The sequence below is a fragment of the Bidens hawaiensis genome, unplaced genomic scaffold, assembly GCF_021521415.1.
Source record: "Bidens hawaiensis isolate Kalapana, Puna unplaced genomic scaffold, B.hawaiensis_p1.1 tig00009022_1, whole genome shotgun sequence".
In the NCBI taxonomy this organism is placed as follows: domain Eukaryota; kingdom Viridiplantae; phylum Streptophyta; class Magnoliopsida; order Asterales; family Asteraceae; genus Bidens; species Bidens hawaiensis.
Genome location: NW_027491658.1, coordinates 608,941 through 681,029, shown reverse-complemented (window position 1 = coordinate 681,029; position 72,089 = coordinate 608,941). Strand labels below are relative to the sequence as shown.

General features: G+C 34.4%; 4 protein-coding genes and 1 pseudogene across 4 annotated transcripts; 3 read left to right on the top strand and 2 right to left on the bottom strand.

Annotated features, from left to right (window-relative positions):
- Window positions 1–15,535: 15,535 nt before the first annotated feature.
- On the top strand, window positions 15,536–18,782 carry LOC143530782 (3',5'-bisphosphate nucleotidase AHL-like). The gene is made up of 3 exons (XM_077026226.1): window positions 15,536–16,115; window positions 17,117–17,798; window positions 18,323–18,782. Exons 1-3 carry the CDS (start codon window positions 15,734–15,736, stop codon window positions 18,624–18,626), a joined length of 1,368 nt encoding a protein of 455 aa, XP_076882341.1. The 5' UTR covers window positions 15,536–15,733; the 3' UTR covers window positions 18,627–18,782.
- Window positions 18,783–28,255: 9,473 nt separating this feature from the next.
- LOC143530766 (UDP-glycosyltransferase 83A1-like) lies at window positions 28,256–30,223 on the top strand (annotated as a pseudogene).
- A 1,104-nt stretch (window positions 30,224–31,327) lies between these two features.
- LOC143530780 (secretory carrier-associated membrane protein 3-like) lies at window positions 31,328–34,867 on the bottom strand. The gene is made up of 13 exons (XM_077026225.1): window positions 34,730–34,867; window positions 33,186–33,239; window positions 33,006–33,104; window positions 32,850–32,912; window positions 32,740–32,773; window positions 32,523–32,645; window positions 32,364–32,426; window positions 32,190–32,283; window positions 32,066–32,111; window positions 31,929–31,996; window positions 31,782–31,830; window positions 31,629–31,694; window positions 31,328–31,510 (listed from the first exon to the last, which is right to left on the bottom strand). Exons 1-13 carry the CDS (start codon window positions 34,787–34,789, stop codon window positions 31,445–31,447), a joined length of 885 nt encoding a protein of 294 aa, XP_076882340.1. The 5' UTR covers window positions 34,790–34,867; the 3' UTR covers window positions 31,328–31,444.
- Window positions 34,868–49,163: 14,296 nt separating this feature from the next.
- Window positions 49,164–52,817, top strand: LOC143530765 (4-hydroxy-tetrahydrodipicolinate synthase, chloroplastic-like). Its single transcript, XM_077026212.1, has 4 exons — window positions 49,164–49,282; window positions 50,295–50,375; window positions 50,458–50,692; window positions 52,034–52,817. Exons 1-4 carry the CDS (start codon window positions 49,182–49,184, stop codon window positions 52,727–52,729), a joined length of 1,113 nt encoding a protein of 370 aa, XP_076882327.1. The 5' UTR covers window positions 49,164–49,181; the 3' UTR covers window positions 52,730–52,817.
- Window positions 52,818–56,309: 3,492 nt separating this feature from the next.
- On the bottom strand, window positions 56,310–59,587 carry LOC143530764 (uncharacterized). The gene is made up of 16 exons (XM_077026211.1): window positions 59,336–59,587; window positions 59,114–59,208; window positions 58,919–59,020; window positions 58,705–58,740; window positions 58,450–58,560; window positions 58,279–58,362; window positions 58,071–58,189; window positions 57,885–57,986; window positions 57,694–57,810; window positions 57,532–57,597; window positions 57,388–57,454; window positions 57,227–57,280; window positions 57,055–57,144; window positions 56,749–56,775; window positions 56,647–56,673; window positions 56,310–56,560 (listed from the first exon to the last, which is right to left on the bottom strand). Exons 2-16 carry the CDS (start codon window positions 59,177–59,179, stop codon window positions 56,417–56,419), a joined length of 1,212 nt encoding a protein of 403 aa, XP_076882326.1. The 5' UTR covers window positions 59,180–59,208; window positions 59,336–59,587; the 3' UTR covers window positions 56,310–56,416.
- Between the last annotated feature and the right edge of the window lie 12,502 nt (window positions 59,588–72,089).

Below are 72,089 nucleotides of genomic sequence, written 5' to 3'. Positions count from 1 at the left end.
ATATAATTAGGGTCTGAACCCTTCATTCTCTATCTCAGATATTATTAGGATCTGATCCCTTACTTCTCTGTCTTAGATATTATTTGGGTCTGATCCCTTACTTCTCTATCTCAAATATTATTTGGGTCTGATCCCTTACTTCCTCCACACTCATGCATACTGTATTTACATACCCGTAACATACATATACTGTCATTAACATTCATACATCCTCATATGTCATACATATTCATCTTTCATATACATACCTTCCTTGTCAATATGTGCAATATCTGAAGATCGTTCACGTACCGACAAGCTTTCATTCACATTCAAGACATATATTAATTAAAATATAAATCATTTATGGCATACACTTACCTTTTAAGGTAAGTGTATTAACTATCAAATCGAGTATGCACACAGCCACGAAAACATAACAAGGAAATGGGGCTAGAAACTCACCCGGATCCTGTTACATTATCCGTTAATCGTTATCCCTCTCTTTAACTGTGCTCGGCTAACTATACATTAATTGCATGTATCAATATATGTCCTATTTACATTATTCAAGTTTAAGCCAAAATGGCTAAGTTGGTCTATTCTAATGGCCTTATATTAGAATACAATCTCCTTAGAATATAATTTCATCCTCAAGCACCAATGTATTCAATACAGGGTATTCAATTACTTTAGTATTCTTTTCTTTCTTCCCTTTTGTGATCATTTACTTCAATCCTAGGTTAATCTTTCTTTCTTTCATTGTATTAAAGTCTTTCAATGTATACTATCATGTATATTATATTCGGGTTATACAAGGCTTCCGAATAGGTACACTATATTCGGGTAACATAACCCATTCGATTATATATAGCAAATACCTTGTATTTGAACCATAGTGTAATTGAGTATACACTTGTTATTCAATCCTTGGTATTGTAATCGAATGCATGCATGTCATCGAATCATCAGTGTGTGTGAGTATGGTCATGTATGCGTATGTATCCAATGTATTCGAATGTATCATATGCATTCGAGTGACACAAAGTAATCGAACTAGTGCATGTATTCGAATCTTTTATAATGTAATTAGACCATACATGCAATTGAATATCCTTAATGTATTTGAATGGCCAATGTAATCGAGTTAGATCCATGTAATCGAACAAGGCATTGTAATCGATTGTACACTTTGTATTTGAGTCATACATTGTTATCGATGATAACTATTGTATTCGAAGCTAACTTTGTAATCGAATACTAACCTTGTATTCAAACCCTTTCATTGTAATCGAATCTTGTATTGTAATCAAATTTGACCATTGTATTCGAATTGTATGTATGTATTTGAATCCTTATATTGTATTCGATTTGTTTAGTGTATTCGGATATAGCCTTGTAATCGAATCTACATGTAAACGAACCTCTCATTGTATTCGATTGAGCTTGTTGTATTCGAACGTGTCCATGTATGCGAGTCTAATTGTATTCGATTGGCACTCTTGTATTCAATCCTATGTAATGTAATCGAACAGCCCATTGTAATCGAATACAGAAAGTCCTGATTGAAGTAGCTCAATCTCATCATGTTGTTCAGCATTTCGCAAAAAGTTTTGGTTGATTAACTCTTGTTGATTCGCTTTTGTAAGGTCTGAATCCATTCCCGTTGGTTCACAATCAGAGCACTATCCAGCTCTCTGCGTTTATTCAACTCAGCCACTCGAGATGCAATAGCATCCCGCTGTCTTGTTACCTATTCATTGATAACTTGTTGATATTTGACGAACTTGATCAACATCAGCTCTCGTTTTGCCCGATTCTTGTTTGCTTCTTCCAGTGCCCTAATCCTATCGAGGATAGGATCTCGAAACACAGGGACTTCTTCGACTTGCCACTCAAAAGTGGAGTGGCTGCTATGATAGGGCTTTTGAGTGATGAGAGAGGTGTGGTTGAGATGGTTGATTGTTGATTGGTTCGAATAGGCATGGTTAAGGTTTGGGTTGGAAAGGATATCGGTATGGCTAATGGTAGGCTTTTGGGTTCGGCTACGGTTTCTAAGGTTTGTGTGGTAGTTTGACAGTGGATGGATGATGTAAATGTAGAGGTCCAAAATGATGTTCCTCTAATCGATGAAGTGAATTGATATGTGGATGATGTTACGGGTGTGGTAGTCCTAGATGGTGATAGGGTTTGGGTTATTGGTTCAGTCTCGGCTTGGGTGGTTAAGAATAGGTTTTCTAGGATTAAAGGAAAGGGCTCGTCCAACCTAGATGGTGAGGTTTCGGGTGGTGTGATGGGTTCGTCCCTAAGGGTTGGGGATTTTGATTTGGACTTGGGTTTGGATTTGGAGTTAAGTAGGATTTTAGGTTGGGTATTGGATGGGGATTTAGATTTTGATGGGGTTTTGGACCGGGCTTTGGTTGTCTTAGATTGTTTGGCTTTAAGCTTTTCTATTGTTTTGGCTAAGGTGGTGGGTGATGCTACATGAGGGTCAGCTATGGTGGTGTTTTGTGGTGTTGTGCTTTGTGTGGTTAGCAGTGTGGATGCTAAGGGTTCACTAATCATAGCAACAGTCGAAGGAAAGATTACCTTAAGAGTAAGCATCTTTGCAAACTCAGACTTCTTGGAATCCTTCATCCGCTTCAAACGCTTGAAGGGGCACTCAGGCTCCTCCTCTTCAGTATCAGGAGCATCAGGCTTATTTGAAAATTCACCAGTTTTTCTTTTCCCTTAAATAGGTGAAGCAATGCCATGTTATATTCCGTTATTAACGGCCCAATGGGCTTCACTACACATGGCCTCGGGCCCAAACATATAAGGTAACACAAGCCGACTAGCTGCTAAGTTACATAAACTTTAAAGCATAATTAAATACAAAAGACTAATAACAAAATGGGCCTAACAATATATATATATATATATATATGTGTGTGTGTGTGTGTGTGTGTGTGTGTGTGTGTGTGTGTGTGTGTGTGAAAATGATTAAGAGAGAACTAAAGAACTAATAATGAAGTATTTTTAATTTAATTAAAAAAATATTTTTAAACGTTTTTTTTTCTTTCATCATTCTTATATGTTGTTATTCCTCACCATAAAAAAATATAAAAATTAAAAAATTAAATTAAAAAAACTCGTTATAATGCATATACGCAATACATCGACTTTTTCTATAATACATATGTGCAATAGTGTCATTTTGATATTTAAAATAGTGTTGAATAGCATATATATACAGTTGATTGTATTGTATATTTGCAATAGTGTTATATTATATACAAAAAAAGCGATATAGTGCATATGTGCATTAGTGTTGTATTACATATATACGATAGTGTGTTTTGCATACAATTATTAGTGTTGTATTTGCATATATTCAATAGTGTGCATTGTATAAAAATAATTATGATATGAATTGATATGTGTTAATTGTGATAGATTGGATTTAGGGTAGACAATAAGAACAAATAGACGGAACGATCGTATTAATGAAACGTAAAGAGAAAGTTACAATATATTCTAGGGCTATGCCCTCACTCCATGCATCACGCAGGAGCCTTTTTAATAAGATCTAACAAACTTAATCCTGACGCTAACAAGCATTATCATCTTTTACTTATACTACCAACATATTACACTTTAGCCACTTGAATTATTTTCCATTCGCCCCCTTTGAGAATACATATATTACTTTTCTATCATAGCTCATTCCCATCAAATTATTTAGTAGTTCTCTAATTCTCTTTAGATCTCACCTATCTAACTATCTATATAACTGCCTACCATAATATCCTAGGTGTCGCTTTCACATCGCTCCTCACCCTCTTTAAAGCCACCACATTGCTTGATTTCAGAATGAAGCTCTCTCATTGATTTAAACAAAATTTCCCGGGTCATACTCTTTTAACGGGTCAGGCTCTAAACGGGTTATATGACGTTCTCAAACCCTAACTCCAAAATCCTAACCTTCTCCATTCACCCTTTCACCACGCTCATCAAACCCTGACCTCTCTAATCTCCGATCTACATCTCCATCTCCACGATTTCACTTCCTCCTCATAATCATAAACCCTAACTGCAACAAACCCTAGGTTTCTTTCCGCATCAGAGAGTATGATTCAAAGAGGTTGGTGAAGTAGCATTTAAAAGGATATATGGTTCCGAATCGGTAATTTAATCTGCACAGGTAATCGATTTCGCTCGGTTCTGGATTCCTGTTAAAAGGATTTTGTGCCCTAATTGATCTAATTTTCACGTAGATTTCGTTTGTTAATAATTTCTAAAACCTGGATGATTGATACGGATTCAGTTTCTGAACTGATTGGAATCGACTTATTTTCTATGAATTACGGTTTAGGTTAGGAGTTCAATTACCCAAAGGTTCAATTCATTAGTTGCTTGCTTTACGAAAAGTTCAATTTGTTAATTCAGTTTATTAATTTTGCTTGCTTTACTCTTCTTTAGTATAGAGAACTTAATGATTATATATTTTTTTAACCCGGTGTCATTTGATATTCTAATCGATTAGCGAAACCACCTGACCTGAACCCAGTTATCGAATATGACCAACCCGAGTTTAGGATATGAGATATTATAGTTAATTAGTGATACGTTAAAGTGTGCACAGGCTCAAGTATTTGAACTGAATCAAGCATTGATAACAAAGTACTGTTCCTTTTTAGTTGGTGTTATCTTTTTCCACTTTTTATGAATGAAAGATTTCTACAAGATATTTTACATGAACTGATTTTTATAGGGGCAAACTTTTACATGCTTATGTTGAAGATATTTGTAGCTCCAATACCATTGATCTTTATTTTCATCGCAGGTAACATTGGTTTAATCAATTGAAATTTCAATTTGTGTCAGGTTTATAACATATTTTAGGTACCTATGATTGTATTTTGTTTCATAAGTATGTAATATTTTATTATTAGCATTTATAAGATCTCATGTTTATTATAAATTATGTTTTTGTCAAATATATAAATAAATGCATTTGACTATGTTAAAAGTTTTAATATGAAAACATATTTTAAGGAAAAAAATTATAAGAAACCGAACTCATGCCGACCGAATTATAAATTCGGTTTGGATTAAATATGGATTCAAACCGAATCGAAACCGAATTTCGGTTTAAGGAAATAATCAGTTTTGGTTTTGCGTATGAGTTCGGTTTGATTATGGGTCAGTTTTCGGTTTTACATTTTTGTATAAGTTTGAAAAACTTGGCTTAAAACAATTCAGTTATAGACCTTTTGGCCTAAAATTTGTTAATCAATTTGTGCCCAAAAGTCGGGCCAAAGTTTTAATATGAAAACATTTTTTATGGAAAAACCTTATAATGAACCAAACTCATACCGACCGAATTAGTAAATTAGGTTTAGGTAATATGAATTCAAACTAGGACATATGCCCGGATATTATCATTTGACTGCAATCTTTTCTGTAAAATCATGGTTTCTGTTTTTATTTTTTATTTATCATAAACGTTGTTCTCGACACCGAAATAGTTTCATTTAAATTTTCAAAAGTTATGAAATTTGTTATGATCAATTTTAAGCAGTTCTCAACTTTAAAAAATAGAAGTGTTATTGCAATCTTCTTAATCTCTTGCATGGAAAGGGATCAATTTGTGCTGTACCTTAATGATGCTTGGTCAAATATATAAATTTAGCTGCTATAATGGGTCAAACTTAATGAGGCTTATAACGTTTCTGCTTCTGGTAATACTGCTTTGGGAAACATAAATCAGGACAAGCTACTTGAGAGAGAGAAGAAGAAAATTGGTTTCACTAATGAAGACATCAAATTTTATCAGATTGAAGAAGAATCGCCTATACGGTAAATAATGGCTGCTTCGTTAATCTTTATTTTTGCACAAGTTCTTGATATCAAAAGTGGTTTAAATGAGGCCGACCATGACCATGGACTTGACTGGAAGTCTTTACCCGTTTTTTGAAGTACGGGTTGGGAACTATAAAGGAATCACACAACATTTTTCAATAACATCGAACCCAGAATGGTTGAATCATATTCATCGGACCATGGACTTGACCGAAAGCCTCTACCCGTTTTCGAAGTACGGGTTGGGAACTGGAATCACACAATATTTTTTTAAAAAATCGAACCCGGAATGGTTGAATCAATGTGATGTTACATTTTGAAATGCTAGAGCTGGAATATAAGTGAAAAAGATAAACTCCGTTTTTGGTCAAAGTTGACCAAAGAGTCAATGACAATCAACATCAGGTCCGTCTAGAATAATAAAGTTAATGAATTTGGGTTATATGTTTTTTGTATTTGTGTTGTCAAATTTTGTCTCTGTCAAAGTGTAGTAGACCAAACCCTACTATTATTTTGGGCCAGAGTATTCCCATACATTTAGGATCTGTTTTAGTTGTTTGGTTTCCAACTATTGGCTAATGCCTACATAGACACACTGTAAACCTCAAGTTCTTGATCATTGTTCGATCACACATAAGAACTTTAAAGAATAAAAAAATATTTTCAAACAAAATTAACAAAAAGGATTTCCCTTAGGACATTTGATATTTAGGGAACTTCAAAGAAATTGTAGATAAGAGTAGCATGTCCAATATAGACTTTGAAAAAGTGTCAGCCCTATCTATATGCATTCATATATCCTAGATATTATTTTATAAATTGGTTTGTGTTTTTTTTCCGCTCATTTATCATATGGAGGATGATCAAAGCAACGTATGCTCAAATTTGCTGCACAGAGGTAATAATTATTGTTCGTTTCCTTATGTATCTCATATAATGATTTCGTGCTTACTAAAAACTTTCAAACATTTTCAGGTATGCAAGTGTCGTTGAGAGCAATCTGAATGATATCAATTATACATGGTTGTCCTTTCATGGGTGTATGTGAGATCATGATTTGTGAAACCGCTGACTCGATGAGACGTTTGTGATAATAACAAAAGATATAAATTTTAAGGGAATGTGTGGCGCCCATCAAGTGTTCGATCATTGGTCAAGAACTACAAATAAAGGGGAACACTTCCCCTACTTATCATCTGATTGAAAGATTCTCAAAACTCAATATGGTATTTTCCTTGCATTTCTCTGTTGCTTATTAACAAGTTTTTCATGATTAATGTGTCATAAGTTGTAAAGTAAAAAAAACAACAAAGTTGCATTTAAATAAGTTATGTATTATCATCATTATTAGCCTATTGATTTTTTGTTCTTTCTGTTGGAGTCACAATTTTGAAATGTTTAATTTGTTTGTTAAGAATCTGGTACCCAATTTGTGTAAAGGATTTTAAGTTGTCATTTAAAGGGAATTAAACTAAGCCTTTGTAAATCACTAACATAAGAAGTTATACCTTAAAAGTATCTCATATCACTTCATAAATAATGTCTACTAGGGGAGTTTTCATAATTTCATGTATAAGATTATAGATTGTTTAAGTTGACATTTTAATTTGAAAACTATTTTGACTTTTTCTTTGATTTAATTTGACTTTTTTAATATTATGGATTGTTTAAGTTGACATTTTAATTTGAAAGCTATTTTGACTTTTTCTTTACTTTAATTTTGACTTTTGGGTAGGATAAAGTGGAAGAAAGAATGCAACAAGTTCAAGCAATGAAGCAACAGATGATAGCCGGAGCTCGAACCGATGGAGAAGTCAGGTTGGGTTGGGTTGGGTTGAAGAACTTAAAGATGCTTTGTAGATGATTTAATTTTTGTTTATAATAATTTCTTATTTTTGAATGAAAAATATAACTACATTTGGTTTAAGTTAGGTTTATTTAGTTTATTTAATGTTTTACTTTTTGTATATAACCTATTATTATCTAAGTGATAATTAAAACAAGTCTAATTGTTTGTTTACTTTGAGATATTGCAGGCTAAAAGGGGAAAACCTCATGTTCTTCTATGTTTTGCTATCCTAAGTGTAGTTTGTTATAGGTACAGTTTTACACGATCTTATACTATTTTAACACCACCACCAATTAGTACACAAACACGCTAGCCAAACAATAAATTTTATAGTTTAAGCAAAATTTACTTAAAAAAATGAAATTTCATGATACTAAAACTTAATTGAAGGAAATTGGGACTATATATCCAAAGAGCCAACTATAAACTTCAACTCAAACTAACTATAAGCCTATTAATCTCAACTGAAATAGCTCAAACGTCACAAAATATAATTCATGTAAAAAACTAATATATACGTTTTCAATCAAACCAAAACTCGGTTAAAAATAATATTAAATAATTAGAAAAGTATAATTGTAAAATGATTTAAAAATCCCTAATAGTAACACGCGTAACACGTGGGCTAAAACCTAGTATATATATATATATATATATATATATATATATATATATCTAACTATCTATATAATTACCTACCATAAAATCCTAGGTGTCGCTCTCAGGTTGTCCCTCACATTCTCTAGAGCCACCAGATTGCTTGATTTCTAAATGGAGGTTTCTCATGCATTTGACCCAAAATTGCGGGTATGGGTATTACCAAACCTAGTATATATATATATATATATATATATATATATATATATATATATATATCTAACTATCTATATAATTACCTACCATAAAATCCTAGGTGTCGCTCTCAGGTTGTCCCTCACATTCTCTAGAGCCACCAGATTGCTTGATTTCTAAATGGAGGTTTCTCATGCATTTGACCCAAAATTGCGGGTATGGGTATTACCAAACCCAGATAGTATTTAAATGGGTTATAACATCTCATATATTTGTGAAATAACCCCTTAATCATCAAAAAATAATTTCTATGGGTTATGGGTCTTACCAAACCCTAATAGCTCTCAAATGGGTTATAAGATCTTATTTATTGGTAAATACTTTCATCCTCAAACCCGAATTTAATTTATCTTCTTTTCATGTTCTCTATTACTGGTCTATCATCTACAGCGCCGTTTAACTTCCGATACTACCCGTCATCGTCAACTACATCAACGTCCTCTTTTTCATTAGACAAATATTTGTGTTCATGTTTGTTCATTTAAAAAAATCAACATGTTCGTGTTCGTGTATTTTTGTTCGTTAAAAATCTAAAAAACCTACACATCTCAATTGAAAATACCCAAACGCAAAAAATATAATAACAAACTAATATATATGTATTAAATTAGAACAAACTACGTTAAAAAATAAAATAAATTATCATAAAATAGCAAAACGATTAAAACAAACACTTAAATAAACTCCCGTAACACGGGAGGATCAAACTAGTATATATATAAACGAAGACTCAAATATCTTAGGTGTCGCGATGTGGTCGCTCCTCCATTTTTTGGAAGTTACCAGATTGCTTGATTTTTAAATGGAGGCTTCTCATGCATTTGACTCGAATTCACGGGTATGGATCTTACCAAACCCAGATATTCCCTAAACAGGTTATAACATCCCATTAAATTAAAAATCAATCTCACCAAATTATTGGTGTGAAAATCCTATAAAATAGGGATATACTTAAAATTATTATATGTTTTTTTAAAAAGATATTATTTATAATTAAGAAACAATTTTATAGTAAAAAAAAATAAGCAGGTATTGGATCTCATCAAACCCAGATAACTTTTACACCGGGTTATAGCATCTTAGTTATTTGTGAAACCCTTTTATCATCAAACTCTAAGTATATTATTAATTTCCTTACAATAAATAAAGTTAAACTCCAAAAAAGTATATAAATATTATAAACGAATAATGTAAAACAGCCCGCGTAAAACGGGGGAAAACGTGCAAACACAGAATAAGGAATAAAGGACCTTCGAGGAATAGGAGCAACTTATAACATGATGACGCACGGATAAGGTCATAGGCAAATAAGCTTTCATTTCCCTATTGTTAACTATTACGAAAGCTGACTTATAAAAGCTTTCTTTTACATAAAATTATGTGTTGTTAACAGATCTAACTACGGTTGCAATTTGCACCCATAAGCGATTTGAAATAAATGAACTCACATATAATGCATATATAATTATTCTGTTTTAAAAACATCCACTTTAATTCAAATAAATTTAAAATCAGAAAGTAAAAAAGAGTTGATGGATTTCAAACGTATGATAATAAATTTGTAAATGAGTCTCAAAAATGCGTTAAAATGTTATAAATAAGATCATGAGATGTATTAAAGTTGTGAGTGGTGTAATAAATTGATCATGTATACTTTTAACTAAACAACTTAGTAGCTTACATTAATATTAACATGAACATGAACATGAACATGAACACAGCCTCTCTAAACGGTGCAAGACAAGTCAACCTAAAACACCTCTTTACTAAATATACTAAGCAGCCTTAAACTTAATTGTGTTTTGTAAAATCTATTAAATCATAGTGAATTCACAAGAACTATGGTTAATATACATTTGATAAAAGTACCTGTACGCCTAGATGTTACACGAGAGATGATTAAGGTTATAGATATTATATTTAAATCTGCCAATAAAAGATTGCAAACTTTGTCTTGTTAATTTCATTGGTGTGAACAAATTGTGATGATTAAGTACTTCCAATATCGACTTTTTAAGACTTGTGTATATAATCATGAATTATGAATGCATTGAAATCTCGAACACATGTAATGTATAAGTTTCAGCCTGAGCTTATCTATATGAAGAAAGCAAGAAAGTTTGAAGAATTTGTTGTCTTATTACTACAATTTCGTATGCTTTATTCATTTGTAATGATCTCTTAGTTTAGAAAGCTACATTTTCTAGAGGTATTAAAATAATTTTAAAGAGTTCGAAAGGAATTATATGAGAAGGGGTAGCATCCCATCTCGAGTCTCGACCGAAGCCGGAGCAAAACATGGTATAACATACGCCGTGAACAAAACACGTCGATGGTTTGGATGACTTGATTAGAAACAATATGGAAATAGATGATTCGTCTTCAAGTTTTCGAGTGACCCAAATAGTATATGGACACTGTGCCTCACTTATACAATTTGTATAGGTCTATATGAGTTGAGTTGTAAAGAAGTAACTTTTGTTAGACATCGTTAGCAATTGTTCATATGCGTTAGGCACAATTTTAATTTTATTCTTTAAATTTGTTTGGCTTTTTTTATGATCCTGTTTTTAATTAATTTAAACTTTTAATCAAAAAATCATAAGATTTAAGAGATTAACCTCTCAATAATTATAAAACAGAGACACATAATTTATAAATTAAAATACACATATTTAAATGTACATATTTTGAGTCATACTAACTGAATAGCCTACGAACAACATGAGTGTTTCGAGGCACCGTATTTCAGCCTTAGAAGACCCTTGAAACACTCTTGTTGTCCATAAATTGTTCGATTACTGTTTACTATGGAGCATAATATGTATTTTTAAATAGGAGTATTCTTATTTATTAATTGTGTGTTTGTTTTATAACTATGTAATATTATATCATAAATGTTGTGTTTCTTTATTATAATAGTTATTTAATTAAAAACGGGAATTTACAGAAAAAGAAAATTAAACAAAAATTTAAAAATTGTGTTTATACGAGGTATATTTCCCTATACGACCCTTGTAGACATATACGACTCGTATAAATTGCAAACAACTACAAGCCTGAACTTTATTTACAGATTTTAGACACCTCTATGTATATACGGACCATATAGCTTACACAAGTCGCATAAATCTGCACAGATACCATGGAATGTTGCTCGAATATAACATTTATTTTTCTTAATCGATGCAACTACTAGAAAGAAAATAACATCAAATTAAATATGTAATTTTGACAAATAAAATCCCTCAGCTTTATGATAGTTGTCATTTAGTGGTTTTGATATAAAAACTTGGCAAAAAAGCATAACAATCACTTTCTACCATATTTTGATGTCATTTTTGTCAGTTTATGCGTCAAAAAACACGACTACATCACTACATAAGTACAATATTTTCATGTTCTTTTTTAAAGTTTGAACTATCTTTAAAGTTTTATTGGACTCCATGCATATGATCCTTTTATTTTTACTTTCTATATCATATTTTTTTCTAACTTAATTTACTTTCTTTAAAATTTATGATGTGTAAAGTAAAAATTATTGTATCCTAATGATATTTTACTAAAAGAAACATACCAAAAAACTTGGGATGAAATGAATATAATATTTTGGCCAATTAGATGAAAAAGTAAAAAAAAAAAAAAGGAATGGCCATGGTAATGTGATATACGATAGAAAATCCATTATTTAGTTACTTTGTGCTAAATGCTAATCGGTAGCATCTTCAAAGGTATTCATGAATCATGACTTAAATATTTAATAACTTTTAGCTTTTATTTAAAAAATAATTTAGTTTCTTTATAAGGTACGTTGTTGTGCCCTTTTAGTATTTCTATACATACTAAATACTAAATGAGTAAATAAGAGCGTTATGCACAAACTTGCGAGTCTCCGTTTACTTTTATGGGTTCTTTTTGTTCCCGCTTAATAGATAAGTTTGTTTCTTGCTATATTTTCTTCACTTTATAAATAAGTTTGTTTCTCATTTTTTCCCTTTTTAATTTATAAATCTTTATTAGCACGCATTAAATATTTAGTTTAATATTTTTTAATTCAATTAGTGTAATACACACCCTTCTAACCTAGTTAATCTATTAAAAAATGAGGTTAAAAAATTGAGGTGTATTAAATACGGGTAATTTTTTTTTTTGAACGGCCAACTAAGTAACGCTGGGTACTTCGTACGCTGCCTCCATTGGCTAAAGGTAGCCCGAGCCGGCCACTAGTCCGGACGGATGGAGCCCCTAGCGGTCCACCTATTGAGGGATTCACCGGATAAAACCTGACCCCCACGCCCGCCAAACGGCATGACAGCGAGGAGCCGGTAAAACTGAGTGAGATCAGGACATCCCTCATATCTCCCATATAAATTGGTGGTGGTGAGGTTTGAACCCCCTACCTCTCACTAGTAAAGTGAGCGATCTACCATTTTAAGCCACAAAATTAAATACGGTTAATTGAGTTTAATAGTTCATACGAGTCACTTTTTTACAAAGTATTACTTAGAAATGTAAAAAGAAAAAGAAAATTAAGTCCAAAGAGAGAAAACAAATCATTTGTACACAATATCATATCTAAAAATTATAAAAGGTAATATTTTAGTTGAATTCTAAAACTTTAATTAAAAACTAAATGGGTATACAAATAATGTGCATTTAGTACTATTGAGTCGCAATGGTCAATATGAGTTCAGATCAAGGCGAGTTTAGATCAAAACAAGTTGTTCTTAAAGTGGTTAATTATTGTATTCTTTTGTCAAAACATGTTTTGATAAAAAACATGTACAAGGTCGAAATACGTCGATCAATTAAAGACTTATCAACAATGACGGATCTAAAATTTCTTTACATGGGGATGATGGGAATCTTAGTCAAATATGGGGCAATTGGGATTTAAGCATATGAATAACACTAAGGGTATGTTTGGTTAGAGGTAATGAAATGAATGAGGAATGGAATGGGAGAATGAATGGAACGGACAAGGGAATGAAATATATCATTATCATTTTGTCTTGTTTGGTTAACATATGAGAATGAAATAATTATTAGTTAATGTTATTTGGTATTCAAAAAAATTGTATGAATGAAATAGAAATAATAAAAACACTCTTATCTCAAAATAATTTTTTTACACAAAAAAAACTGCAATGACGTCGGTGGTGGTGGTAGCTCCGGCGATGAAAATGGTGGTGGTAGTAGCGGTCAGGCGGCAAGGGCGGCGGTTGTGGTGGTGGTGGGAGGGGTGGCGGTGGTCAAGTGATGATAGCATTGGCAGTGGCGGCGACGGTGGTGGTGGTCAGGCATCGACAGTGGTAGTGGCGGTGATGGTCAGGCGACGACGGTGACAATGGTTGCGGTGGTTACTGTGATAATGGTTGTGGTGGTTACGGTGACAATGATGGCGGTGATAGCGTTGGTGGTAAGGTGGTGGTGGCGTTGGCAGAGGTGGTGGTGGAGATGACGACGATGGCAGTAGTGGCGGTCAGGTGGTGGCAACGGTAGTGGTGGTGGTTGCTGTTGTTAGGTGGTGTTAAGAAAGTAATGTGAAGTAGGAATGGAATGAAAAAATAAAAATGGGGTGGAAATGAATTGCTTTGATAGAATGAGATTCCATGTGTAATGGATGATTTCATTTCATTGAGCAACTAAACACCACTTTTTTCATTCCAAAGCAATGAATCATTTCATTCCCCTTGCGATTATTGTATTCCAAACGCTAACTAATTTTTTTTTCTTTTGTAAAAGGCGGTTTCTCCCCCCTTCTTTGACTATAGGTCCGCCACTGCTCATTGCTCCTTTTTCTCCATTCTGGTCTTGGATTAACAGTCGTTTTAAAATAATTGAAATCAAAAATAATTATTTTTCTTTCCAACCTTCTTCTCTGACTCCGCAGCAACAACCGAGCTAGTGTAGTGTCACTAGTAGAATAAACTAAAGGTAACTATTCCCTTCCTAATGCGATTAGTTAAGTGATACCTCTAGGGCCATACCTTTCACTCTGGGCTTTGTCTATTTAAACACCCTTTTTGCTGTTTGTACACCTTTTTTACATACAATTTCTCTTTTGCACGCACCCTCTCTAAAACCCTTGTGGGTGTATGAATAGCAACTCCCTTCACTTTAACGTCTAATAAAAGCAATTCAACTCTATCATTAATTCTCCCTTCATGTTGCAATTACTCGAGTGATATCTTCACCACTTCACCCTTAATTTTAACTTCTATCATTAATTATCTGAGCAAATAAAGAATTATGTCAAATCTTTTTTTTAAGACAACTGATAAAGTAAAAGTTAGCTTGTCATATACTTTGTTGTCTTATTTTGGCACCGAGGCACATGTTGCGGAGCCTGGAGGAAGAAGAACCCCGTCACATAAACTTCATGGTGGATGATTGTACTCACGGTGAGGGAACGACAACATTTTATTTGCTCAATTGGTTCAGATTTCATAATTAAAAGAAGCAACACCTTGAACAACAAAATTTCATACTTATATGGGAAAACCAACCCTTAAATCTTTGATATTGGAACACATAACATGCGACTTGAATAAAAATCTAGTGATGAACATCTCATAAACAATACTTAACGAACACTTGATTAACGACACGTGATGGCAATGGCAAACGAATGGACAACGTCACAAAAGAACTGGCCGACCATCCTAATCTTTAGTTTTACTTTCTTCAACTCATCCAGACTTGATGGTATTTACCATTATGCCCTTTCAACCCATATCTACCAATGGATAAATAGTTTAGAACCCAAACCCGATAAGCTACCTAAAATCATATATCTCAGTAGTTTTTGCCAAATATCGTGTTCCATATCATATCAATAATCGTGTCAACCGTAACGTCAGAAAACCAAGCTAAACTTTTCAAGCTTTACGTCTAAGCTTAACATTAACTCGCAAATAACATTAGAAGTTCGATCACAACCAACATTCAACCCGCATATTATTAATTAATAACCATTTAGTTAATACATTATTGACATGTGACACAAGACCACATACATAGACCACTTGCGTGTACACATCCACAATCTCAAGTCCTTAAATGCAAAGTCCCACTTTACCTTTTCATAACCAGGCAAAACAAACAACAATCCACACCTCGTGTGCCTATCTCGACCAAATACATCATAATCAATACAAACTGTTTGAATAACCTCCATTCAAAACGAGTGAAATTGCCCTTTATAACATGACTCTCATTCGTTCCAATTTGGGTACCAGTTTCCCTCAAGCTTCAATTTTTACCACCAAGAACAACAATCCACTGAAAACCCATTTCAGATTCTTGGTTTCGTACCATAATATTATCAATTACCCAAAATCAATAAACATACCCATTTGTTGTCTCTCAAATTGCGACAAGAAAACCCAAATTTGCGACGAAATGGGGGTGAATAGTAAGTGGGTGGAGGTTGAATCTGATGGGTATGTGAAGGAATTGGAAGTTGCTGTGAAAGCTGTTCATGTTGCATGTTTGCTTTGTCAGAAGGTTCAACAAGATTTGATATTTGATGGAGATGGTAATGATAATGTTCGAGCTAAAGATGATAATTCGCCTGTCACAATTGCTGGTAAGTTTTGTTAGGAAAGTATATAATTTTATATGTTTTTAAATAGCTGACTGTTTTATTGTATGTTAAGCCAGTTAGCAGCTTTATTAGACCAAGTTTATGACCCGTCAAATAGTTTATTTACGACCCGTTTAACTCATTTATAACTTTATCTGTTTGACCCGTTTAACTCATTTACAACTTTATTATAGCTTGTTTGTTTATAACGTGTCAAATAGTTTATGGTCCGTTTAACCCGTTTACAATTTTTTTGCAGTCTGTTTATTGGCCGTCAAACAGTTTATGACCTGTTTAACTTCGTTACAACTTTATTACAGCTCGTTTATATTATAACCTGGTAAATAATTTACGACCCGTTGAACCATATTAAAACTTTATTATAGCTCGTTTATAAATTATAACCCATCAAATGGTTTATGACCAGTTGAACAGGTTATGACTTGTTTAACCATTTCACAACTTTGTTAAAGCCTGTTTATAACCTGCCAAACAGTTTGCGACCCGTTTAACCCCTTTACGACATTATTACATCCCGTTTATAACCCGTCAAACTTTATAACTTCATTACGGCCCGTTTAATCGTTTGCAGCCCACCAAACATTTTATGACCCGTTTAACCACTTTACAACTTTATTACAGTGTGTGTATAACCCGTCAAACTTTACAACTATATCACAGCCCGTTTATAACTCGCGAAACAGTTTACGACCCATTTAACCCCTTTACAACCCATTACAATTCGCCTGTGCATTTGACCTGTTTAGATAAAGGGGTTAAATCAGTTGTGCCCTGGTTACATGGATTTAGTTGTTCTCGGGTTATGATTGATATCTTTGACACAAAATGTTTATGTTCGGGTTATATGGTTCATCAATTTCAACCTGCCAACCCGAAACGATTGTCACCCTCTAATAAATACTCACTCTTTACTGAGTAACATAAATATATATATTTTTGTTATACCAAAAAATAACACTTTTATTTTTCAAATTTACCAACAGATTGGAGTGTGCAAGCAACAGTCAGTTGGATATTATCCCAAGCATTCGGACCTGAAAATGTATCAATCGTAGCAGAAGAAGACATCGAAACCCTCTCAAAACCCGACACAACAACCATCCTATCATCTGTTGTCAAAACCGTCAACGACTCCCTATCATCTGCAGTCCGTTTCGGAATTAAACCCCCGGTCACAAATCTTGAACCCGCCCAAGTCTTAGAAGCCATTAGCCGGTGCAACTCCGCTGGCGGGCCCACCGGAAGATTTTGGGTCCTTGACCCAGTAGACGGGACACTTGGGTTCGTGCGAGGGGACCAGTACGCAATAGCTCTAGCACTAGTGGAAAACGGGCAAGTGGTTCTCGGGGTTCTTGGCTGCCCGAACTACCCGATGAATAAAGAGTGGTTAAATTACCAAAACGGGTATCGGAGGATTCTTTCAAGGTTGACTAAACCGGGATCTTCGGGTTGGAATAATAACGGGTGCGTGCTTTATGCAAAGAAAGGTAGTAAGAAGGCGTGGATGGAACCGTTGCTAAGTGGTGATAATGGTGTCGGACCGGCTAGGCAAATTAAGGTTTCGACTATTGATAATCCAGTTTTAGCAACGTTTTGTGAGCCGGTTGAGAAGGCTAACTCGAGCCATGGGTTCACACAAGGGTTAGCTCATAGTGTCGGGCTGAGGTAACTTATAAAATTACTTAAACAACAAGATACCTAACGTTGTGCATGAAACTGAAAAAAAACGTAAAACTAAACTGATATAACCAAATCAAAACAAAAACCGATGGTTCGGTTTTATGTTTTTGTAAATTGCGAACTTTAGTTGGTTCGGTTTCGCGTGTGATTAAAACCAAAAGAACCGAAACGAACTTATAGATTTTCAATTTTTGTTTTGAATCTTAAGTAATTTAATTTAATAGTTCAACCCATATATATTAGCCCAAATTATATAAAACTCAAAATAATTATTAACTAACAAAATTATTTAGGCCTAAATTCATTATTTTAGCCAGCCTTTTCCTTTTGGCCCAAAATTTTCAAGCCCAAATGGCAAAACCGAAACCGAACTCACCTAAAAACCAAAACTGAAAAAAATGAAACCGTACGGTTTTTAAAACCTCAACAAAACCGGACTGAACAGACCCATGCACACCTTATTTGTTAACAAGAATATGTTTGACAATTGACATGAAAGTTGACTGCAGGAATCAACCGTTGCGAGTATACAGTATGGTGAAATACGCAGCAATCGCTCGTGGAGATGCAGAGATTTTTATGAAGTTTGCGAGAGCTGGTTATAAGGAGAAGATATGGGATCATGCCGCCGGAGTTGTTATTATTGAAGAAGCCGGTGGTATTGTTACTGACGCTGGTGGCCGACGACTAGATTTTTCTAAAGGTATGTATTTGCATGGGCTAGATCGGGGAATAATCACGTGTGCTGGAGCGTCTCTGCATGACAAAATCATGAGCGCGGTTGATGCTAGCTGGAACTCTTCTAGCCTTTGATTGTGTTACATGTTTATGTTTAGTGTTTAATATCACCGTTGGGTTTTGTATGATATGTTTTTGCAGTCTTTTGATGATAAATAAGGGTGAAAATATGTGTTTGAGCAATAAGTTTTCATCTCAACGAAAATATATAATTAGAGGTGAGTTATTGTACAATAATAGGTTATCGTATATCACGTACGAGACTTCCCACACCATTGATTTTAATTTCTAATTGAAACTCGTGATGACATAAACGTAAATAACCTAAATCTAATTCTAGTTCCGCTTCGGCCCATTGTGTTTGAACCTTTTCAGCTTCCAATTCTAGCTCTTGCAAAAAGGAAACATCTTTTGATTGGTATTGATTAGGATAGGAAAACTTTTCCTATTCATTGCAAGGATCTATTACTCTGATATTTAATTATCTCTACTATATTTAGAACTGGATGGAAAAAAATACATATAAAAATGCATGCCGTATGGTTTTAATTGATACATGTTTTTTATTAAGCCAATCTAATTTCACTTTCACTTAACATATAATATAATTATTATTAAACTAGGCGGGTGCCCGCGCGATGCAGCGGGTGTTTGAACCTGCTAATCACGTGCAAATATAAGTGCTTATGGTTTGGTTAAAACCTTGAAATCGTTTAAATAGGTCATTGGTTTGACTTCTTTTTTCTTATTTACTTTTGGTTTGTTGGTCGGTTTCAAAATTTTCAAAACGTAGTGAACGGTTGGTTCGCGTTTTATATCGGCAACCGGCCATATGAAAGACTGTAAATTAACCTAATTGCAATATGATTCCCTTTTTAATCTTTGCTGTTATTATTTCACGTCCTAAATCTTCCATTAATATTTACCATTTATGTGGCTAAAATTATCATTTTTTATTTATGATTATCTCAGGTATCATATTATGTTGGTTTTTAGTTAAAATTGATGGTACATTTAAATTATTAATTATTTTAAACAAAATTTATTATTAAAGTTTAAACTGTGAAACCAAACTGAAACCAGGCCGTTAGTAACGATTCGGTTTCAACTTTCAATGGTTGAGTTTGGTTTTAGACGACAAAAAATCAGTATTAACGGTTGGACTCACAAGTTTAACTTAAAAACCATCAAAACCGACACTGAACACCCTTGCGTAACATATTAATTTATTTAAAATGAAAAGAAATTAAAACAATATCGTATCCAAATTAAAGAGAATAAAATGCTCGTTTTTATAGTGCCATTTGTTTATAAAAAATTAACGTATGAAAAGGCTATATTCGTTTAAAAATCATGGGTGGGAAGTTAGTTTACAAGTTAAATTAAAAACATAATATGGTTAAAGATGAGGGACTAAACTTGTAAGTTGAATGGATTGTGTGTAAAAGACATGTTTACCCTTACTAACACATGTACATCATGCTTTAAGTGTTATAAATTACTTAAAAATGAATGTTTTAATTTGCCCTTGTTTAGTATATTATATATAGTATAGATATAGATTAACACATTGAACCAAAATATGTCTTTCCTTTTCTTCATTTTTATAACCGCTAACATATGAAATGGCACGCCTCCTAAAACATAGTATGGCGTCTTTTAACTTTCAAGAAACCGTTGTGTCCTTTGAACCGTAAAAATCAATAACCACTACCCCCTCCAAACCTATATATACATCCACATATCATTCATTACCATGGTGAACATAATATTACAACGAAACGATTACGCTCTAGTTTCAATCACTTAACAATTGAACGATGATGAAATTAACTTTTACTACACATTGTACAAAAAAACACTCAGTTAATGTTTTCTATATGATTTAGATTGATTTCATTTCTCAATTCTAGATCAGAGTTAATCAATTTAACATTAAGGCTCCTCTATTCACATTCAGTTTAAAACTGGCCTAGTTTGACATCTTCTGATCCAAAGGTTTAAGTTTAAGATCAACGTAAAACATTCCTAAAATGATTCAGGATATGCAAAAGGTTAATTAGAAAGAAAATGTAATTGAAAAAATTTATAATTTTGCCATCGCGTGTATTTTATATTGTTTGCGTCCCTCTGTCGTATTTCCATTTAAATACTCCTCAATTGAAGAGGCATGTTTGTGTTTTCAGCAATGTTTTAAAAACCGGTATTTTACTTGTACCGAATTGAGCTAAAAAATGGTATAACCGGCTTATACCGAAAGGTTCAACCGGTTGAATAGTTTACCTTATAATTTCCTATGAATGTAACTTCAATCTAAAAATAACCCAAAAGTAAATGATTCCATAACAAAAAATAAACTAAAAGTTAACCCATATAAAAAAATAATGCAAAAAAAAACTTATTTTTTTTTTAAATTAGTCCTATAGTTTACACGTTTGAATGTTAATTTTTGGGTTATAAATAATTTTGAAAAATATGGCCCGCAAATATCAAAAAATTCTCAGACATAAAACCGGTTTGCCGGTAAAAACCGGTATTTTAGACAAAAACCGCCGGAACGATGTTCTAGAAAACCGGCCAAAAATACCGGACTCAAAATATCAGTCTGCTATGCGATATCCGGTTTAACCGGTTCAACCGGCCGGTTTGAACCGGTTTTTAAAACACTGGTTTTCAGCCCTATATACAAAACCATGCCCCCTTCAACCTTTTTTCTTCACACCCGGCTGCAATCTGTGTCCCTGTCCGAGCCATCAACGTTGCTGACCACCACTGCCACCGCCACCCAACCACCATCTCCTCTGTGCGGCAACCACCACCATCTCCTTCTTGCGACATCCACCCATCGTTGTACACCCGCCACCGATCGTTCGTGAACACCATTGATAGGGTTAGAGAAATAGTAGGAGAAGGATGAAAACAAATTCTCTGGATGATCTCCAGGAATGGATAACATCAGAGTTTAAATCAAACAAATTACAAAGTTACCAAAACAACCCATAAAAACAAATTAAAACCATAATGGTCCTTAACCAATGAAAATTAAATAAACTAAATAAAAATACGATTTTAACGCATCCAGACTCCCTCCTTAGCCACTTTTGTCCTCAAGAGTGAGCTCCGTGAAATCTGGAAAACGCAACTTCAGCTCGTCTAGAAATTCCCATGTAGCGTCTTGAGTGGTTTGACCCTTCCAATGCACGAGCACCTTCATGACCGCCCTATGACCCCTTCTCACCAACTACCTATCCAACACGGCCTGTGGATGCAAATTAAACCGGGCCTCCACGGGAAGAGGGACGATTTTTTCCGGCGGTCCGCACGGTCTCTTAAGCAGTGAAACATGAAAAACAGGATGGATATGAGCGTCTCCGGGGAGATCTAGTTTATACGCAACCGCGCCCACCCTTTCTACGATCAAAAACGGCCCGAAATACTTAGGAGTGAGTTTTGAATGTTTATGCACCCTTAGTGAGTTCTGTATGTAGGGCTGAAGCTTAAGATATACCCACTGACCCGTTTCAAATTCCCTTTCCGATCTCTTCTTGTTAGCCTGTTGTTTCATCCTGTTCTGGGCGTTCAAAAGTGATTGCCTTAGTACCTTTATAGCAGCCTCGCGATCCTGCATCACCTCTTATAGCAGCCTCGCGATCCTGCATCACCTCATCAACTTCACCATCCACGGCATCTTTCGGGACGTAGGGTATGTGCAACGGGGGCGGGTACCCATACAAAGCCTCGAACGGTGTACGACCCAAAGAACAATGAAACGTGGTATTGTACCACCATTCGGCCATAGCGACCCACTTGACCCACGTGTGAGGACGTTCCATAACCATGCATCGTAAATACCCCTCCAAACACCGGTTTACGACCTCCGTTTGGCCATCCGTTTGCGGGTGGTACGCCGTGGATAATCTTGCCTCTATCCCTTGTAGATGTAAAAATTCTTTCCAAAAAGAACTTAAAAAAATCGGATCGCGGTCACACACTATCGAACTCGGGCACCCATGCAACTTATAAACGTTGTAAAAAAAACTTGGGCTACATCCTTGGCTGAATAAGGGTGACCCAACAACATAAAATGGCCGTATTTCGTCAAGCGATCCACAACCACGAAGACGGTATCCTTACTCTTAACCCTTGGCAACCCGCTTATAAAATCCATCGATATGTCCGAGAAAATCATCTCAGGTACGGGTAGGGGCTGCATCAACCCGGGCGAGGCGACATTCTCGGTCTTCGCTCGCATGCACACGTCACATTTACGCACCACCCTTCGTACCACCTTGTTTATCCCCTTCCAAAAGAACAATCCCTTCACCCTTTGTACCGTGGCTCTCATCCCCGAATGCCCTCCTATCGGAGATTCATGGCATAATTTCACCATTTCTTCATGTAGAGCGATATCGTTACCCACCACAATTCGGTTACCCTTAGTCAAGCACTTGCCATTCCACTTGTATTTCACATGACCCTCCCCATCTTTGACCTTAGTCACCAACTGTTGCAAATCAATGTCGTTTTTTGACTCTCCACTATTCGGTCCAACAACAACGGCTCTAGTTGTGATACCGCGATAGCAAATAATTCCGACCCTTGCACTCGAGATAACGCGTCGGCTACCATGTTTTCTCGCCCTTTTTTATACTCGATGGAGTAGTCGTACCCCATGAGTTTAGCTAGCCATTTATGTTGAAGTGGAGTGGTTACCTTTTGAGTGAGCAAATGTTTAAGACTTTTTTGGTCCGTACGAATAACAAATGACCCTGTGATGAGGTAGCAGTGCCACTGTTTTACGGATAACATGATGGCCAGTAGTTCCTTCTCATATACGGACAACGCGTTCTACCGAGGAGACAAAGCCTTTGATAAAAAAGAAATCGGGTGTCGGTCTTGCATCAAAACCGCCCCTATTCCCCCCGCTGATGCATCGGTTTCAATCACAAATGGCTTGGTGGGATCGGGTAACGTTAGAACCGGGGCTGAGGTAAGCGCTGTCTTGAGTCTTTTAAAAGCGTCTTGCACTTCCGTTCCCCACTTAAACGCGTTCTTTTTCAGCAGTTCGGTGAGTGGTCGAGCTATCATTCCTAAGTAACGTATGAATCGTCGGTCGTATCCGGCTAAGCCCAAAAACCCCCTAAGTTGTTTGACTGTCTTCGGTATCGGCCATTGTTGTACCGCTTCGATTTTTTTTTTGATCCGTGCTCACCCCTTCCCTCGCTATAATATGACCAAGGTACTCAATTGCTCGGCCCCCAAACACACACTTTGATTCCTTCGCGAATAACTGGTTAGCTTGCATGATCGAGAGAACCTTTTCCAAGTGTAAACAGTGGTCTTCTTCACTTCAGCTATAGACGAGTATGTCAAAAAAAAACTAATACACCCTTTCTGAGCATGGGCTTAAATATATGATTCATGAGGGCCTGAAACGTTGCTGGAGCGTTGGTCAAGCCAAAAGGCATGACAAGAAATTCATAGTGCCCCTCGTGAGTACGAAATGTTGTTTTCGGTATGTCCTCTACTGCCATTCTCACATGATGGTACCTGGATCACAGATCCAACTTCGAAAAAAAACTAGCTCCCGCCAGTTCATCTAGAAACTCGTCAATGAGAGGAATGGGGAACTTATCTTTCACCGTGGCTTCGTTGAGGCGCCTATAATCCATACACATTCGCCATTGGCCGTCTTTCTTTTTCACGAGAACAACCGGGGCCGCGAACGAGCTTTGACTATTCTGAATGATCCCCGAGTCTAGTAATTCACGAGTCGTTTTTTCGATTACATCTTTTTGAACCGCTGGGTATCGGTAAGGACGGATACTAATAGGCGCCGTACCTTCTTTTAACACAATTTTGTGATCAAACGGGCGCTTAGGCGGTAAGCCCGTGGGTACCTCGAAGACCTGTGGAAACTGAGCCACCAAATCCCTCCACCAGCCGGCTCCCTTATCTCCAACCGGGATGTTCACCACTCGAGAATGGTAAGTGTCATCATGTTCCCCGCTGGTTAAATGCAAACTGAATAACTGCAAGTCCCCCGCTCTAGCGTGCTTACCCATATTTTCAAGAGAAGAAACTGCAAACAAATTATTCTGTAGCCCTTTCAATTCATAACTCTTACCCTCTAGCTCAAATTTAATTGTCATTTTTTGAAAATTCCACAATATGTCGTTCAACTGTAGAAGCCATTGCACCCCTAGAATCATGTCGTAACTCTTAAGTGGCAACAATAATACCTCGGTTGTGAACCAATTCCCTTGCATGTTCCATTGGAATTCTCGACAAACTTGAGTATTCGTAAGTTTTTTTTCCGTCAGCCACCCCACTGTTACCGGTGCTATGGACATCGAATCACACTCCAATTTCTTGGCCAACCTTTCCTTAAGGAAGTTATGTGTCGACCCCGAAACAATAAGTATATGCAGTTAACGCGTACCCATCGACCCGTTTACCCACATCATTGAGTAGGATGGAATACCCGTTAGTGCGTGTATGGAGATTTGATAATCCGCTTCATCATCATTGTCAGACCATGTTTCCTCCACGAATTTATCCTCTTCATCGTCAGCTTCAATTATGTAAAGTTGCTTACGGGGCGTCGCACACTTATGCCCAGGTACAAACTTTTCCGAGCACCAAAAACACTCGCCTTTCGCTCGTTTCTGTTCCAATTCTTTGCTGGTTAGACGCCTTGCTGGGGCTGTTTGGAGTTCGGTTGGTGTTGGGGGTGGGTAAAAGTGGTAGTTTAGTGGCGTTAGTAGGCGGGGTGATTTTAGTATGGCTGCCCTTCGATGATCCCCCTGTCCATTTTCCTCCCGCAAACTTTTCTTCCCAGGTTTCATTGTTAAGGGCTTGGGTCTTGGCCAACCCGTACGCCTCGTGCAACGTACGAGGTTTGAACATTTTTACCGGTCCTCGGATGACGGGTTTGAGGGCTTTAATGTAAAGGCTCACAGCTTGGGTTTCGCTTAAAGATACCTTATTAAGCAAGGAGTCGACGGCCATATTCAACTCTTGCAGCGAACCGGTTTGTGTTAGGGAGGCCATCTCCTCCAGCGGGTCTTCGAATAACGCATCCGAAAAACGGGCTGAGATGGATCGAACATAGTCATTCCATGAAATCTCAGCCACGGTAGCGTTCCTGGTTTTCATGAAAGCCCGATGCCATTGTAATGCATCGCCTTCCAAGTGAACGGCGGCACAACGAAGCTTGGTCTCATCCGGGGTTTCGTCCATTGCGAAGAAGTGCTCGCAACGGTAAACCCAACCCTCCACATCTTCACCCGAGAATTTTGGAAATTCAATGTTACCAATTCTGAACGGCTTGGTACCACGTGAATCAGCCTCTGGTCCCGAAAAAGATCCGAAGGAACTGCCCGACGGGTTAACTGCTTTGTCGCGCACGACTTTCAAGATCTCCTCCTACTGTTTGGAGGATTGTTCGTGCTGCTTCATGAGGGTTGTGAGTGCAGTCTGGATGTCATTGATAGCTTTGTCGTGAGACATGAGGGTGTTGTCGATTTCATTGTTGCGGGTGTTGGTCATGGTGGGGCGGCAAAGAGTTCCGATGAAGGATCGGAACGGTTCTGATGCCCTTGATAGGGTTTGAGAAATACTAGGAGAAGGATGAAAACAAGTTCAGCATCAGAGTTTAAATCAAACCAATTACAAAGTTACCAAAACAACCCACAAAAACAAATAAAAACCATAATGGTCCTTAACCAATGAAAAATAAATAAACTAAATAAAAATACGATTTTAACGCATCCACCCATCGTCGTACACCTGCCACCGATCGTTCAGGAACACCATCGCCACCGGATTCGCCTTTCCCGTTGAGCCCTAATTCTTTATCTATCCCATCTATTTGGTTGCTTTTACATGAAGTAAAGAAACTTAAATCCTAACTTGATGTTCCTCTAAACAAAAAAAGAAATGCAACCTTTGTGATTGAGTAGGACTATGCACGGTTTGCAGATCTTGTGCGAATGGTGGAGGGACGCAAACTACATGCATGCACAGCATATGGACATAGTCACATAACTTAAACATCTTAAAATGGCATAAAAGTCTTTTCAGCGGATTTTTAAACTAAAAGATGACGGAGGACGCAATGTAATACTGCCCAACAACCATAGAGACGCAAACAATTCATCCTTTTAAAGAGAGGCGCAAATGGCCCCCATTCAAAACCACATAGAAACAAACTGCAACTCAAAAGGCTATAATGTCAGTATGTCACGTACGTATGTATATATATATATATATATATATATATCATATCAAAATGCAATCAAATAAATACAAAAGTAATCGTTCTAACATACTATTATGTTATTTATGTTATGTTATACTATGCTACATAATTATATTATACTATATAGATAAAAAAAATGATGCCCGACTTCACTAAAGTCGTTTTTTATTTTATTATTTTTTAGTCTATGTATTGTAACTAACGTAATCGTAGCCGGGCGAATTCATGTCGACTCGACGCTGCAACACCCGGATTTTACCTTCCAGATAAATATTGCTTTAAATATGTTATTATTATTGTTATTATTATTTTTTTGTATCATAAGTTATACGATTTTGTTTTTTGTAGTTCCGGTATTGTAATACATGTTACCGATACAGACCGAATTCGCGTCAACTTACTGCCGCAACGATCGGGTTTTACCGACCAAATAAACCTAATTTTTATATGTTTTTTTTGTCATAAGCGATACATGTTTTTCTTTTTTTAGTTTCAGTGTCGTAACAAACGTCACCTAAATCAACCTAATAAACGTCATTTTAATATGTTACTCTTTTTGTATTATAAGTTATACTAGTAGTCCGGGCGTTTACTAGTTTAATATTTGGGTTTAGTGTCAGTACCGATACCAATCGAATTCGTGTCGCTTTGATCATAATCTGTGCGTGTGACAATGCTTTGTTGGACAGTCACACATTTAATTTTTGGATTTATTGTTGTTTGCCGACTTGCCGTTACGAACTTAAATGACACCGAATTACCGACCGTTTTTAAAAAAAAAAATGTTGCCAGTATTATATTTATTTTTCTAACATCTTAATTCTTTTTATTAAGCGTCGCTACTGTTTTTCGCATTGACCGATTATTTTTAATATAGTGTCTTTATCGTAATGAATTTAAGTGATACCAACCGAATACGTACATGTTGATGCACTACGGTGGCGCCAATGCGCCATACTACAGATATTGAACATTCTTGAAAACTCCTACAAAAGCCTGTCCTAAACAAATATTGATCTTCGATTTCACGACAGAATGAACGACATAGACTCCGTCCTAAAAAAAAGCTATATTATATTTTATACGGGCTTTTCTTTTTGCAATCGTATCAATCGGTCGATATCTCTTATGCTGGTTTTTGTAGTGACCTCGAACGGTAACCTCTTGAGTATCTTGTCATTACTTGATTTCTATATTATATTTTGGAGGTGTAGATATGATTTCAAGAGAAACAGACTTATGATTATATTATTTTATCCAGAAGGAACAAATATCATTATTATACAATCATGTACAAGATCTAATTGAGCAGTTTAAACTTCAGCCATTTATATATATATAAAATATATATATATATATATATATATATATATATATATATATCCTAAGGAATAACAAAGGAGTCATTACTTGTGAGAAACGTACCGCAAGTGAAACAAAAATGAAAAATATTCATGTTCTAGTTATACCTTATCCAGCGCAAGGCCATGTGATTCCTCTTATGGAGGCAGCACGATGCTTCACTAGCAACGGTCTAAAGGTCACGTTTGTGAACACAGAGTATACTCACAAACAGGTTATGAGTGCTTGTGCAGAGATGAACGGTCGAAATGATTTGATACAAATGGTTTTGATATCAGATGGGATGCAACCAGGTGATGACAGGAATGATCTGGGGAAGTTGACAAAAACAATGTTTCAACTCATGCCAGCCAAACTGGAAGAGCTAATAAATGATATTAACGGAAATGATGCCGAGAAAGTTACATGCATCATTGCGGACTGTTACATGGGATGGGTTTCAAAAGTTGCTCGGAAGACAGGTATTAGACTAGCACTCTTTTGTCCCAGCTCTGCTGCAGCTTTGGCCTTGATCAAGAGCGTTCAAAAGATGATGGATGATGAAGTTATAGACAGCAACGGTAAGATAACATTTAATTGACTTACAAAGCCAAAGTATGAAGTTTGTGCCCATGATCGATAAACACAAAAACGAAATTTAGATCATAAGCTCGATCTTTGTAATTCTAATTAGCTCGAAAATCACAATTCTTAAACTCACAATGATATAACCCACAAGCTCAGGTATATATACTAGTTTAAACATGAAAACCTAATTAGACTAGAATACAAACTTCTTATCATACTCAAATGTTAATTAGTAAAAACGTATTTAAACAATAATTAATAAATAAATTCCTTGTTGTCCAAATCATTTACTCGACTTGTTCACCAAGTAATTTATTTCATGTAAACCAAGTCATGTGCTCAACCTGATAAACAAGACACCAACTCATCATAGGCTCAATGAGTCGGCCCAACGGAAACAAAGTATTTAGCCTTACGCAATGAATCTTTTCTTTCAGGGGAAACTTTAACCGATCAAACGGTTCAGCTGTCGACCTCCATGCCGTCCATGAACCCTGCAAATTTTTTATGGGCTTGTGTAGGTGATCCGGCCACAAACCAACTTATATTTGAATTCGCTGTTCTCGAAGGTAAAGAAGCGGCAAAAGCTGCAGACCACATAATTTGCAACTCAACCATGGATCTGGAGCTTGGGGCGTTCGCACTATTTCCAAAGATGTTGCCAATAGGTCAACTTTTGGCGACCAATAAATCCACAAAGAAAGTAGGCCACTTCTGGACTGAAGACTCCTCTTGCCTAAGATGGCTTGATCAACAGCCAGCCAGCTCGGTCGTTTATGTGGCATTTGGGAGCTTCACAATATTTGACCAACTCCAGTTTGAAGAGTTGGAGTTGGCACTCGAGGATATGAAAAGACCATTCTTGTGGGTTGTTCGACCTGGAACAAATGGCAATACGGACTATGTATACCCAAGTGGGTACATGGAGAGAATAGGCTTTCATGGGAAAGTGGTCAGCTGGGCACCCCAGCAGGAGGTCCTAAAACATCCGTCAGTGGCTTGTTTCGTGAGTCATTGTGGGGTGGAACTCTACAATGGAAGGCGTCAGCAATGGCGTTCCTTTCTTATGTTGGTCTTACTTTGCTGATCAGTTTTTTAACAAAACATACGTGTGTGACATTTGGAAAACTGGAGTGGGTTTGAACCAAGATGAAACTGGTATTGTTACTCGAGGAGAAATCAAGAGTAAAGTGGAGCACTTGCTCAACAACAACACAATCAAAGAAAACGCCTTGAATTTGCAGGAAAAGGTGATGGATTGCCTCCGAGCAGGAAATTCCTCTAATAAAAATCTCAACAAGTTCATTGATTGGGTAAAGGGAGGATATGATCATTGTCATGTGAATGAACCTGCAAATGTTATGGTGCACAACCTTTAACTTATGTTGTAGCTCACAAAATATGTATAAGTTATGTAATTTTCATGTATGTTTCCGATTGATTTTGTTTTTACATTGTTTGTATGGAGTATAAACAGGATATGAGTGGCTAAACATGAATCAGAAGAAGCTTAATCCAGTCATGAAAGTATTGGAGTGGTTTCATTTCCTGTTGTCTGAAAGTCACTCTTTCCTTAATTATAGAAAGATGGTTAGATCACGGTGTACTTAGTATACGATAATTGTTAATAGCATAGACCATGGTTGAAGGATTAATCTTGAATATTAATAAGGTTAAGGGTTTATTATGTTATATTTATTTTACTTAATTGAATTGTAGTAGGTTTAAGAAAGGTATGTCTTGGAGAGCAAGTTTAGTGGATCTATATATAGGGTCTAGATTATTAGTTTTATTAGAGAGAGTTGAGAGAGGGTTAAGAGAGAGTCAAGGAGTCTCATATCCGTGTACGTTTGATAAGTTCGTGAAGTTCGTTTGGTATGTTCGTTTGATATATGAAAAGAGTCTAGGGTTGTCACCCCAATATCTCGTGTTTGTTTGTTTGATAAGTTCGTTTGATATGATTGTTTGATCCGTCTGGGCCAACAATGGTCGTCTAACCGCACCATATATGATCAATAACCACATTTTCGAGCAATCATGGCTATGTTAAATAGACGGTTATTTTCATAATTTGAACCAGCCGTCCAAAGTGACATTTTCTCATATTTTTGACAATTATTTTTCTAGATGCGCCAGTTCACAACGGTTTAGCAATCACTCTCTTGTTTTCTAGTAGTTAGTGACGGTTCTAGAACACGAATCATTATTAACTTACAGAGATTGTCACAATCAGTTATTGATATGCGAAGTGGTGTAGTTGGTCACAATCATAATGTCATGTATAAATATAGGACCTTGCCACCACATAAACTTGTCCATTTGTTTTTTAAACCCGCAAAGATGAAGAGGTTAAAGATGACCATATAAAAACCACAGGATGATTGGGAACAGTATGCCAAGATGACAACATAAATCGGTGAGTATGTTCAAATTGCCGGTGATCATCTTCTTGTAACAAATCCCAAGGTAAACTAAATTTTCAAGTGCATAACCCATTTTAAACTAGCAATCAAATACTTCAAACAATAAATATATATAAACACCAACTCCTGTAATGAACAATATAACAGATTTACAAAGGCAAAAAAACTACCATATCTTTACCAAACCAAAACATCTCAGTATGTAAATCCAACTATAGCATCATCACAAAATCATCATAAATAACAAATCGTGTACATACACACCCGTATCGCAGCCCTTACCGACCACCCTGACGCCTCATCTCCGCAGCCTGACCGTTCCCTCGGAAATACATGTATACTTGCTGCATAACCACAAATATTATATCAAATTCGGGTTGAATTCTATATGTTCTTTGGAAAAGTCAAACCTTTGACATTTTAGTCAAATATTTGACCTGCTAGTTAAAAACTTATACGAACCTGAATAACCCACACGCTTAGTAGCGCCTCAACGCAGAAAAACCCGAACCCAAGAAAGTAGAAGATCTATGCACCATAAATATTATAAAATATTAATACAAGAAATATGAATTTAATATAAATAAAAAACAGGATATAAAGTTATAGACATACCCCGACCAAAGCTTGATCACCTATAAGATCAACGGCTGGTAGGATACCTCTGTTCCAAATTAGGAAAAAAAAAGAAAAGAAAAAAAACGGAATTAAGAAACTGGGAATATTTTATAAATAACTTTAAAATTTAAATACAATACTCACGCGAGAGATTTTCCTTTGAAGACAATGGGAGGAGCGACCGCAGCAAAGATTACAAATCCTATGTGCAACTAAAATATCAAGAAATGGTTAGAAAACTGTGGTTCAAAAAGTTAAATTACCCGAGAAGATCGACTCACCAAGTAAAACAGAAAGAACCAACCAAACCTAAATGCACTTTCATTCCTACAAACACAATTTGCAATGTTAATATATTACTTGAGTCGCAAGTCATTCGAATATTTTATGGTAATAAAGATTTACCTAAAAGCACGATAAAGTGGTCGGTACCACAAAACATAGGCAAGTGGAACACCTAATATGAAGTAGATAATTGCAAGAAACCAGATCTTCGGGTCTGTAACGGAATGATAAAAGAAAACATATTAGAGTAGGTGAATGACGGTTTTACTCTCTCGAATGTGGCTTAACACAAACCTTCTCCTTTAATCCATGCTGTTGTTGTAGCAATAATGTTCCAAAAAAGACAAAATACCAACCCTGTTTCGCACATTTATACGGGTTATTTAAAATATTGAGAAAGAAATAGTTATTATCGAAGGAATGAAACTTGTATGCAGATAATAAGACTCATACCTAAGTATGTGCTAAATGCAACATACTGCAATTTCTGAAGATGAATCGGTATCTCATTTGCAATATCGTGATGAATAATTGGGAAAAACGGTGGCCAATTTTTCTCCTCGAGAACAATACCAGCTGAAATTGAAGACGTTAAATATAAGGCAGTCATGTGCATATACATATACATATATGTATACATCTGTGAGAAAGATGCAAAAGAATGTAGTACCTCGAGCAGCGGCCTCCTCTTTTCGTCTTACAATCTGCAAACAGTTATAAATACTTGATAAATAATTTATCTTAAAATATAATTTCACACATAAGAACATAATATTTTACCTCTTCCCTTTTCTTGAGCTCAGCTTCCCTGGCTTGCAGCTCTCGCTCTCTCTTCTTTAAATCCTTTAACAACATTTCATTGTCAAAATGTGACACAAAACAAAACCGTGAAAAGAATAAATAATAAACTCATAAAATGTAAATTTTAGAACGTACAGAAGCGGTATCGAGAGGAATGTCAGCCGTGCTATTATAGAAATCTGCTGGTTCATGCGGAAGAGGTGAAAGCCTAGAGTTTGCAGCAGGAGGAACACTCTGATAAAAAATAAATAAGCAAAATCAAAAAGCATGCATGATTTAACTTGATGAATAAAGTGCAGCTAATTATGTGCTTACCGACGTGTAGAAAGAACCTCCACTATAGTTTGTCTTGCCATTGCCTTTTTGATCCTGATCATGTTATACAAACAGAATTTGAAATTTTATACATACACTCATACAGATTTGGCGTAATTCTAATGGTAGTAAAATGACTAAAATAGCCCTGTATCTAAGAAGCCTGATTAATAATAATACTTATAATTTAAACAATTTACTGCAAATCTCATACATCATTTCTGTATGCAGCCGATAACATAAAGAAATCATAGAAAATGGATTGATTGAATAGCTTAAAAACTAGATAGAATTGACATCAATCAGTTTTAATCACTAAAATTTAACAAATCACAGATTATATACAATTTCAGAAGAAGCAAAAAACATGAACAATTTTTCTGATCATGTAAAAAAAGGAATCACTCGTATACGTAGGGCTCTATAATTGTTTAAACAGGTAACTAAAGTCTGCAGCAACAAAGCCAATAAACACTGTAGGGGTGACACTCGTGTCGGGTTAGCGGCTCGAAATGTGCAACACGAAACCGACCCATATTATTATTTGTGTCAAAGATTTCAACCCTAACCCACACATACATAATTTGGGTCAACCCGGACACGACCCTTTTAACCCATTATTAAAAATGACTCATACATGTTGACGAGTTACAAGTGTTGTACCGGCAAGTGTATTATGTCTAACAGTGGAGTTGATCAAGGTTTTTTTTTTTTGCTAAGCAAGTGTTTTTGTTGATAAATGTTTTTCCTTGATAATTGTTTTTTCTTGATCAATTTCACTGTTGTCCATCGGCTTGTACGTAACTAATGGTACCTTAGTTTGTAATGATCATGGATGTTTTTAATATAATTTGGTAATGTTATGGTTGGTTCAGGATGATTACGATTTACGTTATAAATTATTATTTGAATTTGGGTAACTCTTTGAATTTGGAGGGAAATAGATGGTAAGGACACAAACTGCAACTAATTAAAGCACATAGATGCAAATTGCAATCGGATCCCGCCCCAAAGCCACAGGGACCCAGACTGCAATATACTCTAGATATAATTTAGAGTTGGTAGAGTAAATGAGAAATATGAATAGTTCTTATTTTTATAAACAAAAAAACTTTAAAAAACGGATTGGAAATTGTAAGTGTATTTTCGTATTAAGATGGTAAATAATTATTATAAAATTAAAAAAGTGTTTTTTAAAATACTTAAAAGGGTTAGCCGGTCAATCTGAACCCAACCTGTGTTTTATATGGGTCAACCCAAATCCTCCCATTTTTATACGGGTCAACCTGAACCCGACTTGTTTACTGAACGGGACATGTTAGCCGGCCCAAAACCATAATTCAAGGGAACGAATTAAACCAGCAGAAAGTTACTTGGATCAATCGTAAACAAAGGTCAATCATAAAGCATAAGTAACTAAATAACCGGTGATCAAAGCATAAACAGCATGAACTTAAATGGTACCCCCCATACTCTTATCAAATAATAACTGAGACTTTACGATCAAATTTCAATGAAAAACATAATTAATAATAATAACTTACAGCAAAAGGATTAACATCTTCGCCATCGTCAAATGGGTTCGGATCATAACGACCAGCCATCGCTACCAAACCAAATTATTATGAACAGATGGGAATTGAAAGTATCAAATCAAATTACACAATAAAGAAAAAAGTTATTAGAGAGAGCTTGAAAAATAAATAAATAAAAAAACTTAGGCGTGTTGAAATACGAGAGAGAAAAGGAAGAATATAGATGACGAATTTTCTCAGTGTCTTTAAATTGACCGCTATATAACATCATGAAAATTTATTCTTTCTTTTTTCTTTTTAAATCCATTAAAAATTACACCAAAATTTGATGTTAACAGATTATAAACCTGATTACAAACTTCTGCGTCGGCTATGCATTTATATGATAAAGACTATATTTTATTAAACGGTTTATTCTTTTTTTAATTGAATATAATATTTACAGGATCGTACTAACTATTCGTTTGGTATCTGTCTTTATAGAAAAAATATATATATATATATAACTATAAAAAAAAATTATTATAAAAGATTAATTGGTCCAATGGTAGTCTAATGATTTTTTTTATATAAAAGGCTGTAGACTTGAGTCTCACGTGATGCATTTAATTTTGGGTTGAGTCAGGGAGTTTTCTCACTTTTGGGTTTCCTCTTATATTGGTGAGTCGGGTCATCACGTTATGTTTTTGGGCGGATGGGTGATCACGGGTTTACAAGCGTTTGCTACTACTAAATAATAATAAAGAGAAGCTATTTAGAATCTACGTTGTCATAGACATTTAAAAAATCAATTGTGTCTTGAAATTTTTAACTCCGGTATTTAGAATCTACGTTGTCATAGGCATTTAAAAAATCAATTGTGTCTTGACATTTAAAAAATCAATAAGTTGTTTTATTGTTATATCTAGATAAAGTAGGTTGTTGTGCAACTTATCTTAAAAGAAAGAAAAATCTTGAAATCGCGTTTTGCTTTACACCTCAAAACATGTTAGCCATCAAAATATGTTTGAACTTAGTTTAAAATGTGCGTCAGAACGAAAACTTAAACTCGGGTCGCTTACAACTATAGATGTAATCTATTGAATTATAAAATCAATTTATTATTAAAGACCCATTTGGAGTGGACGATGAATGTTGAATGGTTCAACGACTCCATCCTGGATTATTTAATCAATCTATTGAATGTTTGAAGACTATTAAATTGGTTCTAGAATGGATTTAAACGTGGACAACAAAGATAAAAATTGTCTTCAATTTTGACCATAGGTGTGGATTAGTTGACAATTTTAGTCTTTTGGTTAAATGACAATACAGTCCTTAACTCCTTAACCCTTGGTTTCTTACAAATTACAATTGTAAGTTTGTTTTTTTAATGTTACATATGTGTTTATTCTTACAGGAAGCCACAGCTGATTTCATAATTATAAATATTTTAAAGAAAGTCGGTGGTGCTTGACGGCTAATTCTATTTAGCACTATTAGAATGCCATTGCATCAATTGCTTTGGCTAAAAATATCTATTATTATAGATTTCTTAAGACGTTTAAATATATTATATTACAAATTTAAATTAAATTAATAATAAGTTTTAACTTATGCAAATGAATAGTACATGACAAGGCTAAGGCTGTTTATCATCCTTCTGTTTTGATAAATTTTTAGAATACGTAGAAAATTAGAGGAAATGAATAGATTTTTATCTTTTAATTTGATTTTGACAAATTCTTTTCACAACTTATAATAACAATCATAAAGAAGTAAGAAGTTAACGGTTAGAGATGACATAACCGGATTTATAGTGATTCAAGTGAATGTTAACTAATTCATTTTACGTCCTCTCCCCGGTCCTCAATCGAAAGTTTTCTTCACTAGTCGTCTCCCTTAAACGGTAAGGATCACCATTACAAAAGTTTCACTCTTCAAAGTAAGCAATCGATCACCTTCTTCACCAAGCACAACGAGTACTTAGCTTTACAATTTCTTCTAATGTCACTATAACAAGATAGTGAGTCTTCACATGACAACTAATTAACTCTATATCAAGATAGAGTTCTCAACCCAACAAAACAAACACTATGTCAAGATAGTGTGTTACCCTCTCAAATCACCAACTAGTGATGATTCCTCACTTGTCAAAACACTATAACAACCTCTAGTACCCCTCAAATTACAAGTAAGTTGGTTGGATGATAGCTTAGAAAAGCTATTCTTTTTGCTCTACACTTTTAGCCTTTTCTCTGGATAATTGAAGCTTGATTAGATTTGAATAATGGAATAGATTAACCTTGAAGTGTGTGTGTAGGCAAGTGTGTGAGAGACAAGACTAAGGGAAAAATGACCGGACGATCGCTTCCACGACCGTGGATGCCCAGTCCACTTCATATTGGTTTTCCCAATATGAACGTTATGTGTGGTTATTGTCTTGGTATTTTGGCTTCTAATGTTGATCAACACATCTTAAAACGTGCCCCAATCACTTCTCACTTATCCAAGCAACACAACCAAGTATTTCACCCCAAATAGTTAAGCATACTTTATCATCTTCAACCAAAGTTTCAACTCATTCCACATTTAAGTTAGACTTGCCCCTTTAATAGATTTGGTTGTCCAATGCATGAAGGAGATGGAAGATCGACTTACCTAGAGTGGAATAAGTAGTTTAATATTTGAAATTCAAATATTTTACATATTTAAACAATTGCGTTTAAATATATAATTTTATAAACTTACTCTAAGTTTATAAAAACTAACAACTTATCTTAACTAAGTTGTTAATTAGTCTTAATTGATCAGTCTTGTGATTTCTTCATCTTCATGTTGGTGTAGAATTCTTGGTTTATCCCTTTGTATACATAAACTTTATAATCTTAATCTTGAGTATAGTCTTGATTAAATTTAGTGTTGCCTAATTGTGACTAATGATCATCAAGTGTTGAGAGACATGTGTGTGACATATAGTTATTAGTGATGAACTAGAACTATTTTATGTCATTTTATCTTAATTAAGCCATTATCAAAGCATTATGTTGATTAATGTTTAAACCATTGTTTTCCCAACAATCTTCCCCTTTTTGATAATCCCAAAACTCAATTGAACACATTTTATTAAATGACATAAATTGGTTAGAATTAACTACATTGATGACTATGTTAATAGTGTCACACAACTTAATCATTGGTTATCATCACAAGTCTTCAAAAGTTTGGTTGTGGATTTTCAAAAACAGGTCTTCAAACTTTAACATGTAGTTGTTGTACATAGAACTTTTAAAATATCCAAGTCTTCAAAAGTTCATGGTGTGTTTTCAATAATCTTCATTTAATCTTCCAATTTCTTCCCCCCACCCCCTTTTTTTGTTGTTGTCAAAAAGATACCCCACCACCTGAAAAAATACGACTTGAAACAACGTTCCCCCTTAATTGAAGAACCATTTTGAATAAACTCCCCCATAAACCATGCATAGTCATCACAAAACAATTTTAGTGGAACAAGCAAAATATATATTTAAAACAAATAAGTATAATCAAATAATCATAACACAAATGCATATGCAAACAACCATAAGAGTTATAAAAATGGTTAATCCATAACTAAAACTTGATCTTGAAATACAAGATCATTAACCATCATAAGTTAATAAGTGTTAAAACAACTAAACATAAATGTCTTACGTGGATAACATAAACCACAACCTAAACATAGTAATATTGTCTTAAAACATAACAAAAGACCATCATGAGAAAAACCATGAACAAAAAACCAACTTAATCATGAGTTGGTGAACCAGAGCAATCCGAAATGGCTTTCTTCGGGTATGTAACAATATTGTCCAATAGAGTTGTATTGCGAGCAACACCACGTTGTAAACTTTGAAGGTGATTGCACGATCAAGATTAATGGTACTTTATGTGGCCTCAATATGTGGAGCACAAGCATCATCACTAAGGTCAAAGACATTTTCGGCTTCAACAACATCATCATCATCAATGTCATGAAGAGGTTTCTTGGAGGTTGGAAGACGAGTCATACATTTGAGAGTTGTGGCATCGAGGGGTTTGGATTTAGGAATAAATCCAGAGGAGATGTGAAGATTAGGAGTACAAAACACACGATTTAGAAGTCTACCAAAAGGTATAAGTTGGTGTTTCAACCGCTCTCGAGTATAAGTTGTTTTTTTATGGTTATTGTCACACCCCGACCAAGGGTGGCGGAACATGCTGAGGTGTAACGATTGCCCATAAACACATGACACTAATTAAAATGACAATATTTAACAAACTCATTTCATTTCACATCGTCGAAAATGTCACATAACGAATATTCAAAAGATAGTCACAACAAGATATAACAAAATATAGCAAATCAAATATTGTTCATTTTGCTAAATATCCTAAAGGTCTCGATAACGTTTTCTTCAATCTCCACAATCAACCTAGATGCAAACCTTTAACATTTCATAAAATAAAGTTTGTCAACACAAAAGGTTGGTGAGAAATTCATAAGTTTTGAGCATATATGTATATAATAATAAAAGCCACAAACTTGTATACAAAACAACAAATAAATAGCAATAATTTGGATAAAATGAGGTCGCTAATAAGAATACATTAGCGGCACCGTCTATAAGAGAATACCAAATAGATTCGGATTTCTTGAGGTCGTTAATAAGAATACATTAACGACACCGTGCCATAAGAGAATACCAGATGGTTCACGGATTTATGAATCAACCTTCCAAAAGCGGTAAAACACATAAGCATGTAATCATGTAAGCATAGAACACCAAATCGAGCATTTATTAAAGAAAAGTATACAATAACGATTGTGGTTTAAGTTCAAGTATAAAACATTTAATTTGAATAAGTATGAAATGTCACCCCCAAAACGAAAGATGGAAAACGGGTATGAAAGTACTCACGTTCAAGTATAAAACTTGATTGGTAAAAGATGAATAACCGGATGGATGAAGTTTAACGAGCAAGGCCTAAATGAAAAATAAATTCTTGGATTAAAAGGTTGTCTTGAAGGTATGTAAGTAAAATAAATGCTGCGAAAAGTAAACAATTTAAAATTGAAGGTTTAAAATGTAACTATTGAAGAATTTATGATAATAACCCTTTAAAAATGTAAGTTTGCTCGAAACCGGGTTAAAGTATCTAACCTTAATACTTACTTAACCTATTTTAAGTAATAAGGTGGGTAAAAATGCAAGAATGCAAGTCCCTTGGAATAAAGATACTAAAACGGGTTTTAACGAGTGTTCGGGTTGTCGGTTCGGGTCTTGACAAATGGTCAAACCCAAAGTCAACTTTTCAAAATATTAATTGTTATGAGGTAACTCATTAAAATATAATGACAATTAACCAAGTATGTAGATCTATTGTTTTAGAACTAACAACGCATGTTAAGCGAGTGTTCGGTTTTGTTGGTCCAAACTATTTTATGAGATCAAATTGGATCCAACACTTCCAAGTACTTAGAAAATAATTAAAATCAGTTTGTAAACTATTTTTAAAGAAATATACAAGCCTTGATAGCTAAAAACACACTTGTGTGTCTTAAGCGAGTAAAAATCGGATTGGTTCGGTTTCCATCTCACAATATGTTCCTTGATGGTATTCCACATAAACAAATATCATAGGTCTTGTATAATAATTTATAAATGAAAATATTTAAGTTTTACAACCAAAAAGTTAACAACAAGTCTTTTAAGCAAAAGTTTCTGTTTGGTTCGGTTCCCATCTCACAATATGTTCCTTGATGGATTCCACATGCTTAATATCAAAGACTTGTAAAAATTATTTTAGAAACTCAAATCTAACATTAAACATGTTTAAACAACTATTTGAACAAAACTAGTAAGCAAAAGTTCGGTTTCCGGTTTGGACTATTTACGGTTAAACCAATGTTAGTCTATACAAACCCACACCATGGAACTTCATAAATAAATTAAAATAAGCAGAGGTTAGTCATGGTTTGTATGTATTAACAAGTTATATATATATATATATATATATATATATATATATATATATATATATCAAGAACACGAAGTCCTCCATGAAGTCTTGCCTTACGAGGTCGAAACTTAACCGATCGGAACCGGAGAAGCAACTACCAAAGGAAACAAAGGGTATTATATTATATATATGTTGTACCACCATATTTAAGTGTTAGTTATGTTAGATAAACAAGTTAGAAAGAAAGATTAAACTCAGTTTGACTTTTAGAAGTCAAACCTTCAAGAACACAATAATAACAACCTTAAGATCTTTGTATTTGAGAGAGAATTTGGTGTTGTAGCAGGTGTAAATGAGGGGAAATGAGTGTGTATATATAGGGTAATGTTGGTCAAATATGGGTGTTAAACACAAGAAATTTCATGCAAAAAGGAGTCAAAACGAGCACAAAAAACAAATAAACGGGCTGATCTGCATCCCGTCGCGCTACGCGGCCAGAATAGGGGTCCCCCGTCGCGCAGCGCGACGGGGTGGATTTCCTGATTTTTCAATATTTTCAAAAATGACAGTTTTGGCCCCCGAAGTTCGTTTTAAATGATTTTTAAGCGTTTTAAAGACCGAAATGAATGTTTTCAAGACCCAACAAGTGTAAAACAATATTGATATAATGCTAAATATATATGTTTCCCTTGTATATTTTATTTAATATTTTAATTGTTTTTGCTCGTTTTTAGTCGAGATTTGTATACTACTAACGTTTTTATATTTCGTAGGTTCCGGGATTTGATCGTGATTAAAAAGGGCGAAAAACGAGCCGAAACGGAGATCCGGAACGCATCAGGAAGGAACCGGACAGAGAACCGGTCAGACCGGGCCGGTCAGGCCGGCCCCCATGGAAGAGCACGCCGCGCTGCGCCTAGGGGAAAGGCCAAAAGCCCTAGGCGCGGCGCCTAGGCACATCTGGGCTAAAATTATTTCGTTTTTGCTTATTGTCGGGCCTTGTTTTCGCTATTTAAACACGTTTAACTTAAACCTGACATAACCTTAAGCCACCAGCCGATTTTAGGAGTTCTTAGAGGAGATTTCCGAGTTTCGTGGTGATTTTGAAGACAAGAGGACAGCCAGTGAAGAATTATACGTTCACGTTTGGAGATTACGGGTTTTATCGCCTTTAATCCTTCATTCTTTAGATTTTCACCATGTTTTTAGTTTTTATTACTTTGTTTGATTTAGACTTTATGATGCTAGGCTAAACTTATAAACTACCTAGGTCGCGATGAACCTTAGTTCGGTTTGATTTTATTTGGATTTCGTTTCGTTATGGATTTTATGTTCTAAGTAAACGGTTGAGTTTGATTTAATTGATGCATTTGATTGCTTGGTTTTGTTTACTTGAATTTATTGTTTCACATTGCCCTTGTTGATTGTTTCATAGGATAGGGTTTTGTTAGGTCACTTACTGTGTGTTCTTGACTAGTTTGTGATTAATATCGATTAAAATCATAGAAACAATAAAATCAAGTAAATAGATAAAAGTGAACTGTCAGCCTAAAAAGCTGTAAAGTGATAGGCTATTAATAGATCTTTGCTTGTCGGGATTTCTAGATTTAGTTATTCGTAAGGAGTCCGTCTATGTTTGATCGTCAGCTTAGTCTATTAAGTTAATTGAGTCTGCTTTGCTATCTTTTGAATTCCGCACTGTAAGGTAGGTTTTCGTCATAAAAGATACTTAGACATAAGCAATTAAATAATCGTAAGGAAGTTTAATATAAAACTGGTGAGTCTTAAAACTTGTTAGAAATCCATAGGCGTCTTCTTGAAGTTCAAGGGTCCTGTTCGGGTTTTCTGTCAAGGGTCTATTTTATGATCCCGGTTCCATAACTTGCGTTTTTCCATTTAATTAATAATCGTAACTTTGGGGATTCTGGTCTGGGTAGCTATTTCAATCATCTGAATTAATCTAAGTTTTCTGAATTGTTTATTAGTTAAAATTAATTAGGGTTTAAGTTTAATTAATTAATTAATTAGTTTAAAGTAATGATTATGTTTTATTCTTATTTTATTAATTAGGGTTTGTTTTTAATTAGTTTAATAGTTAAGTAATTTTAGTTAATTATTAGTTTTAATTAATTATTAGTATTAAATTCCCCCTCAAATATTATTAATAAATAGTCGTGTCTTGTAGTTGAGTCTAATTCGATAGTTTCGTAATTTAAAGAGTCTCGTAGGTTCGATATCCGGACTTAGTTAGCTGTACTAGAGTCGATCGGTTCACTTGCCGGTTAGTAGTTTTAGTTAAGTTTAAGGGTCTAGAGTATTACTTAGTGTCTAGATTAGTAGAATTTTAGTTATTTATTTTATAACTACTTTTAGCACATCAAGTTTTTGGCGCCGTTGCCGGGGACTCTTGGCGATTGCGTTATTAGCTTTGATTAGACTTGCTTGATATATACATGCTATTTTTTTTTAGTTGTAAGAGTCTAAGTAGTTTTTTTTAATTATTTTTTTATAGTTTGTTTTGAGTCATATGAGTTAGGTTAATATAGTTTAATTTTATTTTATTTTATTTTTTTAATTAGTATAGTTTCTTAAATATATTGTTTAGTTTCTTAAATATATTGTTTATTATTAGTATTTGGTGCTCGTAATCCTTTTTTGTTTAAGTTTATCTTTGCAGTGATTGTCATGGATTGTTACTACGGGACCCGAGTTGAAGAAAATACTCATAAAGATTAAAGAGGTTTAAACCTAGATAAAAACAGCTATCAGCCTAAATTCTGCGTTGTGTATGATAGGATGGGGAATATTATCGGTTGTAAAGACTCATCTGGTGCAATGATGGATCACATACCACATCCAGAAGAGATATTATACGATATTTTACGTGTCATCCATAGCAGTAATCCAAAAGCACCACTTTCAAATATCATGGATGATTTCTGGTCAGGTTTAAAGTATCAAATACAATTTAATGAGCCGACAATTGAGTTTGAGGATGTTGGGTTGCAGGATAAGATAGAGGATGACATGAATTTGGGAGATTCGCTTGAGTTGATGTTTGGTGTTGAGGAAAAGGTTAAGAATAAGTTGTGTGAGGAGGATGAGTTTTTGGAGTTGGAGTTAGAAGGTTTGCCTGAGTATTATGAAATAGGTGAGTTCGATTCAGAGCGTGGCTTAGCATTTTTTGAAGCCCTACTAGAAGATATTGAAGTGGTGGTAGAAGAAGAACACCACAGCTGGCCCATGGCAGTTATAATAAATGTCTCCCCAAAATCAAAACCACGGGAGAAGGCGAAGAAAAGAGTATCTCCGAATCGGAACTATTTTCAAGTCAGGGGATGGTCTACAGGACAGAAGAAGCCATTGAAGTTCAAGAACGACCAGTCTTCTCGATACATGCCATGCATTCTACTCTTGCCAGGTAAGTTTAAATATAGGTGGTCTGACCCGTTATTGATTTTTAATTCTAATTTAATTTTTTGCAGTTCCGCCATTGATATATTACTGTTTGATAAATTCCGGGTGGAACTAAACGGGTTGGACAGGGTCCAGATCAAGGAGAAACCTCCTGATTAAGTTCAAGTGTAGGGAGGTTTCGCAGAGTTTGTATAATTAATCGAGTCACTAACGTAGTTTTTTGTAGTTCTTTTTTGTTTTTTGTGTTTTTAAGTTTTGCTAGGTTTGAAGAAAGTTTGAGCTAGAGACGATCCCCGGGTTGAGTATAAATGAAAAAAACAAGTGTGGTGATGATGGCAGTGGAGCCGTATACTTTATATTTATTTATTTGCTCCTGATTATTCATGTCTTATATATTGGTTGGGTTGGTGAAATTCTTTGAATGCATAATATCTATATAATGTGTTCGTGCACCACCTTGTAATCGAGTCCTTGTATTCGAGTTTAAATTTAAGCGAGTCATACATGTGCACGAGTTATTGTATGCAAGTATGGCCTTAGCAATGTGTATGTGAACACATTGTAATTGAGTCACTGTGGTAATTGGCTTAACCTTGTAATCTAGTCCCACATGTGTGCGAGTTCCATATGTAAGCGAATATATGTATAGATGTATATTGTGTTCGAAATGTGCGCATGCACCAGGTTTTACAATGTATGCGACCCTCACTAATGTACATAGAAATATACATCTTTTCGGCATCAAATAATCTCTAAAAACTGCAATTTCTATCTAATAACATAGCAAAAAAGGCTACTTATCATAATAAAACATAATTTCAGGTAAAACCAAACCCCAAACGAAGAAACAAGCAAAAAGACGAAGAAAAACAGAAGAAAAACACAAGAAAACAAAGAAACACGCCCCCATGTCTCAAGAAACACGCCCCCATGCTTCTGACACAAGAAAAGACAAAATCTGAGAACAAAAGCACGGGGCCGTGCTCAGCATGCACGTGGCCGTGGACAAGAATGCAGAAAAGACAAAGAAGAATTGAGCACATGTCACTAAAAACCACGGGGCCGTGCCTGCTAACCACGGGGCCGTTGCCACCTCACACAAAAGACAAAACAAATCTTGCATATGTCATAAAAATGCACGGGGGCGTGCTCATCAAGCACGGGGCCGTGCCTCACCATCCAGATTGCTTATAAATAGTGGCTCATGTTGCATTCATTTGGTGTGCATTGAAAAGAATTCTCTCCGGTTTTCACTTATAAAAACACACACTAACACTCACCTTGAAGATCTAGTGAAGAGTTTGAAGGTTTGGAGGTCATCACCACTAATCATCATCATCAACCATCATCACCATCATTAAGAAGAAGGATTCATCTATATTTGGTTAGATTGTTCCAAGTTTAATCATGTATTTGTTATTATCAATCATCTTAATGCTTATCATCATGCTCATTATGAGCTAAACTCCTTTTATCATCTAAAATCTATGAAGAAGCTTTGTTTTACTTGATAATTAATCAAGACATGTGATGTAGTCTAGTAAAGTACATGGTTATATTACAATTATCTTTTGATGAGAAATGTTTCACCATCTTAAATCACTAATTCAAAGTTGGTGGTTGTCAATCTCATTGGCAATCGTTCATGTTCTTGAAAGATAGAAATACTTTGATACATTATCGAAACATGGATCCTTATATTGTACTTAGAAATGATGAGATATAAGTTATGGTGTATTTTTCTAAACCTTGGTAATCCGAAAATGGCTCTACTTAGGATATCAAATTAGCTAAAGAAACCATATGTTAACGGAATGTGTAATTATAACCTACTTAAATCAACCAAGGGGAGGTTGTATGATGAACTACAACCACCCGAAGTTGTTAGAATTGGTATTCGAGAAATTGAAGTCAATCATAATCTTTCTACTTTACGAAACTACTTGCCAAATTAAATTGGCATCATTGAGATGGTATGACATTAGGAAAGGGTGGACTTTAAAATGCGCATATCATCTCCTTAGTGCCAAAGATGCTCACTTAAGGTTTAAGGAGCTATCTATCATATATTGCTACTGCAAGTTTATCACATGTCTATATATTAATTATCAATGCTAAAATGGAGTGGATTCTTGATCTTAGATGGTAACCTTCGCATAATTGAACAACTCGTTTAGAATTTCTTATCTTGGTCACCTATATATTATATATAAGTATTTACATTTTATAAAAAAGTTCAAAAATTAACCCCAAAATGACTAAAACCTTCGATTGAAGTAAAACAACGATTTATTATTAGAAACATTTGTGTCCACGGATCGATACTTGGTTCTTATCAATACTATTCTACATATACGATAGGTACACTTGCCTATTTTATGTGTGTTTAGTCTTTATAGAAATCATTTTTATAAATTTAAAACACGATCTTGTGCAAAAGCTAAATATCCAATCTATCATATTTAAGACGCACGCACACGCACATCACTCACTAACCCATTGTGTTCGAGTTCCTTGTAAGCGAGTCTTATAATGTAATCGGTTATAGCGGTGTGGTCGAGTTCCAATTGTATTCGAATGGTAGTGTAAACGATCTCAGTGTAATCGATTCGTTGTAATCGAGTAGGGTGTAATCGAACACTCTTGCACCCAGCTATGGTTGTATGCGATTATTATTGTAATCGATGCTCATTGTAAGCGACATAGGGTGATCAGGCTTACTGTAATCGACTTGGTATTGTATGCGAGTCTTAGTTGTGCTCGAGGAGCTTCCATGTAAGTGGTCTTAACATGTAAGCAACTATAACATCAAGTTATCGAGCCTCCTATATCGTAGACGCATACATAAAGTGATCGACTCAAATATAATCGGGTTCTCCTTAAGGTAAGTGGGTTTTAATGTAATCGACGGGCTGTTGGGTTGAGGCCACGGCTTGGCTTCTTGACCCCGTCATCATCAAATCCCGCAACCAGAACACCTCATTAAGGCCTGGTATTAACTCGTATGTCTCTCCTTAACCGTTCTTGGCTTAAACTTGGCCTGGAAGGTCATAAAGTTTGAACCTTTAGGCTTTAAACGTTCAACTAGATCAAGGGTTTCTTTTAAACGAGCAGTTCATTTTTCGGGTTCATTACATTCTTTTTAACATCAAGTTTACAACTTTATATATCGTTTAGACTCGATCTATTATAGTTTCAAGTTTCAAGGCCAACCGTTAATGAAAATGAAATATTTAAGATCAAGAACATACCTTTTACGTGTTCGTTTGGTCTTTTTTGGCTTGGTTATAAACTTTAAAACCTTGGATCTATCTCGTATATGGAAGATCTATTAATAATCACGTTCGCTCGATCTCGTTCTTCCCTTTCCTCTCCGGCCGAAATTAATAAAGAGGTGTGTGTGTGTTTTTGAATGTGTGTAGAGATTATGGAAAGATGGAATGATGATTTAGGGTTTTAGGGTGACTTAAGGATATATTTATACTCCTTAAAGCCCATGGACCTAAGGCCCATCACCCTTTAATCCCTTTTAATTATCCAAGTCCATCCACTTTGTGTTTATTTATTCTAATTGATTATTTACGCCCAATAACTAAGCGCGACTTTCTTTTATTAAATATGAAAATTTTAGGATGTTACAAAATACAAATGAATTTTATCGTGAGAAGTGCACAACTAATTAACATAATTATATTATTAACACTAGAATCGTTATTATTACTTTATAACTTTTGATATAAAGTAATTATTATTACATTATTTTTGTATAACATAGTTACTATAGTTCAAAACTGTAATTACACTAGTTATTTACATGTTTAGTAGTTTATTTTATTTGTACCGGATCTTACTCAAAACATTATTGAAGAAACACGGATCTAATCTCTTAAGAGTTAGATTAATGAATCTACAGGATATGGGTCGGGTAACAGACTACTTGATGGCATGAGCTTATCTTCACAAGTCAAGTGACGGAAACCTGCAAAACAACCACCATGAGCTCGTTACGGGAAGCCGGAAGGACAAGAGGGAGGGTCTTCCCGTAACCACCTTTCGGCGTGAGAATAAGTACTGATCTTAAGGAGAGAAAAGTACTAAATATTTAAAGTGAAAGTGAAGTGTGAAATGAATACCTTATGGAGATGACGAAGGTATTTATAGCCGAAGGGTTAGGGAATATTATTGGTCTAGTTGTCCCTTTCCAGAAGATGTTTTCGTAACAACCTGGACAAGTGTCTGCATATGCTAGGACGGGCTAATCAGCCATGTGCACGGTTATAACAATCTTGCCAGCCGTCCTTTTCTAATTGGATGTTGCATCACGTGCTTCTCAAGGAAAGATCCTTGTGAATCTTCTAGATGTAAGTTAGTTAGTTACATCTGTCCCTCTGACGTCACCCTCTAGTCTCCTACGCGCATGAGGATAATACCCTGTGGATGAGATTTGAAGGAATTCCGTCCTGAAAGACAACTTTTGAACCAAACTTATTATTATTCTTCTTTTAATATTTAATTATTAAAATTAATATTACAAATGTTTGGTTTTTTTTATAAATGTTATATAAAGTTTTATAAGAGTTTGAATATACCGTTAAGACGTCCTTATTTCTATCTGCACGCCAACATAAATTTTACTCGTAATTAATTCGAGTCAAATTTATATTAAACGTTTCACACATAAACCTGACCTAACTCTCACATATTCATATTTCTCTTTTTCACATTCATGTGGCCTACAATGTTTATCCACAAATCCAACTTTAAAAAATTAAACACCAAAATAATAATAACAATAAATAAACAAAGAAACAAATAAAAGCAAGCATTGAGAAAGCTATAACCATAACCTCTGTCTAAGGTTCCAGTTTCACTCCTCATCCATAACCAACCCAACGGCAATGTTCCACCATCTCCTACGCCGCCGCCTGACAACCACCACTACATCGATTATCATTATTATTACTATTACTACGACAATCATCGGCATTTCTATTTAAAACTAACAACACAAACCATTCTTTTGTTTCTGACCTCTTATTATTATTATTATTATTATTATTATTATTATTATTATTCAAACATCATGTCTCTCGCGTGTCAGCAAATGTCAGCTTTCAAAAGCTCAAATTCGTGGCTAAATGACTCTGCTTTCCGATCCGTACGCCCAAATTCGACCAATACTAGGTAGTGTTGATGCATGTTATGAACTTATAATGGGTTTGATGTTCTTTTGATTGTTTTCTGTTGGGATTTGATTATTATGTTTGATAGATTTGAGTAGAGTGTAAACGAGCCCGGCTTCGTTTCGAGCTCTTTTTCTAAAGCTTGAGCTTGGGCTGTTTATTGTATATTAATAATAATTTGTGTACATGTTTAGGGGTGTGCATGGTTCGGTTGGGCAAAAACTTAAAACCATTTGGTTTCGGTTTTTTCAGTTTTTCCAATTGAGCTTTAAATTTTGGGGGAAAAAGAAAATGACTGTCCAAGATAATGAATTTGGGTCTGAATTATTTTGTTACTTAAAGGGTAATTGATTATTATAACTTTTGGCCAAAATGTTTTGAGTTACATATTTATTAAGTTCTTTTATATATTATAAATTTCTTAAAAAAAATGTATGCATTTGATTCGGTTCGATTTTTATTTTACTCAAAATCAAAACTTAACTGTAAGTTCGGTTTTCACAAAAACATAAAACCAAACCGTTGGTTTTTGACTTTTTGTCTTTTCGGTTTTATGCACACCCCTACATTTTTATTGTTTTCATACATTTTGGGAAAAAAAAACCTTACACGAGTCTAAACTCAGCTCGTGCTCGTGTGTAGAGTACCTTAAACAATTAAACAAGCCATAGCTCGGCTCGATCTTGGTTGTGCAGTGTGAAATTAATACATAGAATTCCAAAAGGCTTAGAAAACTGAAAATACGCTAGGCTCGAAGAGCCTAAATGATCTTTTCATACAAGGCTCAAGCTCGGGCTCAATAAATATACGAGCCTTATTTAATGTTTGGGCTTGATAAGGCTCGGCTTGTTTCGAGCTTTTTATACATCCAATTTTGAGTAGCTCGCTAGCGTTTTGACTCGTTTGCACCCCTATATTTGATAATATGTTATTAGAAACCTTCTGCTATAAATTCAGTTGATGTAGTGAATAATAATGACTTGTTTGATGGTTGAATTTTGTCTGTTAAACAGGGCTTCAAGATGGATAACCCCAAAGGCAGCTGTGATCCCCAATTTTCATCTACCGATGCGCAGTTTTGAAGTCAAAAATAGGTATCAATGTGTTTAAAATTAGTGTTTCAATCTCTTTTTGGTTTTGATATTGTAATGTGACATTCTTTTGTTATGTTATCAGGACCTCTACATATGAGATTAAGTCATTGAGATTAATAACTGCTATTAAAACTCCATACTTACCAGATGGGAGATTTGATCTAGAGGCTTATGATGCCTTGGTGCATATGCAGATTGAACAAGGCGTTGAAGGTGTCATTGTTGGCGGCACCACCGGTGAAGGCCATTTAATGAGTTGGGATGAACATATAATGCTTATTGGTCACACCATTAACTGCTTTGGCACATCGATTAAGGTCGAAACACCGTTTCCTTGCGTTTGTATTTTTACTGCTTTTGGGAAATTCGACCCGTTCACTTAAATTTTGGGCCTGTGAATGAACCGAACATTCAGTGAACTATTTGGTAAGAAGCTTGGTTTAAAAAAGCGTTAGGCGAGGCGAGGCGTTTTGGTTCAAAAATCCGAAGCGCTAGGCGCGAAGCGAGAGCCTCACGTATGTGAGGTTCTCAATTTAAAAATTACTAAAATTAATTATGCATGACATATTTTACTTGAAAAGATAAAACATATTTGTAAAACTAAACATGAATACTTAATACGTAGGTTAAGCATTATAAAAACATATTTAAAAGTTGCAAAACACTTAAATTCTTAGAGTAAAAGGTATAGTAAAAAGTAATAATGAAGAAAAATACCTCTTGAGTCATAAACATATGTGTAATAATTAGGTGAGTTTGAACTGATTTAAAAGATGGTAGTGATAACTTAGGAGAAGATAAACTTGAAACATCTAGAAGGTTGATATTTGGAGAAGATAAACTTTGAATATGAAAATAAAGAGTGGTTTGAATTAAATATAGAGTGATAAATATATATAATACGGTTGGGTAATGTTTTATAGATGAGCCCCAATGCTATTATTTTAAGCAGATGGGCCCAAACAGCTACATTTTCAATCTAATTTAGACTGAATCACATGAGGCGCTGCCTCAAACGCCTCACGCCTCACCAGCTAATGCGCCGCCTCAGGGTGCCTCATGTATTTTAGCGCCTTACGTAAAATAAGGCGTTTTCAAAAACGCCTCACGCCTCAATGAACGAACACTAACAACAATGCCTGATCGTTTAATGAAACGAATGTGAACGTATGCCTCGTTTGTTGGTTTATGTTCGTGAACATTTGTCCGTTTATGTTCATTGGGTTACGCTCATTTATGTTCACTTATTTACATTTTTTAAGTTCGTTGTCTATGTTCGTTTTTATATTTTCTAGTTTTTCATGTTCATTACAGTTTATGCTAGTTTGTGTAAGTAAAACATCACCAGTACATTTTAGTCTAGTTTTATTAACTTTTTAGACGCAACAGATTAATGTTCACATTTGCTTTTAAGTGGTTTTCACTTAGTATACGGTCTTTTATCTATCTATAGTTTTGTTTGTTTGTTTATACTGCTAACCAACAAACAAACATGAGCACAACAATTTTCAAAACAAGTGAACATGAACATGGTCTGTTCGTGTTTGCTCGGTTTGTTTGTTTACAAGCCTAGCTGTGTTAAATGGGTCAATTTGGGCTACATGAGATTGTTTTTGAGTTTTGAACCGTTACCCAACCCGTTCATTTTAACATTTCAGGTCATAGGAAACACAGGAAGTAACTCAACCCGAGAAGCAATCCACGCAACCGAACAAGGCTTTGCAGTCGGAATGCACGCTGCACTTCACATCAACCCGTACTATGGGAAAACGTCTAGAGACGGCATGATCTCTCATTTCAAATGTGTCCTCCCAATGGGGCCCACAATCATCTACAACGTGCCATCTCGAACAGGTCAAGATATCCCGCCAAGTGTCATCCAATCACTTGCCGAAAACACCACCAACTTAGCCGGCGTCAAAGAATGCGTCGGACACGAGAGAATCGAACATTACACCAAAAACAACATAACCATTTGGAGCGGGAACGACGACGAGTGTCACGATTCGAGGTGGGACCACGGGGCTACAGGAGTGATATCGGTTGCTAGCAATTTGATTCCCGGGTTGATGCGGGAACTCTTGTATGAAGGTAAGAATCCGTCTCTTAACGCAAAACTTCAACCTTTGATAAAATGGTTGTTTTGTGAGCCCAACCCTATCGGGCTGAACACGGCCCTGGCTCAACTCGGGGTTGTGAGGCCCGTGTTTCGGCTACCATATGAGCCACTTCCGATGGCGAAGAGGGTGGAGTTTGTTAATTTGGTTAACGAGATCGGGCGCGAGCATTTCATAGGGGATAAAGATGTTGAGGTTCTTGATAATGATGATTTTCTCTTGTTGGAAAGATATTAATGATTAGCTTTAAGTTGATTTAGTTTAATAATAATGGAGAATAAATAAACTTTGTTTTTGTAAGATTTGCCTGTTATGCTACCCATTTTGGGGTTTAAGACAAGTTTTTGTTTTATCTTCAAGTTATTGCATCTTTTAGTACTTGTTTACTTGTCATTGTTTTTGTGAGACAAATCACCAAAAAGTAGCAATTTTTTTAGCAAGTTAAAAATCCTACATGAAACAAAGTTGTGTTAAGGGATGTGTTATTCATACGTATAGACAGGGTGTGTGTTAGGAGGGTGTGTGAATAATCAAAAATGGTGTATGAATAACCATTGCCTTGTGTTAATCAATAATATTTTGTGGGCCTCTTTTATAACGTTATCAAGTTCCTTAAAAATTACTTGAAAGTGGTCCTAAAATTTTTAAAATATGAAATCACAACGGAATACAATGTTAATTTACATAGACGGTGGGGGTACAAGTCAGTCATGGTTCAAAAGTCAGTATAGTCGTTTATAACTAGTTTATTAACCGTAACGTATCGCAAAATCAAGATAGTGAATCCTCGTAATAATCATTCACTGTGTCAACGTGATGGATCCTCGTAACAATATGCCAGGATAATTGCTTAAATTCTCAAGAATAAAACAAGTCACAAATCACGAGAATGATGTACAAATCACAACCAAGTGCTAGAAGTGAAAGTGAAAGATGTTGTACAAGTCATTCTTTTTGCTCTTGATCTCTTTTTCAATTGGGATGGTGGGTGGAATCAAGAGAGACAAGCTTTAGATATGTATGTGTATTAATTAGAGAAATCATTGTTGCACAAGATTTGCTTTTATAAACCAAAACTCAACAACACAAGGAAGGTTGGTCGTTCCAAGCGACTGTGAACGCCAGTCTCCATCACCATATTTTTTGTGTTTGCACGTCACGTTAAGAAATCATACTTGCTTTGTTTCATTTTTTTTGTATTAACAAAAGATGACTATGCTTTCCCTTTTTATTTTGTCTTAATCCTTATTTTACTTAATTCTGTGTCAAAGTAGTAAGTCATAAAGTCCTTTCCAGTATTTTGTGGATTTTAAAAACAATTTTTTAAACTATTTTGATTAATTTTCTAGTTTGTATTTACTAATGTGATTTTTATAGGACGGTGTAGATGGAAAGCAGCCACATGTATATTCTGCGATAAAAGAATCCCAACTAAACTAAAGGGAAAATTTTATAGGGTTGCAGTTAGACCTGCAATGCTATATGAAACAGATTGTTGGGCTATCAAGAAGACACAAGTGCGGAAGATGGAGGTAACAGAGATGAGAATGTTGCGTTGGATGTGTGGGCACACAAGGTTAGACCGAGTAAGAAACGTTATGTTTCGGGAGAGATTAGGGGTAACTAACATATTAGACAAGATAGGAGAGTGAAGTTGAGATGGTATGGACATGTGAAGAGAAGACAGACGACGAATCCTGTTAGATCCGTTAAAAACATTATTATAGATAATAGAGGAGAGGAGGGGTAGAGGATGACCTAAATTGACTTGGGATGAGAGGATTATGCATGATTTGATAGACCTAAAGCTCTCTGAGAACATGGTTGAGGATAGGAAGTCTTGAAGACGTAGAATTAAAGTTAAAGATTTTTAGAGAGAAAAGAATACCTTAGTGGCTTCTATTTACCTTATTTTTTGGCACCACACAATTATGGTATATATATATATATATATTAATGTATTAGTATTATTATTTTTACTACGTGCTATTATTAATAATATTAATGTTGAACTTTGATTTCCTCTTATATTTCATCATACATATGTTTTTTTAGAGCTGAGGGTCTCTCTGAAAGTCATCTCTCTATCTTATTGGATAGAGGTATAGTGTGCCTACATCCCACCCTCCTCAGACCATACTTATAGTTTTACTATTGACGGACACCGAGTATATTTGATTGATATTTGATTTTTATAGGATTTACTTTTGAGTTTAAAAGAAAAAAATCATTTAACTTGTAAATATTTGTTAAAGTGTGTTATGTTAATATTTAATTTCTCTTTATTCGGAACATGTACATCTTGTAATTTTCTTGTTTAATTTCTTGGATTTCTTGTAACACTTTGCATTATATAACTTAAGATGATTAACCAATTGTTTTAGGAACATGTATATGACATATAATTACCATTGATGAACGGCTAATATTTCAAGTGAGATTTTGTTGGTCATTATAAAACCCAAGAGATTTAATTAAAATTAAAACATTGAATTCCAAACAAATATATGTGTATTGAATACTCATACACACGAATAAAACATGAGCACGAGCCTTATCACATGTGTATTAAATTTTACCACATGCGTTGCCCATAATACATACACAAATAAAACATGAACAAAACAATCCTCTGTCGCAGATGTACTAAATTTTACCAAATGTATGCATGTTTTGTTAATATGTCAATAAAATGTTACACACTGAGTCATACTTTGTGTGTTACATAAATTTTGCTGCATGGATTGAATAAAATCATGCAAACAAGAAAAATTATATGCTTGACTATAGATTTGCCTATCTCATGATAATAACTGTAGTTATTCGCCATATGACTATAAATATGTAAAGCATTCGAATTCAAGAATATAACTACTTGATCGACTTTTTCTAGCAATAGCCGAAGCAAAAACCTAGTAACGCTAAAAACCATGTTCTTTTTTTACTTTTCCACATTAAAAGTCACGAGATACAAGATACTGATTACAGTCGCCAAGAAAACATTATTTCCTTCTCACCTATGCTGTATAAAACCACCTACATGTATGCTATTTTGTAACCTGGATCTAATCTTCAACATTTAGATTGGTCTACTTGGCTTAGTTTCTCTTCTTTGTAAATCTTGTTTGTACAAAGGCGTAAAAAATATAAAAATTCATTTGGCTCCTTAACATCTTATAACAGTAGCCGTCGAAGCTAAATTTCATTGCATCACCGATTTGATGATAGTTATTACCTTTCTAGTCTCTCAGTGAATCGGTGCTAATAATTATAACTAATAAACATGATTTTGCAGATAGTTTAATGAATTTAATAGCTTGATTCTCTATTTCTCTCATACTTCACTGCAAGAATCACTTTAGTTATGTATATGCTAGTTGGTAAGTATATCTTTTAGCAACAAAGATAGCAAGTATAGTATAACTATATATGCTAATATATGTGCATAAAAATGTATTGGTCTTAATTCTTAAACGGAGACACATTACCACCACACTATGTCCTTGGAGACTGATGCATCCTCAACCCGGACTGTTTTCTACCAACCTATCTTTGACCCAGCCCTTTCATGTTAATTCCTAGAACTAACAACCAATTATAATCCGAATCTCTTGTTTTGTTCCAAAAATAGTATTTTATGCATTGTACACAATCGATTTAGCAAAGCGAGCATGCCATACTTGTGACTTTAAACGCTGCGACCTTAAAAACCTGGTGCAGCTATACAAATGTGAAGGCCAATGATTTCTAGACCTACTATTAAGCCAACCAAAGCCAAAATTATGAAATTCGAACAAATTAAATATAAACATGAGGTCAAATGGGCCTCTAGACAAAACTAGAGTACAAAACAACTTTATAAACTGTCACTATATTCTATCTAACCTATAACCAAAATAAATTTAAATTTGCACGATTAAAAACTCACGTATCAAGACTTGCAACTGGTCTCGGCCTGCGTCTTCGTCTACTTCTCAAGAACGGGTCGACCCAGTTTGTATCCTCCTTAACTGCTTTTTCCCATCTTTGTTTGAACGTTTTGAGCTCCATGGTTGATTGCCTCCGGATCTGCATCAGCCAACACATAATCAATAACAATTTATAAAAGCTGAGAAAAGTCTACATTTATGTACAAGAATATCAGGTTTTGTTACCTCGGCTCGCGTATCAACTGTGTGTTTCTGAAAGAAGAAAAAAACAAAAGCATTAATGGCATGAAACCGCTATGGAATTAATAAAGATAAAAAAAATGATACCTTTGTCAAATCTAAATTGTTCCGGGTCTGAAAAAAAAAAAGAGTCATAATGTAAGTTCTTGTCGGACAGGATAAAAATGTCTGCCTATGTGTTGGTGACAGATTCGACACGTTTACTTTGACAAAATGGGTCAATCCTAAGTGTCTTAAAGGGGGGCGAGTCAAACGGGTTGAAAGTTGTCATAAGTCAATTTTAATGCATACCACCTCATAAATCGCTTTTATTCAAAAAGTGTTTGCTAGCCCATTTAAACCCGTACCCATTTTGACCGGGCTTATCTTAGTATATCATGTTTAGAGGGAAACCTTTTTAGCAGAGGGTCCACCTAATGATTGGATTCCTTGATGAACAACATATTCACTGTCCACAATTCCCACCTTCTTGGTCCGGTCTCCCTAAACAATGCAACATTTTATCATCATTTTCACATATTATCGTCATTTTCAAATTAACTGGAAGTTCATAGTTCAAACTAACCTGTGCACAATACCCAAGTTTTATATCCATTCCCCATCCATGAACAAGGTCATTCTGGTAATTAAACATAATGAATTCCGTAAGGCTTACGAGCCATACAACAGATATGATGCAATAATAAATGTAATATAATAAATAATTACATAATCAATATTATTTACCTGAATAAGATGCCAGGCACAATTCCATGCAGCCCTAGAGAAAACTGGCGCCATTCCTTCCACAAATCTGCATTCCAAATAACAACATATAACATATATAGTAAAATACTATATTTCATAGCTTTTGTACATATGGAAACTTACCCGGCACACGGGGGGCCGTCACTGGCATCTGAACATTTTACACTGCCTCTGCTATCATACACTCTTCTGTTTGTTAAAAAAAAATTCAAAAGGCATTACTCGTTAGCAATCAAAAACATGATAATCTTGATAATATAAAGTAGAAGGAACCAAATTGTTCACCTATGAAACTTGTTTGTTCTTTTTCGTACGGTGATCCTATGATGTATACCAGTTGAATTTGGATCTAAAGCGGGCTGTGATATTTCCAACCCTTCTGTTTTAACAATATCCAAGTATCTGCGCATAACATGCCATAACAATATATCAATTAAATAAAACCGATTACTTTAATATATGTCTACGATCTCTACCTTTTAGGATTGAAGTGCTGCACTCCCAGGTCTTCATCCCATAGAAATATATAATCATAAATAGATACAGCAGCTGGATGCAGAAACCGCTTTGCAAACCACCTAAAATGAAGTTAAAACTCTAATGAACAATCAATCTAAAAGAGAAAAATATAAATAGGTTTTTATAAAAGGTTGTGAATTCACCACTTTGTTTGGTTCTGAGCTACAACATGTATGGCTTTGTTGCTCCACTCAAGATCTTGCCAGCCGTCCAATTTCCCATCGTAATGGAACAAAATAATCGTAAAATTTTGTTGAAGAAACTGAAATTGGTAATTACGTTAGGCTTCTATTATTCACAAAATCAGAAATTTCAAACATCTTATAAATTTCAGAAAAATGATTATTGTACCTTTTGAACAATAGTATTAACATTACGCTTCTGTTTCAGTCCCACTGGCATTGCCAACAAGTTATGCGGGGTGGAAATATTAGCCTGAGATCATGTAAAGAGAACTAAATGATTACACACGAATAAACAAATATATAATACAAACTTAGAGCAGGAAGGATTGAGTCTAACCGCTAACTTTGAACTACTTGTTGACCATAAAGGTTTTAATTCCAAGTCAGATTTAGCTTCAATAATACCACGCGGTAAACCCTTTAAGGTTGTGGAAACCGACACAGGTTCCTGGAAACCAGCATCAAAAAAACCATTATGAGCATGCAATAATATGGTCTCTCAAAAGAATACTAACCAAGAAAAAGATAATAATAATTAAAAGGAAAGTCAAGGTCATATTTTTAACAAATTTTAGTGGTTTTGAAGCTGCACCTTTGATGTGTAGAACCAATATAATTTAGAGTCCAGCTGATGACACAAACAAGAAAAAGATAATCATTAGTAAACTCATAAGGAATAGAGGATTGGAAGTCTAAAAAGCATCTTAAATTATCAAACTAATCTGGAACCAGACCATAGATCATATTCATGCAAAATGCATGAATCCCCAAACCAACAATTTAAATGCATTAAATAAAAGTCATACCTCTGTCTGCAAATACTGATAATTGGTTGTTCTATATACAATGAATAACATTATTGTACAAACGAATCCCAACAACGGTTTCATGGTGTATCTGCAACCTCCCTGCATGCATACATACATAAAACCTCTGCATGCTTAGCATCCATTTATTAATCTACACTAATGCAGATTCACAGTATAACTGCATAAGCTTACCCAATCACAATGGCTTTGTCTTTTCCGCAATATATTCTTCCATTCTTTGGACTCCCTCATAGACATATGCTGCTTCTATATGTTCTCATACCAAACTGCAGCCACTAACTTAAACCGAATTTCAATAAAACATTTGAAAACATCAACAAAAAAAATGCTAAAATAACCATTCAAGATTATGCAAATTCATAGAGAAAATATTAATAATAATAATAGCAGTACCAATTAAACTTGATCTGATTATTTGATGTTGATTTTGACCATCCATCAAAGGTCAAACATAGAGACAAACCTATATAGTTAATTAATTAATTAATTAATAATCTAAGGGACAACAATAGTAGCCTGTAACTAATAAACAGAGTCTTCAACAATTGGATGAATTTTTGTGCAAATAATAACTTAAACGTTACTCAATGTTTGAAGTTCTCAAGATGCAATTTGTCTGCATGTGACACTGACTGGGGGAAAGAAGAAGAAGAGAGTATACATATTAATATTATTATTATTATTATTATTATTATTATTATTATTATATAAATCAAACAGTAAAACCTATACATACATATAGAAAATCAAACATCTTTATCATTAAACAATCAATCAATCTCTTTCAATAATCATAAGTAAGTAATTAAAGGCTCCGATTTAAAATAAATCTGACCCACAAATAAATCAGTCAAGTACTCAGCACGAATGAACAGATCTCAGAGACTGTAAATTGAAAGAAAGATAACAAAGGAAACCCACCTGAATTAATTAAAACTCGACGGTGAGGGGATAATAATCGGATATTCCGGCGAGTGTGTCTGCTATATCAGCTGCGTGAATTGTTGCGTGTATATATATATATGTAGATAGATTTTAGAGAGAGAGAAAGTGTTGGTGTGTTTAGAGAGAGAAAGTGGAAGAGAAGTGTCGGAAGTTGGACTTTCCATCTTAAATTATCAAACTATATATTGTTTCATTTTCACTTATTATTATTGTTGGGTCTTACGTTTTTATTTGGTTTTTAACTTATGTACCTCGTACTTAATTACTCATTAATGTTAACTTTACATGGACTTACGAAAGTCTTACCCACTAAACCTCACTTTCAAAGTTTGGTCCTTATACTTGGTTTTACCTATCATTTTTGTATATAGGTGTTCCTGTTAGTTGAAAACTAAAGCAAGACGGTTGATTTGAGGGGTGAGAAAAGAAACCGATTGATTGAAATGAATCGAACTATAAAATTGAACCACCCGAAATTTTTTTAACGTTTATTAAGTTATTACCAAAATTTTTTATTTTGAGTTAATAGTTTGATGTCAAATTTATTATTAATAGGTGACTGACCGGTAAAAATTTCAGGTCAAGCGGTTCAAGCTCAAATTTAGATTAAATAACGGAACCCATATGAAAAATCATAACTTGAAACCGAACGTTTTTCTAAAATAGAAAAAGTTTTAGCCCACAACCAACAAGAATTGACCTATGCACGCCCTAGTCAATTGATCAGTTTTAGATTTATACAACGTGTTCACATTTCAGTTTTGAAAGTTTTCCGATTTAACATTTTGGCTTGTGGTTTGGAACTTATAGTTGGTCGTATATAGACATGATTGGAAATCTATTTGTTTTTTTTTCCTTTAAGGACGTTGTAGTTATGTGTATATACTATACAAAAATTCATATTTATTATTTTTAAGTATTTGATACAGACGGTTTAAATTACCAAAACTGGATATTCAAATCACTATACTACTAAAATTGGTTGATCTACCCCAACGCACCTGATATGCTTAGGTTTTTTATGTTATTTTTTTCAAACCTACCAATTTAGTTGAAATTTTTATTATAATTGATCAGAGTCTCTCAGTTACATTCTTGCTTTCTTATAATGGTGTACTTTTTTACTATAATAGTGTGGATGTGTTGGTTAAAAGAATGTATATCAAACACACTAATTGTTCAAATATACAAAAGAGGTAAAGACTGAAAGTGCATATTAGTCAATAGTATAAGGATGTGTTGGGTAATATGTTCTTGCATTAATCTCCACTTTGACTACAGTTAATAGTTAATAGTTAAAGTTGACTCATGTCACATTTAGATTGCATTTAAATGGATAGCTAGTAAATCAAAACTCCGAATATAAATAATTTATTGTTTTTTAATACGTATAATTCTTTAATTATATTAAAATCGTATTCTTGTACACCAAATAAAAAATATTGATGATGAATTAAATAAAATATAACGAATACATGAAATCAGAACTTAATGCTAACAAATAAATTTTAATTGTTGAACAATTTTTTCGGGTATTTTAAAATACAAATATATCTGTTTAAAAAATTGAATAAATGGAATCTCTTATTTATTTGTTTGTTGTAAATGGGTCATGTTATTCATACACCCCTTCTAGAAACTCATACACCCTATATACGATCGTATAGGACCTATACGATCGTATGGGACAAAAGTACGACAAAAGTACATCTGCATGCGCAGTGTACGGATTCTGACTGGGAGTCATACGATGACTCCCATACGATCGTATGGAAACAAAAAAAACGAACTTGATTAAGATAGCTGTGCATGTTAAAACCAAACGTGATATACTTGGACATGAATTCTGCATAATATATGATATAATATCCAGTACGTATTACCTTCGTTTTACGCAACGACACGATACAATATTTCGACGTGATACATTATTCAGTTTATTATTTGATACGACACAATATTTCGGACGTGATATAATATTCTACCGGTTTTAATATACGGGTCTCACGCTGAACGAAGAGGACAAACAACTAGTTATACTTTACAAAAGTTTAAGCCTTTTAAAGTTATAATTTCTTAAAATAGTTATACCAACACTTCTGAATAATAAGCGGGTAGTTAACACATGCTATACCCTTTGTTAAAACTCAAAACTCACAAGTTGCAGATTTGTTAAAAACTGGAAAAAAAAAAAACAAGTTATACGATCGTATAGTATCCATACTATCGTATGAAAAGCCTGGACAACAGACAAAACCTGCAAAAATCTGACAAAAGCTGCATTCTTATACGATCGTATAGGAGCTATACGATCGTATGGTTTCTAAGGGTGTGTGAATAGGTCAAAGAGTGTGTGGATAACCAAAGCCTTCTATAATTAATAGTATCGACATTTTCATCATTGTTGGCATCCACTTTAAATTACAAGCACCATCAAGAATCCTAAATCAAGATGTCACATATATGACATCTTGAGCTCAAATCAAACCCTTAAACTTCATTCATCCAACCAAAAAACTCTAAATCATAAAACACATACAAAATCATGAAGGTGTTAATGTTGGTGTGTCATTAATTGAATCTTTCAGAAATCGTTAAACAAAGGAGGCGTGTCTATTGGCAAAGACGGCGATGGCTCTCAACACCAATCAACTTGGATAGACTTCATCTTTTAAGGGGTGGCATTCCGTGACGCTAGCTAGTTTCCTAATCTTATATTAATATTCCTCTGATATTCTTCTAAACTATATAACTTCTAGACAATCAGAAGTTTGATCTACATCTCACTAAAATGCTTCTTTAAAAACGCTTACAAAGGGTCGTTTCTCACATTTGTATCTTAAGTTACTTATTTGTTTCATTATCTTGATTGCAAATTAGCTTCCAGTATCACCAAAAGTCAAATGTTTCAGGGATATAGTATATGTATTTTAAGTATATGTTAAAAATAATATAATATTTAGGTCACCGTTTTTGATGGTGAGTCTGGTGACTAATAAGCATGAAAAAGAGGTTTTGTAATTATATAAGAAATGCATTATTCGATAGGAAAACCGACAAAGAACAATTCAGACTATTATTGTCTAGTTTAACAAAAAGACACGTTTAAGAAAAGAATAAAGTACAAAATATAAATTATGTAATGGGTTCATTTACATTATAAAAAGGTAAATAACGTAAATGTTTTAGAAACAACTGTTCTTATCAATAAAAAGTCAATTTTAAAGTTCTTTTATTATCAAATTCTTAAAATTTGTGTATAGTAAAACTGAGTAACAAACTAACAGTTAACATGTGGATATTAAGTTGCATGATTACGAATATCAAATTTAAATCTAAACCGATACATTATGAATAGAAAGCGAGAGGTAAGGGATGGCATAATAAATAAGCATTTGATTGCCTTTTAATAGAAGGCTCATGTCCGGAATTTCCTATAGAACACATTCCCAAAATCCCATCACAAGTTACCATGTTAAAACATCAAAAATATGTTTGATATATTTGTAAAAATGATAATATAAAGAATTGATATTTTTTTTTGTTTGTTGATGTTTTGAGTCGACGATAAGCCATTAGAACTTACCAGTCATCAATGCTTGAGTTCAAGCCCTAAGACTCTGAGAGTCTAAGACATCAATGCTTGAGTTCAAGCCCTGAGAGTCTAAGACATAATTTTAGCTGTCCATTATTAGTTTGACTCGATGTTTTAATAACCGGTATCTTTCTTGTACCAGAATGGGCTAAAAGATGGTACAACCGGTTGAACCGGGTTATACCGAGAGGTTCAACCAGATGAATAGTTTACCTTATAATTTCCTATAAATGTAACTTCAATTCAAAAATAACTCAAAAAGTAAATGATTTAATAACAAAAAATAATGCAAAGGCACTCAATTTAAAAAAAAATAGTCCTAAAGTTTACACATTTGAATGTTAATTGTTATGTTAAAAGTACTTTTGAACAAATATGGGCCGCAAAAATCAAAAGTTTCTCGAACTTAAAACCGGTTTGTCGGTAAAAACCGGTATTTTAGACAAAAACCGCCGGTACGATGTTCTAGCAAACCGGTAAAAAATACCGGACTAAAAATACCGGTCTGCTATGCAAAATCCAGTTTAACCGGTTCAACCGGCCGTTTTAAACCGGTTTTTAAAACACTGGTTTGACTCTCTAAATTAGATTCGAACCATACCTCCCTCAAATGAAACTACTAACAAAAAAACACCATGCTAGAGGCATGATGACAAAGGATTGATTTGATATAAATATTATTATTATTAGTTGTTTATTGAAAAATGAAAATAATAAGGATCTTAGACTGTTAGGTGTGGATGTCATTTTGCTTTTCAAATTATAGTGACATGTCAGCGTCATATCATACCAAACTTCACTTTAATATCTTTCACAATTTCATGAAAATGGTTACCATTTCATCATTTCTCTTACTTTTCAAATAAAATATAATATTTATATTACAATAATTTAATATAGCTAAAATTAAAACATAAATAAAAATAAAGTTACATCCATTGAGAAAATTAGCAAGAAGGCAAAATTACTTAATTTTAAAACGTAAAATAAGAAAAAGAATAAAAAACAACTAAACATTTTTGTTGGCGATTTGAGTTGGTGTTAAATGCATCTAACTTGTTTGACAACGATTCCAATCTATCCGCCTTAAATTCGATGACGGGCTTCCAACCGCTCGTTTGCTTTTGTCCCACCTGGGAGGGCGGATAGGCTCGACTCATCGTGTGAATAAAAACGAAACGACCGAACTCGACTCATCATAGGATGAAAAATCCATCTTAGTTGAGAGAGATTTGGAAATTTTTGATATGTAAAAATGAATAAAAAAAGGGGTTTATTTATATGGTTTAGTAAGTTTTGTAATTATAACATATTAAAATAAACAAAAGAAAAACATAAATAAAAAAGCAAAAAAACTAACCTTTTAACGGATATATTATGAAATAAAAAAACATTTCTTTGTCTTTTGGAAGTGGTCCACAGTTGTGACATGGAATAAATTATTAATATTTGCTTTGGAACTTCTCACATGTAAACGGCAATTTCAGCAGCAAATTCAACTCCAAAATTCCACCGCTATCGGTGCCTATTTGAGCGGTGTGGTGCTCACCGTCGGCACCACCTGACACATCTGCAGTTTCACCGGTATAATGGGTTCCATACCATATAGCGTTAGATATCAAAACTCAATATTACATAATATACATAGAACCTGTTCGGCTGTTCCTAGTCATATAATTTGACATTATGTGAGAGAACAATCTTTATTGTCGAATAAAATTTATATATAATATATAATAATAAGTCATAACAATAATAAAAATAATAATACATTTGACTTTGGCACCTTAGTCATGCAAATATCAATATGGAATTTGGACAATTGCATTCATCGTCGTGTTTTAACAAATTTAACATAATTATCTTTAGGTCCTAAGATTAGCTAGTCTCAGTAACTTGTGCCTTACAACTCAGTTGCAATTAACTTGGTAGAAGCTTACTTGTGTTTAGCTCAGACTATTTAGGGTGTCTGTGTGAGCCTTTTAAACTTGCTTATTTGATTGTTTTTAAAGATTGATATAACTGTATAAACTTTGATTCGAGTTTGAGCAAGCGTTAACATGCTCAGGTAAATTTCCATACCTGTTTTTTTTCTTTATAATGGTAGCTAGGTTAGCATTATGTTTTTGGAGATTTGAATGATATGAGATTGTTAACATTTATTTTAGACTGGTATAAAAAGATACAAATGTATCAAAACTACGAATAAACGAGTCTCTCAGCAAGCCACGAGTTGATTATTAGCCAAATTAATGCAAAATTAGATTTCAACTTGGATTGAAGATTACACAATTTAACTTGTATTGTTATGAACTCGAATCTAATTCTTATGCTGGGCTTGATCGCACGTTAAACAACCCTATCTAAACGAAGTAGACAAAGTTGTGCTGTGGGTGATTACGGACAACCTAAAAGGACAAACTAATAACCGATAAAATAAAAATAATTATAATTATGAAACGTATAGTCTTACATATATATTATTTTTTATCAATAACGATAAAAAAAAAGTGTCCACCTAACTTGTTTTATGTTATATACGCAAGAGATATATTTGTTGGCTAAAGATTTAAGGAATAACAATTCGGTTTTGATATTAATTGATGTGTGGGATCATGTGAGTGTCTATTTGGAATCTTCGATACATCTAAAGATGGAATTGACATATTGATATTATTAAACCTGTATACAGTATCGGAGGATATAGAAGGCAAAGCAGGTTCACTCGGGTATTGGGGTTAGTTTCAAACGTTGTTAACAAAAATCATTTAATGATTTAAACACGTCATAGCACGCTGCAAACTCTCATAAAAAATCATTACACCAACTATCAATCAAATTTGATTAAAATAACGAAGTTGAATATCGACATTATCATTCATTTAGGTTACGATATATTGATATAGGTGGCGGTTTCATTATGAAAATTACGTTTTATGAAAATATATGATATAGTTCGTACTTCCCAACGTAGTTTGTCTACTATGGACATTAATCATTTATGTTTGTTCACAAATTAGAAGCAATTGATAACATCATTCACGGCTTGAATCATCTTCACCTGCCTAGAGTCATCACAACTCAATTACCTCATTTGTGTGAAGAAATATTAAGTAATGTAAATTTCATTTCATATGTTCCAAAAGTGTTAAAAGACATGGACCATCAAGATGTAATGATGTGTTATGATGATGACGATGGTGCATTTAGCATCTATCATGTGACATGAAAATGAGTTTCATCCACAAGGACATGACACATTGAAAGTTGCTCTTTCTTCATGCCTATTTTGTCCGGTGGAAACAAACGTGAGTTCAAGATCATGTGAGTTGATTAATTGTATGATTAACAAAAATGAAAAGGGGTATCCATTTTCATTACAAATATTAGTTTAGATAAAATTTAAATAAAGTAACACCTTGTGTAAATAAAATATATTTTAATATAATTTGTTACAAAGTACTTTTTTCTATAATTAATTATAAAAAATATATAATGAACTATATAAAAATAACCACAATAGAATTTAATTGATTAAGTTTACATAGAGTAAAATACTTCTATGTGCGTTCGAAGAGCAAGTCAAATCAATGTTAACTTTGGCTCGACTTAACAAAAAATTTGAAATTCGTAGAACAACCTTTACAAATTGAGGACTTTAATATAAATTTTTCTAAGAAGAAAGAGGCTAAATTTAGTCAAAGTAAGATAGAACTCTAGGGTGGTCCTGAATAATTGTTGGAACTCGAGTTTAAGTTGAGGGGGGTAATTGGCAATTATGCCAAAGTTAATTTGAAGGTTTAAATTATGAATAAAAAATAGGGGATGACGATAGACTCCCGTCGTTATTCATCAGTTTGTTAAGGACTTAAGGATGTTCAATTGTGAAAAACCTGCACCAAATATTATGATAGCACGTTACTTAACAATAAAGAAAATTATACGGGAGTGACACGTGGCAAATGACGATGTATTAATTTTGACGTGTGTCAGGTGATTCATCACCGTGACGGTTCGCCACAACAAAAATACTTTTTGACACATGTCAGAAGCCGGCACATGTCCAATAATCCGGATTAGTATGACGAACCGTCACAGTTATGCGTTACAATATGCAAATGGTTACTTTACAACCTATAAATAGCGGGCTTGAGAGTTCGGAAAATTTCATTCGATTTCCCGACGTATTCTCTCTCAATACTCATACCCATTCCTGAGCCTTCTGAATGTCGAGGTTGCTTTGCCACCAAAAACCCTAGAGGCCTGACATTTTGTTAAAGGAAAGGTTATATCATATCACCCAAAGCCATAACCCAACCATTCAACTAGTTGTTAAGTTTGTTAAGGTAATGGTTATTGCTATAGTGAATTATTATCTAAGCTAAGACCTTAGATAGTGGTATGGTCAAACATTTGAAGAATTAAACTCAAGTAAATGCTTTAAAAATGAGTGTTCCTTCAAGATGAAAAAACATCTCTTTTTAACAAGAAGCATTACTAGTCAAACAGAGGGGTATGAACTGAACGTCTATCCGTTGTGATGGTATGTTAAATAATGTTTTACTTATAAAAGTTTTAAACTATAAAACGAGGTTAATGTTAAAAAAAATGTTAGAAACTATAAAACAAGACTCAACAAGCTCTAAAGCTAGCTAGATCCTACGATGATCTAGGTATTGAAATAAACCTATTGCATGGGTCCAAGATAATCAAAAAATCGAAAAAATCGAGATTATCGAAAAATCGATAAGGTGAATACACTTTACCTCTAACACTCTTTTTAAACAAATGGACGTGTTTTCCATATTTAAAGAATCAAAGTATGTGTTAAAGAATCTAAACGATTCTTTGCGAAGCAATAAAATCCTTAAAATGTTTAGACACAAAGTAATAACTCAGACTAAAATACATATGTGTTCAGATCCTTACATACATGATGGTAAATAGTGGCATACTACACTCGTTGAAGATGTGTGTATGTTTAAGTTGCTAAGTCTTGAGAAATGTTTGTTGTCCTACTTATTGGTTATAAAAGTTATTGATAATTATAATTTAGCCGATTTGTTGAAAGTTCTATTAAGTCAATCAATGTTATTCACTAGCTTTATAAACTGGCGTATTATTAAACATGTTTTTTGGTTATCAAAAATAGAGGAATAAACAAGAATGCTTTCGATAGTTAACGTATTATTATTTCATACGTATCTTGAATTACTTATGAATTATGATATCATTGATTTAAACCTTGTGATACAAACAACCAATTATCACATTTTTTTTCTAACTTTTCAATATATAGGATTAATTAGCTCTATTTTCCTTAGAGCAACCCAAATTAAATTCACATGTTATGATGATATATCATATACTTAGGACTTTGCATAAAATTTCTGTTAGAAAATATCAACAAAAATTGTCTTAACATTTATAAAGGCTGAATTAAATAAAAAAACGAAAAGAGGAACTCAAATAAGAGAGTACATTATAGAAAGACATAAGTTAAAAAGACACGTTAAAAAAAATATCTTTAATAATTTTTTTACTAGCAATTGACTTGCACCTCATCTCCAATTAATGGAGCTCGAAGTTCCGATCAAATAACTTAATAGAAATTCAGCCTAAAGTCCACACCTTCCCTGTATTCATTCTTCCTAGAATAAATCACGTTTAATTATTAAATAATTGCTATAAAATATTAGACGAGCAAATGTGTATTTATTCGTTCAAGGAATTTTCAACGTCACTCTCCCAATCTTCCTTAAAAATCAAATTTATTATAGAGAATTAAGTATTTGAAGTAACTCGTATTGTAAGCAACGAAAATTATTAATTCACTAAACTAAAATTAACTAGCCAATATATACCCGATTAGTTTAGTTATTAATTAATACCTAAGATTCCCTCATTAGAATTTAAACTGTTTTTTTTTATTTAGCAAAAAAAGAAAAAAAAAAAAGGTTTGGTATTGTCACTTTGAAAGCGTATATTTAAGAAATAATATTTTTTTTAAGAATGAAAACATTTATATTACTAAACATTAGGCTGAGGGTAGGGGGGGGGGCGTGATTCATGTGGCTCGCGCACACCACTAACCACCCAAGTGAACCAGGGCGCGAACGGCCCCCGTGATCCGGACCACGGGGCTTGAACAAGCTTTTGAGCATGGGGGTGGATTAAATACTTGGGGGTGGGCAATCAAGCCCCACTACACCCTATGAGGCTTGGTTGAGAGACTTGATCCAGTGCCATGTCACCGCCTACATGTCTGGTTTTGATTGGATCACTTGGGGCTCAACCAAGCCCCATTACCCTTAGCCTTTTACCACTTTATAATTGTAGAGTTGTGATGATTCATTGCTTTGGAAGGTTTACTCACCCCCTCCCCCAAATATTGTCATATTTGGATGTAAAATAAACATCATTACATCAGGTCATTGACATATATGAGTACACATATCAGTAGTTATCTTTATCTTTATAGATGAATATATATGTATACATGTATGTGTGTGGGGTGAGGCCGCCTTACCAAGAATCAGAAAGATGAAATTATAGCACTTATAACTTTTATGTTTAAAATTTACCAAGTGATTGTTGTGTTTTGTATATAAGAATACAATATTTACAATTTTATTTTATAAAAGGAGTTTGATTTACGTATTATACAAATTAATGGAATATATATATATATATATATATATATACATATATATATATATGCATACACACTTCATTTTATTTAAATTTATCGAACAACATGCTCCGTTTATGAATTATAAAGTTTAACAAATGAATAGAATTTCTATATAATACTAGTTCAAGTATATATATATACCTTGAAAAACTTGAAAACAATTAGAATACAATACTGGTTCAGCTAAAAACTGGAAAATTTTGGAAACAATTAGAAACACAGTTTTAAGAAATGGCATGAAACAACTAAAAGTGAAAAAAAAAAGAAAAAAAAAAGAAGATTTAGAAGAGGATCGAACATGCATGGTTGGGTCTTAAAGATAATAGAGTAGGTGGATATGAAGAGAGTTAACCATTTGGCCACTTACATAATTGTTTAAATAACCATTTATGTATAATAAATATACGATTCTGCATATATATAAACATCTAAAATTATAAAACGGAGGCCTTATTTTTTCGGGGGCCTTAAGCCCTAGCTTTACTCATCTTTACTGTAGGGCCGCCCCTGGAAGTACCCTAAAACATTTCAGTGGTTCAAATCAATAACTTAAAGAGATTTAAGGGTTATATAGTTATATCTATGAAAGGTATAATAAGGACAAATGGTCAAAGATGCTATTACACATCCAAACACATGGTCAAAGATGTTATTAGGCATTTAAACACATATCTTTGGTCATGTGTGACCATGTGTTTGGATGTCTAACACATCTTTGATCATATGCTAGTTAACTCATCGGCAAGACTACATAACACATCGTCGGCAATGCATTAGAAGAGGGATACATCTGGAAAACCGATTTTGAGATGAAAAATTTAGAATCTCTCACCATTAAATTGTTGGGTTTATGGAGGCTTAATTAAGCCCGGGTTAGAAGACATCTTTAGTGGCAGATTAATTAAATTGAAGACCGATGGCAGCCTGACCCGTTTATTTAATTAAAGCTCATATTAGTTTTCTTGGTGAACAAGTGGAAAACCCTAACTTGTATCTATATATATTTATTCTTGTATTTGTAATTCCTCATCACGAGTGAGGCAGAAGGCAATAATAAAGTATCATGGTTGCAGCCTATGGACATAGGTCAGCCGACCGAACCACGTAAATCTCGCGTGTTCATCTTCGTTTATATTTTTCTCTTGCGGATTATATTGGTTTGTGTGTGTGTTGCAATACTCAAATCCCTAACAGTGGTATTAAAGCCGAGGTTACGCTTACACACGGGAGAAAAACGATCACGAGAGAAAGGATTTGACTCAAACTAGGGTTTATATTGGCAGGCGACCATCAACCTTCGTTCGATCAAAAGAACCTGTTTCACCCACGTTTACATCAGATATCAAAGAAGAGGTTGGTTTTTTTGTTTTTATGTTTTCGTTGACTAAGAGTTCACCACACAAAAAAATAATAATAATAAAGAAAAAGATCTTGACCCTCAAGGTAAATAAAAAAGTCAACAAAGCACTTTTTTGTGTGTTAAATCATTCCAAGAAGAATAAAAATAGTGGCCTTTTTTATTTTAAACATCGATCACGAAGCTATATTGCTTTGTTTTTAAGCATCTATAATTAGAAAGTAACCTCGGAACATGTTCGCGTTTCTAGTTCATATCAGTTTCTGATTATTAATTTGGTTTAGATTTGGTTTGTGAGTTTGTAGCTGGTTTTGATTATCGGGTTTGGCGTTTGTTGGGCAGTTTAGCCGAGTGTTTTTTGTGTTGTGGTTGTCGGGGTTGTTTTGTCTGTATGAGTTTTTCTTGATATTGTTACCGAGATTCAAAGTTGGGAATTCTCAGTTTGAGATAATGGCTGAGAGCGGGAAACTTCAGATTGAGAAGTTTGATAGTAAATACTTTGGTTGGTGGAAAATGCAAATGGAGGATTTGCTAGTTCAGAAGGATTTGGACATGG

Bases quoted from the DNA above. Each gene is read 5' to 3' on its own strand.
- LOC143530764 (XM_077026211.1), bottom strand. From the start codon at position 59,179: ATGTCTATGAGGGAGTCCAAAGAATGGAAGAATATATTGCGGAAAAGA. The intron at 57,811-57,884 runs GTAGAGATCGTA...TGTTATGCGCAG, and splicing joins CAGCACTTCAATCCTAAAAG to ATACTTGGATATTGTTAAAA. The intron at 56,674-56,748 runs GTATCATTTTTT...TTCTTCTTTCAG, and splicing joins ACAATTTAGATTTGACAAAG to AAACACACAGTTGATACGCG.
- LOC143530780 (XM_077026225.1), bottom strand. From the start codon at position 34,789: ATGGCTGGTCGTTATGATCCGAACCCATTTGACGATGGCGAAGATGTT. The intron at 32,646-32,739 runs GTACTACATTCT...CTTCAATTTCAG, and splicing joins AGAGGAGGCCGCTGCTCGAG to CTGGTATTGTTCTCGAGGAG. The intron at 31,695-31,781 runs GTATGTCTATAA...TATGGTGCATAG, and splicing joins GTGATCAAGCTTTGGTCGGG to ATCTTCTACTTTCTTGGGTT.
- LOC143530765 (XM_077026212.1), top strand. From the start codon at position 49,182: ATGTCTCTCGCGTGTCAGCAAATGTCAGCTTTCAAAAGCTCAAATTCG. The intron at 49,283-50,294 runs GTAGTGTTGATG...TCTGTTAAACAG, and splicing joins CCAAATTCGACCAATACTAG to GGCTTCAAGATGGATAACCC. The intron at 50,693-52,033 runs GTCGAAACACCG...TTAACATTTCAG, and splicing joins GCTTTGGCACATCGATTAAG to GTCATAGGAAACACAGGAAG.
- LOC143530782 (XM_077026226.1), top strand. From the start codon at position 15,734: ATGACTCTCATTCGTTCCAATTTGGGTACCAGTTTCCCTCAAGCTTCA. The intron at 16,116-17,116 runs GTAAGTTTTGTT...ATTTACCAACAG, and splicing joins TTCGCCTGTCACAATTGCTG to ATTGGAGTGTGCAAGCAACA. The intron at 17,799-18,322 runs GTAACTTATAAA...AGTTGACTGCAG, and splicing joins GCTCATAGTGTCGGGCTGAG to GAATCAACCGTTGCGAGTAT.